Source organism: Gossypium arboreum, chromosome 2 (assembly GCF_025698485.1).
Source record: "Gossypium arboreum isolate Shixiya-1 chromosome 2, ASM2569848v2, whole genome shotgun sequence".
NCBI lineage: Eukaryota > Viridiplantae > Streptophyta > Magnoliopsida > Malvales > Malvaceae > Gossypium > Gossypium arboreum.
Genome location: NC_069071.1, coordinates 95,796,410 through 95,868,498, shown reverse-complemented (window position 1 = coordinate 95,868,498; position 72,089 = coordinate 95,796,410). Strand labels below are relative to the sequence as shown.

At 36.1% G+C, this 72,089-nt stretch overlaps 5 protein-coding genes and 1 long non-coding RNA gene across 7 annotated transcripts; 5 read left to right on the top strand and 1 right to left on the bottom strand.

The window, feature by feature from the left end:
* Positions 1–13,213: 13,213 nt before the first annotated feature.
* LOC108453063 (ABC transporter B family member 26, chloroplastic) lies at positions 13,214–21,471 on the bottom strand. The gene is made up of 18 exons (XM_017750958.2): positions 20,889–21,471; positions 20,631–20,758; positions 20,305–20,347; positions 20,062–20,106; positions 19,843–19,965; positions 19,658–19,761; positions 17,380–17,434; positions 17,213–17,283; positions 17,013–17,115; positions 16,694–16,904; positions 16,034–16,107; positions 15,104–15,160; positions 14,949–15,023; positions 14,667–14,741; positions 14,308–14,589; positions 14,112–14,176; positions 13,978–14,038; positions 13,214–13,837 (listed from the first exon to the last, which is right to left on the bottom strand). The coding sequence occupies exons 1-18, from the start codon at positions 21,336–21,338 to the stop codon at positions 13,757–13,759; spliced, it is 2,103 nt and encodes a 700-aa protein (XP_017606447.1). The 5' UTR covers positions 21,339–21,471; the 3' UTR covers positions 13,214–13,756.
* Positions 21,472–21,475: 4 nt separating this feature from the next.
* LOC108453064 (uncharacterized) lies at positions 21,476–23,890 on the top strand. The gene is made up of 4 exons (XM_017750960.2): positions 21,476–22,443; positions 22,566–22,718; positions 22,891–23,096; positions 23,485–23,890. The coding sequence occupies exons 1-4, from the start codon at positions 21,952–21,954 to the stop codon at positions 23,690–23,692; spliced, it is 1,059 nt and encodes a 352-aa protein (XP_017606449.1). The 5' UTR covers positions 21,476–21,951; the 3' UTR covers positions 23,693–23,890.
* A 2,863-nt stretch (positions 23,891–26,753) lies between these two features.
* On the top strand, positions 26,754–29,172 carry LOC128283829 (uncharacterized). Its single transcript, XR_008274238.1, has 3 exons — positions 26,754–26,873; positions 27,344–27,427; positions 28,817–29,172. It is a non-coding gene; the product is annotated as an uncharacterized LOC128283829 (long non-coding RNA).
* Positions 29,173–30,784: 1,612 nt separating this feature from the next.
* Positions 30,785–31,522, top strand: LOC108450124 (60S ribosomal protein L27a-3-like). The gene has a single exon (XM_017747610.2). It carries the CDS (start codon positions 30,869–30,871, stop codon positions 31,307–31,309), a length of 441 nt encoding a protein of 146 aa, XP_017603099.1. The 5' UTR covers positions 30,785–30,868; the 3' UTR covers positions 31,310–31,522.
* Positions 31,523–34,666: 3,144 nt separating this feature from the next.
* LOC108449979 (amine oxidase [copper-containing] zeta, peroxisomal-like) lies at positions 34,667–40,065 on the top strand. Of its 2 annotated transcripts, XM_017747383.2 has the most exons (13): positions 34,667–34,839; positions 34,963–35,146; positions 35,632–35,741; positions 35,860–36,165; positions 36,430–36,542; positions 36,643–36,973; positions 37,054–37,269; positions 37,378–37,614; positions 37,939–38,124; positions 38,347–38,487; positions 38,644–38,912; positions 38,994–39,075; positions 39,711–40,065. In XM_017747383.2, exons 2-13 carry the CDS (start codon positions 35,077–35,079, stop codon positions 39,831–39,833), a joined length of 2,184 nt encoding a protein of 727 aa, XP_017602872.1. In that variant the 5' UTR covers positions 34,667–34,839; positions 34,963–35,076; the 3' UTR covers positions 39,834–40,065. The 2 variants fall into 2 exon arrangements, with proteins under 2 accessions (XP_017602872.1, XP_017602871.1); XM_017747382.2 differs by having other exon boundaries at positions 34,671–35,146.
* An 857-nt stretch (positions 40,066–40,922) lies between these two features.
* Positions 40,923–44,019, top strand: LOC108450481 (ARM REPEAT PROTEIN INTERACTING WITH ABF2). The gene has a single exon (XM_017748129.2). The coding sequence runs from the start codon at positions 41,902–41,904 to the stop codon at positions 43,756–43,758; it is 1,857 nt and encodes a 618-aa protein (XP_017603618.1). The 5' UTR covers positions 40,923–41,901; the 3' UTR covers positions 43,759–44,019.
* Positions 44,020–72,089: the final 28,070 nt, after the last annotated feature.

The following is a 72,089-nucleotide window of genomic DNA, read 5'->3' as shown; positions in this document are numbered from 1 at the left end:
TGTGAACCCAAAATTTAACCTAAAATCAAGTCATTTCAAAGCTTTAGGCACACATTCAAGGAATTCAAATACCATCCAAACACTAAAAAACATACAATTTCAAACATCCTAAATCATCTAACCAATATGCCATTCAAAAGTGCCACAATTGCATCAAAACGTCATTTACCAAATCAAGTTAACATTGTCTCATTTCATGCATAAAGACCTAGTACAAATATATGTCAAACATGCCATAAATGACCATTTTCAAACCATCAAGAACATACCAAAAGAACCATATTCACAAGCACTTAAAAGTGACCAAAACGACACCATTTGGTAAGACATAACTAAGCAAAAGTTTAAAAGTTTAAACATACCAAAGCAACCATTTATACATCCATAAACTATCAATACAAAAGACCTATACATGTCATTATTAACCTTGGCTAAAATACTCAAAAACTACTGAAATAATTGCTGGATAGTGTGATAGGTCACCGACAAGCTTCCAACCGGTCGAGCTTCCGATAATCTATAAAACAAAGGAAAGAAACTACGTTAGCAACGAGTGTTTTGTAAGCTCATAGAACCTTAAACTTAACTTACCGTTTCATTTATACAATTCAAAGATTAAGCATAAATCATTACTAATGTCATAAGCTTAGTAAAAGCCTAAACAACATCATCAACTCACAAGTTAGTATACTTGTCCATGAAACAAATGAAATTAACCAAAAGATATGTAAATTTCCATATGTAATAACATCATTTAGTTCATAATTCTTTTTATAAGGTCAAGATTTCATCCATTTGCCTACTTACCATTTCCTTTCCTTTTCTTACCCGTTGAACCATCTAGAATTACATCGAATACTCGGGAAAGCTCACACATAGTGTGCCTTTACATATAACTGTAACATTTCCTTTACATCGATGCTCACACGAGCTATGAAATGGGCCTGCTCACATGAGCTGTGGGTCAGAATGTAGGCTACATATGCTGCTCACATGAATTGTGGAAAATCCAAAACAAATGCAGGACCTCAGCCATCAGTAGGACATTCAAGACCAATACCAGAAACATTAAATCCCTAATGACATGTCATTTGTATCCTAAGAATTCTTAAGGTTCAACCGGCTCGTTATCTGTCAATTCATCATAACATGGATTTGTTTATATATATATATATATATATATATATATATATATATATATTCATTTATATTAAAGCAACATAATAAACATTCGATTTACCTAACATTAAAATGATAATAGTTCATACGAACTTACCTCGATAACTAGGTTGTAGAAACAAAGTCAAGCTAATCCAAAGTTATAGCTTTTCCTCGATATAAGTCCGATTGTGGTTTATCTTGATCTAAATAAACAATTTAATTCAATTAAGCATTTTTAGAATACAATTTAATCCATAATTCCTATTTATGCAAAATAATAAATTTGCCCTTAACATTTTAACTTTTCACAATTTAGTCCTTAAGCTCATAACTTAGAATCTAACAATTTTAAACTAAATTCAACTTAATCAATGTTACCAGGGACCTTAAAGCAACTCATATTTACCAAAAATTCTCAAAAAAACCCATATATTTATACTTTTAACAATTTAATCTCTATTTCCAAAATTCAACAAAAATCACTTAACAAAACATGTTTATTTTCCAAAAAGAATTCATAATTTATCAACTAACATAAAAAATAATTCAAAAAAATTCATGGAAAATCCATTAACCCTTAAAAATTTTGCAAATTAACCCCCGGCTAGCTAGATTAAGCTAAAACAAACTCAAAAACATAAAAAAAAAAATCATTAAAAACAGGTTGAAAAACACATACCATGCATCAAAGAAAGCTTTGTTGAATGTTCTTAACCTAAAAATAGTGGTTTTCGGCAATAGCAAGTGAAAATGGAAGAAGATGATAACTTTTACTTAGTTTATTTTAAGTTTATTTACTAAATTACCATTTTACCTTTACTAATAATCAAAAAATTCATTAATACACTGCCCATACACATCCACAAACTCATTAAATGGTCTATTTACCATTCAATTCCTTTAGTTTAAGATTTCATAGTCATTGTATCCTTTTAACTAATAGAAATCAACTTTTACACTTTTTTACAATTTAATCCTTTTCACTTAATTAACTATTTAAACATCAAAATTTCTTAACGAAATTTTAATACAAACTTAATATAACCCTGTATAAATTAAATAAATATTAAAATAATAGTTCACTCATCAAAATTATGGTTCTGAAACCACTGTTTCTGACATCATGGAAAACGGACTGTTACACAAACTATCTATCCATAAGGATAAAGGCAAAGCCAAGCTTGTTTAGTTCTCAACTTTTTAATGAGTGGTTAAGAATTTCCATAAGTATCCTAACTAATATGGTTTTCAATATTGGTAACCAATCAGACCATTTATCCACAACTAATATTGCATCAGGTGGGCTCGTGGGTCTCTCCTACCCTTGAACATGTCTTTTGGGACCTTAAAATCTCACAGTAAACTTACTACTACTATCTTCAGGGTCAATTGATTGTTAGAACAAATAATCCAGTCCATATCTCTAGACTCGATATGCAATGCCCTCACGTCTCACTGGAATACATCTATCTCATTCTGCCATTCTCTTGCATGCAAGCGTAGACCTCCATCATGCATGGTCATGTTATCGTGAAAATCAGAATTATCAAATTGTACCTTTCTTTTAAGTTCCTTGTTCTACTTCATTAACTCCTACTAGAAAGTCTACTACTGCTCAAACCGTGTATTCTATGCAGCCATTTTTTCCCTCGTCAACTTCATCTACTCCTGAAGAGTAAGAAACTATTGCGGCGATACTTCCTAGTTAGAAGGAAGTGGTAGCCCTCGACCAGAAGGAAGGTTCAAGTCGAACGAGCTCAAAGCTCCTAGGTGAGCCACATTACCTAGGTTTTTGGGCTGATCTACAAACCATCTGGCAAACAAGTCCGTTACAACTGGTTGGCCACCAGAACTTGATGCTCCAGCTTGTCCAAATGAAATATCAAAGGGGAAATTCTAATTGGGTGAGCCATTGTAACTTTTGGTAATTTTTCTAAAACTTGAAATAAATCTGTTGGTCGGAAGTATGTCCACACTCATCGCACCAATTGTCGAGTATTTTTCTATTATGTCTCATTAGAGAGGGCAATCCAATATTTATACGCATGGTTACTGTTCATGGAATTGATGTTCTTGGTAGGCTCTATGCATGCTTGACACGTGTACTGTTTTGGTCTGCCTATTAGACCTTGTAGCCCCCCACATACAAAGTCCTTGGTATATGCGAACTAGGAACGCGAACTTCCCCTACTAGACCTTGTAGCCCCCCACATGAAAACTCCTTGGTTTACACAAATTGGGACCGTGAACTTCCGTTGTGAGACCTCATAATGAACCACCACTACAAGACCTGCATGCACCCAACTGGTAGGGCCCAACTGATTCGCGGGTAGACGACCCAGATTTTATCTAGGTTTCATGTTGGTGATCATAAATACATAACAATTCTCAATAATAAGCTACACAAAATACAAAATTAGAAAAAAGAAAGAACATGACTGATGGGCATCGAAACCACCAAAAATAAATTCCTACGACAAAATAACAATAATTAGCAGTATAGAACAGTAGGGTCGAATCCACAGGGACTAGCTATCTAATTTTTCCTTTTTCCGTGACCAGAATCGATGTCACGGTCACTGTCATACCCACGACCTATGTGTAGAAATGCTGAAAATAAAAATAAAAAATAAGGGGTTTAAATTGGTTAAGATAAATAAAAAATAAAATACAAAAAATAAAATAAAGCAGATTCAAAAATGCAAAAAATAAATAAATTTAAGAAAATAAAATAAATGGATAAATAAAATATTTTTTAAGCTTAGCCTTAGCCTCGGTGTACTCTAATCTTGAATCGATCCTTAAAATAGATTTTTCCTTCCAAGTAATAAGCTAGTTATAGTGACCAAGAACTTCCCAATCGCCAACTTTTCCTTATGTAGTCAATCCCAGTACGACCTGCAAACTAACTATTGGTAAATTTTTAACCACGATACACGTGTTCGCAATTTAAGATTTCGACAGCTTTGCGATTTGAAATGCCCAACTCGAATCAACGGCTTCAACGGCGTAGGTCGTTTAGATCCGATCTCTATCTCCCTTGACAGATTCCAACTGGCTTTTCCCACCTAAACATGCTAATTTGTTCGCAGGAATTCAAACACAACACGATTGATTCGTCTTCCCAACTATACGCCAAACAACTCCAACCCAACATGCACTTTTTGAATCGAAGCTGAATGAACTTTAAAGGACGAATTTGTACTATCCCATATATCAGAGAGATAGAAAATACTGAGTTGAGAGGTTTTTTGAGCAAGCTCGTATCTCACGATTGTTTTATTGGAGTAATTTTCGGGCTAAAGCTAAAAATGATTTAGTTAATCATGAAAGAAATCATGTTTTAAAAATATATTTGTGGAAGTGGGTGATGGAAAGGGGAAGGGACTTGGAAGGAATTAAACCAAAAGATTGAAAGTAAAAAATAAATAAATAAATTTAAGGAATAGCAGGATGAAGATGGTGCAGGAAAGGAGAGGAAAAAAATAGAGAATTTATTAAATGCGAAAGGCAAAGTGTGTGTCCAATTGGCTGTAGCCACTAAGTATTTATACACATTTTTGGTGCTAAAATTTAGCTAGATTTTTCCTAAATATTATTACTAAATAATCCTAAATATTATCACTAAATAATTCAAATTTTAAATATCAAATTTAAACTAGAATTCAAACTAATTACATAATTTTAACAATATAAAAAATCCTTTAATCTTTATCTAGCCACTTTTAAAAAAAAATCTTCAACCCTTCAATCTTTATCCAGTCATCTTTGAATCTTCAATCTTTCAATCAATCCCTCCTCTTTGCTTTTTGTTCCAATTTAACCTATTTTTATAAGAGTTTGAATTCAGCACACCAACTTCATTCCTGATAAGAAAAATCCAAATTTAATAGCATTTTATCTGATAATTAGCCAAAAATAAATACATTAAAAATATGAATTTATCTTGCTATCAAATTCCCCCTACTTAGTTGATGCTTGTCCTCAAGCATGATATCCACTAAAAATAATTCGTCAATCCTTTTCAAAATCAAAACCCTCCTTTCCTAGTTAAGCATACTTCAAACAATTAGGTGAATAAAAAAATAAACAATTGCTAAACTCAATCAATAAGTATTTTATAAAATCTCGAACGGTATGTCAAATTCAACTATTTCACCAAATTTAGGCTTAATCAAACATGCAAAACGATCATGCCCAATATATACTTTTATTTATATATTTTTTATTTTTTATTATTTATTTATTTATTTATTTTCAAACGTAGTTAAGTCTTTTGACGCGAATTGATATGACAACCCAAGCACCTTACCCCGATTACTCAACCCGACATGTTCTCTTTAATTAAATTTTTTTATTTTTAACGAATTCGAGACATAATCAAACCTTTTGACGTGATACGAGATGACAACCCAAGCACCTCATCCCGATTACTCAATTTCGCGTGTCTTTAATCGATTTATATCTCCTTTCTTAAGACAGCTCGGTTAGCGAAGTGTTACAAGCTTCAGCTCGTCATCAAACCTTTTGATGTGAAATGAGATGACAACCAAAGCACCTCATCCCGGTTACTCAACTTGGTCACATTTTCAAATCTTCATTCTTAACCAAGCTATTAGCAACCTTATTTATTTATTTAAACAAGTATTTTCATTAAGCAAGTTCAACAAAACCAACAATTTTCATGAAATATTGACTAAAGCACCACATTTTCAATTCTACAAAATATTCATTGATCAAACAAGCAATAGTTACTCATGATTCACCCACTTATTTAAGTAAACTAAACATAAGAATTAGAGGTTTATTTCCAAAATGAATTAAAAAATTTATTCTTAGTAAAACATATGTAAAAAAAAAGTATCGCATGATCCAAAATTCCCCCTACTTGGCCTACATTGCCCTCAATATGCAATTTTAAAACAATAATGAATAGAAGGGTCAAGTGTACTCCCCGTATATATTCGATGGGTCAGAGGACGGTGGGAGGGATCACTTTGTATGTAACACCCCAAACCCGGCCTGGACGTTACGGCCGAATCTGACATGTCACATCGAAACTACATTCAAAAAACCGATCTTGTCGATAAAAGTTTAGACACAGCAACGCGAGCTTCATAGTCCAATCCATTAACTGTCTCTTACCGAGGATTTTAGGGCCTACAAGCCCATTGGGCCCACATAACCCATTTCGACCCATCGAGGCCCATAACGGCCCAAGTCCACAAAAACGTACGTGATGGCCTCTTCAGCCTGTAGCCCACGTTTTGTGGGTTTGGATCGCCCCACGAGCATTCTCATGCTCATGAGGCCTCGAATACCAACATTTTGGCATTTCGGCTTTTCAGTTTTTACTGAATCACAGTTTAACAGGGGTGTGATTACACACCTCTTTTGGCTTTGACAGTAATTGAGTGGTGTACGATTACACACCTGTTCGCGAAAGCCTATGAATCACCCCTTGAACACCAATCTACATCATCCAAATTAGTTATTTAGTCTTACAACTGCTAATATTCTCAAGAACTAATACCACGATCTAACAGTCATCACCTAGCACGATTAGATGATCTGGACTAATCCCTCCAAAATCACCGGCCAAAACAACCCTTGCACCCTGGCGACTAACTGCACCATAATGGTTTCTTGTTAAAAGAATATTTTCCTATAACCTATTTGAGTATTCGGTCAATACCTAAAACAAGCTGTCGAGTTTACCTTAAATGAACAATGAGAGATAGAAAAGTTCTAAGGCTTCACAATTACCTTACTCCACTAAGATCCCTAGAACTATCGCATAATGCACCACAAAGAACAAATAAGAATTGAAATTAGCATAGATAAGAGGAAAACATAACATTCGAATTCCTCAAAAGCAAAGTTTCAATAAATAAATTGAATACATACAGAATTGACCGAATAGCAAAAGGGGATCTTATGAGTACTTACCGATTACCAAAATATTTATGAAACCGATACCACCACACTCCAGCGTACCGAAACAATCCCACAACACCGAGTGGCAAACAAGAAACTGAAAGAGAAGAAGAAGAAGAAAAAATGGTCGGCTTAGAGAAAAATAAAAGAAAGATTGAAATGACTTAGAGAGAAAAACAAAAGAGATTATATTTGGCTATCTTGAAAAGAAAAGAAACAGTAAAAACGGTAAAGAAGAAGTTAAGAATGGGGAATTCGGCAAGGTAACAAGAATGTAACCTAAAGACAATGTCGACAAAAGTAAAAAAGTCTAAATGGTCACTTGTGAAAATGACACTAAGGAGAAAAGAAGCCAGAAACGTCAAAAGAACAAAACCTAAAATGTCAGAGAGGAAAATCAGCTCCTACACACTCACAAATTACCGAAAAAGCACAAAGTGAGTTCCCTAGTTGAATTTGCAAATCCGTCTACAACTCTTCCCCTCTCTAACTCCACGATTTTCTCCCTTTATCTCTCCACTTTTTCCTCCTTCAAATCCCCAACAACCAACATCTTATCCCATGATACTCTCCCTCTTTTACCAAGTCTACAACTATTCCATAGAGTTCGAATCCACCACAAAGACTTGCCACCCAAGTAGCAAAATAAAATCCCCTTACTCACCATGGGATTCGAACTCCTGCTCTCACCATGCCCAGTCACACCACTTGCCACCAAGCTACAAGATATCTTATGTCACAAAACAAACACAACTTAATAAATGCCCTATAAGCTAACATCCAGGTTTCTAAAAGAGCAAAAATTAAAATTTTTCCAAAGACCATTCTTGAACCCAGGCTTCTTAAAAACCTCCCAAACACCCAGATTACTTGACCAACAAAGCAAACATGATATTTACATCAAAGCTTGTAAAAAAAAAGACCCTAAATTTTTAGAGCGTTACATTGTAGCTTGTTGAGGATGTTTGAGATGTTGGCTTCATTTGTTTTGAGACGAGCTTCAATGCGATGAAGTTGTTCATCTAAAGTAGAAGGTGGTTGGTCCTCTTGTTCTTTAGTAGTCGGATTGTATCTTCGTTGAAAGACTTTATTGCTTCGAACGGTTTGGGTAACTAAAATATAACACGAGAAAATTTATTAAACAATATTTTATTTAATTCTCAAATTAAACTAGAATTTAAAATTAAATTAAATAAATAAAGATAAATATGGGTTGCCTCTCATAAAGCGCTTTTGTTTAACATCGTTAGCTGATGACCTGGATATTATTCGTTTGGTTCCTCGAGAATTAATTTTTCGGTTACACATACTTGAAAGTTCTCATAGAAAGATCTCAACCTTTGCTCTTTAACCTTGAAGCATTTTCTGGATTCCTTCATCATCTGCGGATTGAAACGTATTCGAGCTTCTCCGTTTGGGTTTTCTTTTTCCTTTATCTGAATCTTTAAATGTTCCGGTAAAGGTTCGAGTTTCAATCCTGGGGCCTGCGAAATGGAAAGAAAAAGTTTAGTTTGAAAAAGAGACAATTCAAATTCTTTACCTTGACTTTTGGGAAACTGTGGTGCCTCCATAAAAATAACAGTTTCACAAACTAGCTCTTTGAATGTCATTAATTCCTCTAGTTTATCCATTGTATTGAGGTCTAAATTCTTACAAAGCACAGTTTGTAACTCATCCTCTTCATCATACACAAAATGAAATTTCATTAGTGGTTCAATAATATCAACACTAGAAATATTCGACATTTTACTAGGTTGGTCCATTGCCTCATAAACATTAAATTTTACCACCTCATTGTCGAATTCCATAGTGAGGGTTCCACTTCGAACATCAATCTTTGTACGTGCGATACTTAGGAATGGTCTCCTGAGTAAAATATCAGAAGCATTTTTTGAGTAGTCATCCTTCATATTGATGATGTAAAAGTCTGCAGGAAAATTTAGTTCATTTACCTTTACGAGGACATCCTTCAGCACCCCTTCTGGATATATGTATGACCTATTTGTCAATTGAATAATCACCCATGTTTCTTTTAAAGGACCCGTGTTTAGCAATTTAAAAAATAGATAAAGGCATTACATTAATAGATGCTCCCAAATCACACATGGCTTTCTTTATGCTAATATTACCTATTTTGCAAGATATGGAAAATATACATTGGTCCTTACACTTAGACAGGATTTTTTTTTGTAGCACTGCAGAAACATTTTCTCACACATTCACCCTTTCATTTCCTTAGAGCTTCTTTTTACTGGTATATAGTTCTTTCAAAAATTTTGCATAACATGGAACCTGTTTAATTGCACCAAGTAAAGGAATATTAATTTCTACCTTTCGGAATGCCTCAAGGATTTCTTTTTCCTCTCGATCCCTTTTAACTTGGGCGAGCCTTCCAAGGTATGGGGGATGTACAACAAATGGTTTATGAGGTACCGACTCAGTGAAAGTTGCTAGTTCGGCTTTTTATTCAACGTTATGGTCACGACTCGTGCCAAGCACTAGTTCTGACTCTGTTCCATCTTTTACAGTCACAGCACTTGTATTTTGACATGGGTTTGGCTTGGTTTAAGATGGAAATTTTCATTGGTTCTCCAAACGACTAACTGTAACTACTAGCTTACTTATTTGCTAATCTAATTCTTGGAAATGTGCTTCAATCTTTTGTCGAAACTTTTCGTTCTAACGACTAACCTCTCTAATATGGCTTCAAGAGATGACTTTGGAGGTTGATACTGTTGAGGCAGAGGTGGTCTTAGTTGATATGGTTGATTGTATTTAGGGTTCGACCCATAGCTCAGGTTTGGGTGATCCCTCCACCCTACATTGTACAGGCTTGAATACCCCTTTGAGGTGGCCTTAGGAAGTTTCCAACAGCGTTTACTTGTGTAGTTGTGTCCTCAAGTAAAATTAGGCACGAGTTGGTAGGATGATCAGGCTTGGCACAAATCCCGCACAACCGAGCTAGATTCGTCTGTCTTGCAAGCATATTTTTAACCGCAATAGTAAATTTATCAATCTTATTTACTATAGAAGGAGTACTTAGCTCATGAACCCTTCTCGTAGGTTCCATAGGTGGTCGATACTGTTGAGAATTTGTAGTCATAGTCGAAATTAATTCTCTAGCTCTTTAGGGAGTCATGTTCACAAGAGCCCCTCCACTAGCGGTATCAATCATCTTTATTTCTATTGGGAGTAACCTATCGTAGAAATACTGTAAAAGTGACTGTTCAGACAGGGCATATTGTGGGCAAATTGCACACAACTTCTTGTATCGCTCCCAATATTCATAGAGTGATTCTGCTTTTTTTTGTTGTATTCTGACTATATTCCTCCTTAATTCGGCTGCTCGAGCTGCTGGGAAAAATTTGTCAAGAAACAATCGAGACATATCAGTCCAAGTATTAACAGATCCCGGAGGTAAATAAAACAATCATTCTCTAGCAGAATTAGCTAATAAAAAGGAAAAGCTCGTAGTTTTATTTGATCCTTAGTTACTCCTTCTGGTTTCATGCTTAGAAAAACCATGTGGAACTCTTTCAGGTGAGTATGAGGGTTCTCATTTTTCAAACCGCGAAAAGTAGGCAATAAATGTATCAATCCTGACTTTAACTCTAACATTGTTTCACCCGCCGAATAAGTTATGCATAGTGGTTGTTATTCATCTGGTGCAGCTGCAAGTTGGCGTATAGTTTGATCTGCCATGTCGTCTGAATCTTTGGATGAGTAAATATATTCGGTGTAAGATCCTTCTTCAAAGTCAGCTTATGGACGTTAAATAGCTTCTCTTTCGAAGTGTTCAAGCTAACTTTTCTATTTTCGGTTCAAATGCTAGGGTCCTCAATTCCTACTTGATCATAAAGAAAACAAACCAAAATTAGAAATTTTCACCAATCCCCGGCAATGGCGCCAAAATTTGATGGGTGCCGAAACCACCAAATATAAATTTTTACGATAAAATAACAGTAATTAATAGTATAGTGCAATAAGGTCGAATCTGCAAGAACTAGCTACCTAATTTTGCCTTTTTCTATGACCATAATCGATGTCACGGTCACAGTCATACCCACGACCTATGTGTAGAAATGTTGAAAATAAAAATAAAAATGGGGGGTTAAAATTGGTTAAGATAAATAAAGAAGAAAATATGAAAAATAAAATAAAAAATATTCAAAAATGCAAAAAATAAATAAATTTAAGAAAATAAAATAAATGGATAAATAAAATATATTTTTAAGATCAGACTTAGTCTCTGTGTACTCCAATCTTGAATCGATCCTTAAAATAGATTTTCCCTTCCAACAATAAGCTGGTTATAGCGACCAAAAATGTCCCAGTACGACCTGCAAACTGACTGTTGTCAAATTTCTAACTGTGACACACGTGTTCGCAATTTAAGATTTTGATTGCCTTGCGATCTGAAAAGCTCAACTCGAATCAACGGCCTCAACCGTGTGGGTCGTTTAAATCCGATCTCTATCTCCCTTGACGGATTCCGACTGGCTTCTCCCACCTAGACACGCCAATTTGTTCGTGGGAATTCGAACACAACACGACCGATTCGTCTTCCCAACTGTACGCCAAACAACTCCAACCCAACGTGCACTTTTTGAATTGACGCTGAATGAACTTTAAAGGACGAATTTGTATTATGCCATATACTGGAGAAATAGAAAATACTGAGTTGAAAGGTTTTTTGAGTGGGCTCGTATCTCACGATAGCTTTATTAGAGCAATTTTCGAGTTAGCTAAAAAGGGTTTAGTTAATTATGGAAAAAATCATGCTCTGAAAATAGATTTATAGAAGTGGGTGATGGAAAGGGGAAGGGCCTTGGAAGGAATTAAACCAAAAGATTGAAAGTAAAAAAAAATAAAAAAATAAAAAAAGAACAGAATAGCAGGATGAAGATGGTGTAGGAAAGGGCAGAAAAAAAGAATAGAGAATTTATTAAATGCGAAAGGCAAAGTGTGTGTTCAATTGGCTGTAGCCATTAGGTATTTATTCATATTTTTAAACCTAAAATTTAGTTAGATTTTTCTTAAATATTATCACTAAATAATTCAAAATTTAAAAATTAGATTTAAACTAGAATTTAAACTAATTACATAATTATAACAATATAAAAAATCCTTCAATCTTTATCTAGCCACTTTTAAAAAAAATCTTTAACCCTTCAATCTTTATCCAGTCATCACTGAATCTTTAATCTTTCAATCAAGCCCTTATATTTACTTTTTTTTCCAATTTAACCCCTTTTGTAAGAGTTTAAATTCACCACACCAACTTATAATATATTAAATAAACATAAAAGAATTTTCAACCATTGTATAAAAAAACACATTTCTAAAACTTGTATTTTTATTTTTATTTTCTAACTTCATCGTGATGAAACAAAATATAAAATATTTTTAAAAGAAAACATCATATTATCCTTCAAATCATATTTAATGACACATCACATTTAGCTCAAAATTAATCATTTACAATGTTAAATTGAGCTGTCATGTGCAATTCATATCACATTTAGGCCGAACAATCCAAATTTTAAAGCATTTACTCATCTCGTTTCACTTCCATCTTTTTCTTCTCCAGCATCTCAATCTCATCACTTTTCTTTACTTTTATTTCTCACTTCCTTCTTCATCTTTCATCTCCCTTTATATTTTTTTTATTTGAACTTTGCTTCATGCCTCTTCATCAATCCATCACAATAGTTTTTTTTTTTTTTTTCAAAATCTTTCACAATTTCACTCTTTACTTATTATATTCTTTCTATGGTTCTGATTTTCTTTTCTTTTAATTTTTTTGTTGTTGGGTCATTGGGTTCGATAAAGCTGGGCACAAAATGAATAAATTATTAGGTCAAATATATGAAAAATAAAACAAAATTCCAAAAAACTATAAAACTGGGTTTAAATAGTTTTGGTTTCCTGTTTAATCCAAAAACAGTTCAACATCACTAATTGGACCACTGAGTTGATGAATTTCTCATGATAATGAATGATTTACTCATCTCAAACGTAAAATTAATTAAACACATTGATCCCGGTGCCTATTAAATGGATTTTCCTTCCTGTTAATCTCCCTTCAACCCTCATCCCTTTCCAATTTTCAAAATTTTGTAAGATCAAACTCATGGTTGTATTTCATTAAAAATTAAAATGGGAGGAGTATGTAACCTAAAAGACAAAAGTGCTTGAAACTACGTCTAAAGAATCTTCATAAATTCTGAATCGTGATCAGTGTTTATCATCAAAATTACATGGCTTATAACATTATAATTGTATAAGCATAGCGTTGGTGGATTGACTATGGTCCGTAAGTTTATCACTACATTCTACATCTAATCACCCTTCCCTTTCCCTTCCATTCTTCAATCTTTACTGCTGTAATGCTATCATGCCTGCATTGTACAGTTCTGCCTACTGAAAATTAAAAACTCATACCTTCAAAGCGCTGGCAGGTGCTGACTCCTGACGCTTCTCTTTTTTCCGGCAACCTCCTTCTCATATCAATAGGCACTGAATTCTTGTTGTGTGATTATACACTCATCGGTCAGCTGTAAAAAGTTGCTTTGATATCCTACGCTTTATCTGTCGAGATAAAATTCGAAGGATACTTGAATTGATATTAATTACAATATGCCAATTTACATGACAATCAAACTACAGCATCGGTCTGTCTTCTTGTCAATCGTGCATATAGACCATTTTTGTGGAGAAGTTCATTATGACTGCCCATCTGCAAGTTTGGAAGACAATTGTTTAAGAACAGCAATTCTCAATGCAAGCAGATGCTTTACTTAACACACCTACATATATACTAAAGTTCAGAAATTAAAGAACCACGAAAATTATGTTGTCTTCAAGAAAAAAACCAACCTCAGCAATTTGACCACCATCCATCACCACAATTCTGTCAGCAGCTTGAATTGTAGAAAGTCTGTAGATAAAGCATGATAAGACTTTTATACTCACTGTTGAGTCTTGGAAAAAGATGATACCTGAAAGCTTACCGGTGAGCAATTACTATGACGGTTCTTCTGGATGACAAATCACTTCTGACAGAACGAAGCACACCCTGGATAAGGTGACATGTGAAACATTAAGGGTAAGAAACAAGTGGCTCCACAAGTTCCATCCTCAACCTCCTAATTGGAAAAAAGAATATAAAGAATGGAATCGGATATTGGTATTTATAACAATGGTTACCTTAACATTGTGTTCACTCTCTGCATCCAATGCACTGGTTGCTTCATCAAGAATGAGAATTGTAGGGTCTCTAAGAATGGCTCGAGCAATGGCAATTCTCTGCTTTTGTCCCCCACTGAGCAGATCATCATCAACAAGTGTGTTATACCCATTGGGCAGTAATGTGATGAAGTCATGGGCATATGCCAGCTTGGCAGCCCATTCAACATCCTCTTGCTTTATGTTTCTGGTACATCCATATTTAATGTTGGAACTAATGTCCATGCGGAAAAGTTTTGGCTCCTGTAACGAAAGAACATATTAATGAGGTAAGATCCACCAAAATTTACTGAAATTCAATCCTGGAACTAATGGAGGACCTGTCCCACATATCCTATTTTTCCCCTCAACCACTTGATGTCCAGTTCGTTAAGAGGGACACCATCAATTAAAATCTGCAAAAAGAGGTGTAAATATAGCATAAGATTCAATTACAGATACTGGAAACAAAATTGCTGAGATGTAAGCAGAAAATACAAAATTGATGGCTACAAAACACTATGCTGTTAGACTCCCCAAAAGATGAAAGTTCCAAGCAGCATATGTCCAACACTGACTGCTCAGAGGTAAATTGAATAGGATGAAGATCAAAACACTTCTACCTGACCATTTGTTGGCTCATAGAGACGGAGCAAAAGATTCACCATCGTACTTTTCCCGCTACCACTGAGACCAACCTAATCAAGATCAAGTACATAGAAAATTATTCCTCATAATCGGTGAGGAAGTGATGAAAATTTGTAAGAGCAACACTTACTATTGCAACAACTTCACCAGGATGAATCGATAAATTTATATGCTGCAGGACTGGTACCTGTTAAAATTATCTATACTATTAATTGTTTCCACATAGCTGTAGTAACACATTTACAAAGATATAGACATTCATACACCAAAAATTTATGTACATGGCCTTGGGGTTAAAGGAGTCCAAATAAAAGGGTTTAAAGTTCTCAATTATTTTGAATCAGGCAATCCAAGGTATACCACAATGAAATTTACCACATAAGGGGGGAGGAGGAGGGAGAGGGAGAGTGCCACAGAGCTGTAAATGCTTTAATAGGAAAAGGTGTGCTTTACTATTTTCACATTTTTCCACTTTTATCTGGATTCTCAAGAAAAATGGAGATAAGGTTGTCTAAACCTTCCATGTAAATAGCATGGGAGACAAAAGCCAAAGAAAAATAGCATTCTTTGCTTGAGAAGCATATTAGGAAAGAGCTTCAATCATAGTAATCTCCTAAGGATGTAGGAAACACTCTTCTGGAATGATGCTTTCTATGAAAAAATGCAGCTGAAAGCCTGAAACAGTACATCATCTCCTTTGAATTGTTCTTAGACAAGACAATGACCATAGTGGTGGCAGTTATATTTTTGGTTTTCAGTTTGAGAGGATTCTATGGCATGGAAGTGGTATGCACTTATGTAAGAGAAAATAAACATATAATATAAATTAAGTCCTCTCTCTATATGTATATTTCTTGGAGTGAAAGGGGCAAAAGGGAGCATTTGAGGGAGGACAGTTTTTCTCTTGAAAATAAAAACTACAAGAAGAAAGTTGCATCCACCACTTGCAAGTGGCATATCTGGTTCCAGGACCATGTAATCCACTAAAATAATAGATAATATCAACACTATCAAAAGGAAGGTGTTACTTGGAGTACTTGTGATACTAAGGACAACATACCATTTCTCTTGAAAGATATTGAAAAGATACATTTACAAATTCTATATGCCCTTGCAGCTTTTGCAGTGCCATTCCTATAACAGAGCAAAATTCAATGTGATACAAGTTAAATGAAAGAAATATCTGCCATTGAAGAAAACTTCTTCTGAAAGGAGTATTTAATTAATAATTAAAGAGAATGTTCCTCACAAGATTAAGGTTCTCTTTAATTTTGATAAAGGGAAAGAATGATGTAGAACATTAACAACTGCTCTCTCTACAGACATATATGTCACCCACTGATAAGTAACATGCTTAAGAATGATATCACACCTTTCATCTAAAACCTTTGTGAATTAAAATCAAATTTGAAGTACCATATGCCAATATAAAGAACATATCTTAATGTGTACAACAACACATCCCTTAATCTCAGAGCCACGCAAGGTACATCAAAAGAAGTAATATATTCAACCAAGTAACTACATGCAGAAGCATTTACCTACTCTTTATATAAATAACAGGTTAACATAACATTAAAGTTCCAGCGATTACAGGTTTGCAGTTAAAAGTCTACAATCTTCACAATGATGGAGTGCTATATATCACAGGAAAGTGAATGAAGAAACATTTCAGAAAAATATGCTATGAATTGTCTATCAAAGTTAATAAAATTCTTGCCTTCTGATATGAATTGGTCACTGGGCAGAAGATCCATCAATTGGAAGACCTTTTCACTTGCTCCAACAGACTGCATCAGTGATGATACATTATCCCCAACCCACCATGTTGAATAGATTAGCCATTCACTGTATAGTATAAACTTCGTAAGTTTCTCTGCTGTTATATGACCAGCAAGAATATACATCCCTCCAACAAGCACAGCGATAATCTATAGAGAAAAAAGAGGAAAATTAAATAACCAAAGGAGTAAATTACTATTTTCTTTCATTTACAATATTATACTTGTTTAGAAAGGCCAGAGCCATGAGTTGCAAACCTGAGTTGCATGGTAAAGAGTGTTGAAGGTCAAATTCCAAACTCCATAAGCAGCACTTTGTCGCAAGCTTACCTCAGCCAGTTTATCCAGCCAATGGTTGTACCTATTAATCATAAACAGATCAAACCTTTTTCCATATGCCATCAAAGGAAAAGACCAAAAGCAATGACATTGACAAGAACTCTGGTAGAATAATTTACCTTTTCAGTTCTTGCTTCTCTGTTCCATAAACACGAACAGTTCTCATTAAGGAAAATGTCTCCTGAGCTACCTATGAAATAAATAGTAAGAATCTTTCACCCTAACGCGAAAAATTGGGGAAAAAAAATACAGGATGTAAACTAAAAAGAAAGTTTCTATTAAATACCTCATTGGCAGAAGCAGCATATTCTTGGATCAATTTTGCTGTCTTTTTCTGGTACCTACAGAAAAGGACAAAATATATTTTTCTCAGAAAATGACTACACTCAGACAATAGTCAAACCAACCATATATCTGCAAATCAAGAAATAAGAAAACTGTGTCACTGTATATTTTAGTAAGTCAAAATCCTCAGTTTGAATCAAAGGTTTGTTGTTTGTCTGTCTTTTTTTTCTTTTCTTTTAGAATCCAAACACATTTTGTTGTGGATGCTTAGTAGTTGCTAGGTGAGACTCTTAGGAGAAATTTGTTAGGTAGGAACCTTAGAATAAAGCTGTTTTAGGACTCTTAAAATAGATGTTGTGTTTGGTAGTGCTTTAATTACTGTAATCTCTACTTAAAAGGGGCGATTAAGGAAAAAAAAAGTCAAAATCTATCATAACTCTACAAAGAGATTTGGTTCTCTCTCTAACGAGAGCTAAAGGTTTCAGTCTCGCTTTGATGAGTTGAACTATCAATCCCAAATTCGTGGTTGTAACAATTTGGTGTTTAAAGCCAAGAATTCTTGGAAATGGCAGAGCAATGGTTGGTGTTATGAATCGAAATAGAAAACAGGAAATAGAAAGGGAAGAAGAAGAATAGAAAGGAAAGAGAGGAGAGGAGAGAAATCACAGAGATGAAGAAGAAGATAGAAATCGAGAGAAAAGAAGCAAACAAAACATATTCATTTCATAACCTCCCCTCTGTTATAGACTCGGTTAAAAAAGGGAAAAAGAGGTGAAGTTGCACCAGATTCAGTTAGCAGCCGTTACTACAGCTGTAAACAGGATGGATTGAAACGCATCATATCATCACGTTTCCACTCAATCCGGCCCACTAAAATATAAGTAAAAATGTTATTTTTTCCTAATCTTAATTTTGTCCCATAACAGTTGGAAAAGTGGGGAGCAGACATACGCAAGAAGCTCAAGAATATGCAAACAAAGACAGAACAGATAATTGATTGTACAATGCAGCATGTGACCAACATATTGCAGAAACTAAAACACACTGTATGACTAAATCTGTGGTAGATCAAAAGTAACTTTGTGGTAGATACAAAAGTAACCCTCTAACTGAACAAAATCAAACCATGGCAGCCTCTACTAATCTCTATTTCTCATGCCATGCATCAACCCCTCCTTAACCCATCTCGACAAAAACCATCACAGTCACAGCCAACTTCGTTCCTTGTCTTATTCATTAACCACCACTAAACGCATATCCAGCAATCCATCCTTTTCTCTAAATCCAAGAAACCTTCAACTCTATGTCGAAAAAGTTAATGGATCTAAACTTACTAGTGTATTTTTGAAAATTGCAAATGCTGGTAAGAAGCTTGTAAAAGGTATTGAAATAGTGAAAGAATGATGAGCTTATTCATATCTTGGTAAGTATTTATAGTGGTTACCATGCTCATTAAACCACAAAGCAGAGATAAAGAGATAAAGAAAAAGATAACAGCAAGAAATCAAAACAGAATAGTTGTTTTTGTTGCGGAATAAGTCAATGACTGTTATAGTTGTTGTTGTTGTGGACTAAGTGGCTGTTATTAGTTAGATTCAATGGTGCTGATAAATGAGAATAAATTTGTGAAGGTCCATGACCCCTTCAATTTTAAGGGTTAGTAATAGAAGGAATAATGGTGCTGTAGTGGTTGTTTTATAGAATAAGAAATGACCTTTGATCCTAATACAAAGATGATAGATGGATGTGCGAGCATTGCATAACTGCCAATCACTCTTAGGCTCTTTTCCAATAAGTATTGTTGTGGACACTTAGTAGTTTTTCGGTAGGACTCTTGAGAGAATCTGCTAGGTAGGAATCTTAAAATAGAAGTTGTGGAAGTAGGACTTTATTTATTTTCTTTAATTATTGTAATCTCTATTTAAAGGGATGATAAACAAAACAAAGGTACGTTGATTTTTATCAAATAAATAAGATTTGGGTTTCTCTCAAACAAGTCCTAAAGGTTTCAGTCTCCCTTTAATGGGATGAACTATCAATCCCAAATTCACGGTTGTGACACATTTTTAGTTAAACTGTCTCTTCCTCGAACCCTCTAAAACCTACCATGTGACTTTGCAACATCTAATTAACATTAATAGCATTCAGATATATCCTCTACTCAGCTCTTTTCTTTAATTTCCTTCATATGCATCCATTTAATCATAATTACTACCTTTTATGATATATTTTAAGTAAACTAGCTTCAATTTAAAGTGAGGATACTCTTAAAATCTTACATGCCATAGACCGTCATAATTGCTGCTAGACTAGAGCATATCACCAATGTACATAAACCAAGTGGCCATGACAAAATCAGCAAGTAGATCAAGGCACCTGTCCCCTAAAAGAAGAATGAAATGCTGATGAGATTCCCACCATTCCAGCAAAGTTGAACCGATTAATTATTTGATCAATGACAAACCTGAAGAACATTCCGCATAATAAGATTAAGATCATTCCCAATCACACGGGACACTTGTTGACAATCTGAACCAAGCCTACTTGTTAAATCACCAACTGTTTCACCATCAAAAAAGGATATTTCCTGCACAAAATATGATGCGAAAACTAAAGGTATATACCTGTATGCCTAACAGCAAGCAAACATTTGAAGCAAGTAGAGTTTTTATATATTCAGAACCTGAAGAAGAAGAGACGAATACAGTGTTTCTCTCATTCGCTTAACCTGTTGATATCACATGAACAAGTAAGGCTTAAGTCACTCCAAGGAAAGAAATGTTGATCATCACTAAATACACACTCAAAAATGGAAATTAAAAATTGAATAATGGTTCCCATGAAACAACCCCAAAAAACAGGGCCCTATGTGAAAACCAGACAAGGCATCGGAGATTAAATAGTAAAAGCATGATAAGAAACTCACCAGGATCATATTTGCAATGCCAAAGCAGCATCCTCGCAGACCACTGAAATTCAAGCAAACACAGCAAAGCCTAAGCAGCTGTTACCTTTTCCTTCATAAAAGCTCAAATTCCAATAAAAATATTTAAAACTTTTACAATCACTGGAAACTAAGCAATGGTGAATCCTTTTAAGCATCAATACAGGCAAACAATTAAGGGAAAAAATCATTGACTAATAGAAGCACGACTTCAGATTAGCTTCGTTGCGACCACAAGAAAAAGACAATCCCATGTTTAGTATGGCAACTTAATATAGAAGGGAGATTTGACCATACTAGATTTTGACCTGCATATTCCTGCGGTAACACAGATCATAATCAGATTGCGTACATTCCTGTGGAACACTGCTATTTCATGACTCTGTGCCGAAAATATTGTTGCGGTCAAGTAATGCGGGATAGATATTTCCGAAAGCTGAACCAATACATGCACCAAACAGTTGATCAGGAAAAAAAAAATCTCACTGGCAGCTAAAGTTATAATTTCAACAAACGAGATAATAACTAATAAATTATCAGAAATCATTAACCACAATGGATCTTACAGCAGCCACAATAAGGGTAGAAAAAGCAGCGAAAATGACCAAACGATCTTTAGCAATCAATTGCCACATTCGACTAAGCGCCCTCCAAACCGTCACTGGTTTGGCCATGAATTTAATCTCCACATCTTCGGAGAAGCTCCACCAGCTCCCTCCTGGTAACATCGATCGAAGAAAATCAATCCATTTCCGAATTCTGCCTCGCAACTCGACATTCTCTACGGAATGCTCTTCCTCAAAATGATCTAGATTCGTCTCTAGCGAGAATCCGTTAATCGAAGACGATTTTAAAGGAGCTAAGCGATGGCTAATCCTCTTAAAACAAATCGAGACCTCAGGACTCCTGGAAAATCGGAGAGTCCGGCGGTTAACGAAATGAAACAGTCGCTGGTAATGAGCCGAAGAACGATAGCCAGGATGTAACTTCGCGTTGCAGCAAAGAGGAAGGGCCATTGGACGGAGTAATAATGGAGGGAGTTTGTTTGGGGATAAAGCTAAATGTTTTTAAAATCTTTAGCTTCTGGCCCATGTGCACTTGCCAAGAAACGCCTCCGATTTTAAGGCAATTGAAATAAATGACAATTCAGGGATGATGTTTTAATTGACACAAATTCTCGCGCGTGCTTACATTTCTGGAAGTGCGCGCGTTGGAAGATTTTTTTCCTGTTTCGTTATGAACGTTTTCTGTGAAGTGGATGGTCTCGTCGTGTTGAATTCCACACCGTTAGATCTGCCCCAATAAAACGACAGCGTTGCCTGGAGGACATGGGAGAAATTATTTCCGATGACGTGTTTGAACGGATTAAGCTTTTTGGTCTCCACACACGACACTCGTCTTACATAGTAACGTAGCGCCACGTTAACATTCTTTTGACGGTATCACCCTCACGGATCTCATATATTATCCTCAAACATTCTAAACATTTAAGGCGAATGGAAGGATAATCTAGTCATTAAGATAGAAAGAAACAACCTTCTAAAAATATCTTCACGTTCACGGCGGCTTACTGGAACCCGGTACATATTATTACCCTTCTTTTCTCTCTCTCGGAATCGGACTCCAGCCATGGCTGTGGTTCTTGGAAATTTGGCTTTGTTACTTGACGTGACATCTGCGAGGACCGTTACAACGGACCGAAAATCTCGTCCCTTGGCGATCGACGTCGTGTTGAATCTGCAGAAGAGGGATCCGCATTTCTCCCACGTTTCTCTTCCCAACAAGAGCCAACTCGACTACTGGGACGGGGAGAATCGGGCACCCCGTGCGGTGGCTCGTGGCAAAGCGAATTCGAAAGTAAAGGCGGTGGATTTTGACGCGGCGTCCAGTGACGACGATGAGAACGGCAACGGATTTGAGGAGGAAGAGGAGGAGTACGATTGGGAGAACGAAATGAGGAAGAGAGTTAAAGAAATTGAGGAGATGAGGGAATTGGAGAAGAAAGCAGAGGAGCTGCAGAGTAAAGCGGAAGCAGAGGAAACTGAAGGTGAAGGTGAAGGTGCAGGTAGAGAAGAAACCGAGGAGGAAAAGAGGATGAGAGTGAGAAAAGAGCTCGAAAAGGTTTTGCCTTCGTCTCTCTTCCCTTGCTACATAAATAGAACTAATCCTCTACTTCTTTTTTCGGTTTTCCTTCCAATTTTGTATTAGAGATTCAAAGTTTATGGATGCCTGTGTGAGAACAGGTGGCTAAGGAGCAGGCAGAGAGGAGAGCTACGGCACAATTGATGTTCGAATTGGGCCAAAAGGCTTACGGAAAAGGCATGTACGGACGTGCCATTGAATTTCTTGAAGGTGCTCTCACGATCATTCCCAGGCCAACGTTATTTGGCGGTGAGGTTGGTTGATACTTGATATTACCCTATAAGATAAGGCGGAAATTTGAGGAACTTCGATGGCCCTGTATTGAAATCCATGTTTGAACCAAACCCCCCCCCCCAAAACAAAAAATAAAAATAAAAATTGCCAAAGACTAATAGACTTTTTTTTTCGCCCATTTGCGGGTATCAGATTCAAATATGGCTGGCTATGGCTTATGAGGCGAATAACCGCCATGCGGACTGCATTGCTCTGTACCAGCAATTAGAGAAGAAGCACCCTAGTGTGAGCATTCGACGGCAAGCTGCTGATCTCCGCTACATTTTGCAAGCACCCAAACTCAAGATATCCCAGGAAGAGATGGTTACAATACCGCTGATTGGTTCTAGTTACGACAGGTATATGCTTTTGCCCTTTTGGATATATATAAAATAATGGTGCAATAGACTTTAATAACACTTGCTTTTATGATGATTACCAGCAGTTCATTTCAGTTCTCTTTTTGCATCTAAACTGGAATATTTTAGTTGTTGCCCTGTTGTTTTGCGATTAAGGTACTGCACATATTTTATTCCTCAGCCAGTCTCATCTGTTCAACTGGCAATGGCGTCTGATACTATTGAGTTCTGAGAATATTATAGGGGTTCTAGTCCATGTCCGTACTTCATAGATTCTTGATACTTTATGAACATATAACGATTAAATGGAAGCAAGAATGTTCTTTTTGTAGGCAATCTTTTTTTACCACTAACTATATATAAATATGAATTATTTCAAAACGTTCAGCTATGCAGCGACATGGACTGACAAGTACAAGGACAAAGATCAGAAGACAAGCGGATCAACAACCAATCAGTTTCCCTCCTCCAGAGACTTTCTGGCTGATTTTCTGGTGTGGCGACCTCCTGTTGGACTGGAGAAGAACAGAGCATTTTGGGTTGCTTTGACTTTATGGTTTGGCTTGGTGGGAGCTGCCGTTTTACTACAAAGATGAATCATCCAGAACGGACTCCATAATTATTGTTGTTGTTGGATTATGATATATGTTCATTTAATTATTTATCGTGCCTTGTTAATTTGATGTATGTATAAAGCAAAAGGATGTGTTCCTTAATGATTTACAAGCACACTTGAGATCTGTCATCTATGGCTGGATATCGAATTGGGTATGGTTATTTCTTTGTACAAACAATTCCTTACTACGAAACCATAAACAAGTCCAAGCGAAACGATGTGTTCCGTAATGATTTACAAGCACCTTTTCCCCCTTTGTCAAATGATGGAACTCCATACTTTTTTTGACTAGATAATAGTTTGATAAAAAAATATTTCAATTGAAATCACCCTCTTAACACTGATTAATCACTTCAGGACTTCCTAATATAAATATTTTATTTGATTTGTTCTTTTATTCCAATTACTTTTAGGACATTCAAAATTGATGCTTGTGAACTTTTACTCCGGTCGGTTCAATATTTTATTCTGATTTTTATAAACTACGACACCGTAAATTAGTTATATATGTTAAAAATTGTTGTGCATAAAATATATTGAACCAATTAAAATGTAGAATTAAATCATACAATACACTGCAAATAAAAAAAACTGAAAACTGAAAAAACCAATCAAAATCTACCTTCACTCATGTTGGGGGCATGAATGTAAGAATATTTTACTTTGATTGGAATTTAAAATAAAAATTTTATGTATAATTTCTTGGTTGAGGAGTGTACTTTTCATTTGATAGATTCTAAAAAGGCATGAAATTATGGTGGTTTATTCCACACCGATTTCAGTCATTTTGATTGGTATGCATTGTTCTAGTGCTAAATGAAATATTAAATGATTCTTTTTGTATCAATAAAAATATTAATCTATATTAATCGCAATGACCCGTTTCGACCAATTTTAACCATATCGAATAGAACATGAGACACCGACTGATGCATTAACCAATTTTTAATTTTTTATAGTTTGTTTTGTTTGAAACTTTGAAAAATCAACACTTGCATTAACAATATCAACTACTTTGCATGAAACTATGTTGTGCAAAGCTTAAACACGTGGACTTTTTATGCACAGAACACTTGACAAATCTGTCCAGCAAGTTCCAATTTCACAAAGCAATTGATTTATATATGTCTCATAAAGAAACTGAGAGTAGACGTGGTCACAGGCACCAATTCGGGCATGCTACTTTTCTTATGGTGCTGAAGAGATTATAATAATCTCTCTTTAGGCATACTTTAACATTTGGTTCATGATTGTTTGAGTCTACACTCAAAATACAAGAATATCTAGGATCCGTCTCACTTAAAGCATAAATATTTTTAGGAAAATGTTTATTATTATAAATATTACAAATCGACTTAATTTTTAAAATTTTAATTTTTCGTTGTGATTGAAAATTATTTTTCTAAATTGAATTTTTCCAATAATATATATATGTTCATATAATGAATATTGTTAGGAAAGGAACTCACGAAAAACTCTTGCAGATAGTCACATCTAGAGGTATTCATGGGTCGGGCCAAGCCGGGTTCAGGCCGGGCTCAACTAAAAAGTCATGCCCATTCTGGCTCGAGCCCAAAAAATAGGCCTAAAATTTTGCCCAAACCCGATCCGGATAAAAATACTAAAACCCGGGCCCGGCTCGGCCCGCCTGTATTAATTTTTTATATTATTTTTAAATATATATAATACATTAAAAGTACTAAAAACATCAAAATAAATATTTTCCAACAAATTAAAAATAAATTTTAAAAATATATAGACTTAAATAACACTAAGATAGATGCAACTTAACAAGCAAATGCCTCTAAAATAATAAAAATTAACAAATGCCTTTAAAATAATAAAAAATTAACAATAAAATAAGTTTTATACAATATCCAAACAATAACAACAAAATAGTAGTAACATAATAATAAAATGGTAGCAAAATAGGGAGAAAACAACAAGAAAATAACATTCAAAAATAAAAAAAAATGCAGATTTTTTTCTCCTTTAGTGAATTCGGGCCGGCCCAGGCTAAAAATACCTTACCCGAGGCCCGACCCATTTTTTAGACGGGCATTTTTTTTGCCCAAGCCCATTTTTTGGGCTTATATTTTTGCCCAAACCCTCCCACATTTCAGGCGAACCTTTGGGCCGGGCCGGGTAGCCCAGCCCATGAACACCTCTAGTCACATCCATTATTTATTAATACATCATATCTATAAATTCTACGTTCTATACTTATGATTCTGCATTCATCACATTTGTAATTAAACACGACAGGACTTCATTCTTCATGTAATTTCATGTTGCGAAGGCCTATAGTAGCGTGGTTTACAAATGATTTTTTATTGTAAGCCCCTCCTTATGCATTTGGGAGTAAGACCATAATTACCACATTCCGTAAGCCTCCCCCACGCGTCTAGGAGTAGGGTCATCATTACCACCTTCCATAAACCTCTCCCCATGTGTCTAGGAGTAGGGCCTTTATTACCTTCCATATGTCTGCCTCCTCTTATGTGTTGGGAAGCAGGGTTACCTTATTACCTTTCATAAGTCTCCTTTTATGTGTCTAGGAGTAGGGTCATTTCATTACCTTCCGTAAGCGTCCCCCCATCGCCTAGATGGTCACTCAATGACTGACTACCCGCGTGCCTCATATCACTTTCCATAAGTGACCGTCTATTTTTAACCACCCAATCAGGGCCATTTGCTATTAACGAATGTAATAGCCCGATTTTGAGCCTAGTCGGAATAGTAGTTTCGGGACCACTATTCCGAGGCCAGAGAAAATTATTTTAGTATTATTTTATGTGTTATAATATGATTTTATAATTGCATGTTAATTTTGGTATATTAATTTTAACGATTTCTAGTCCAATTTCGAAAAAGGACTAAATCGCGTAAAAAGTAAAAGTTGTGTTTTAATACCTAAAGGTGTTAAATTGCCTTGTATCTTAAATTGGGGGTCTTTAAAGTGAAATTAGGCCATTGAAAGTGTGATGGCAGGCCATGGGAGACAAAATAGTTGAAAAGTCAAAATTAGACAAAATAGTTTTATTATTAACAAATAAAAAAAAAAAGAAAAAGCTATCATTTTTCTCTTCCCCTTCACCGAAATATGCAGCAAAGAAAGGGTTTTGAAGCTGGAAAATTTCAGCAACATATTTCCCTTTCTTGTAAGTGTTTTTAATGTCTTTGCTTGATGATTTTTGTATTTTTGGAACCCCTAAAGCATAAGCTTTCATAAGAGGGGATTATTTTGCAAAATGATGAAGAGTCTAGGGTTTTACCATGAGAGTAAATGTGTTGTTTGCTGTGTTTTTATGGAAGATTATGAGTCCTAGTTGTCTAATAAACAACTTTTGTGAAAGAAATTGCATGAAAATACCTTAAAAAGGGCTAAATTGCTAAGTTGTAAAATGAGTTGTAAATGTGTAAAATAGTTGAAATTATGAGTTGCTATAGTTATGAAAATGGTTCATCTAGACTCAAGGAGTAAATAAATGTGATAAAAATTAATTTACGAGCATTGGGGCAAAAGTGCAAATATGCAAAAGTTTAGGGTCAAAATGAAAATTTGTAAAATATGATTTTTAGACCCATATGAATATTGTGACTGATTGGTAGGCTAAATGTGATGTTATAGATGATGAAAATTGAGACTTGGACCTAGAACGGAAAGAAATCGATTTATGGACGAGTATGTCCTTTTCACCTTTGTGGTATCGAGGTAAGTTTGTATGTAAACAATACCATGCTATACATGTATTTAAATGTTATCATTACATGAATTGTACAGATATTAATGTGTATGTGATTAATAGAAATATGATAAGACAAAGCCTTAATAGACGAGGAAAAATCTCGTTTGAACCTTAGGAATAGAATAGGATACGAGTGACATGTCACTAGGAATTATGAGTCTAGATGACTAGCTCGAGAGTGAGCATTGAAATGTCATGAGATATGAGGTAGCTTTAGCTACAATTGAGGCACTTATGTGCAAAGGCTTTTCCGAGTATCTAATTAGTATTCCAAGTGTTCAACGGGCAATCCAAGGAAAGAGTTGATGATGGTCCCAATGAGGTAAGTCATTGGTGAGTATGCACTCGAGTTATGTTACGAGTTGTGCAAGTATGTATACTAATCCTATGAGAATGCCTTGATATGTGATGATCTATGATGCATAATATGTGTTCTTACCATGATGGATAAAATGGTGTTGTATTAATATTATGAACAATGACCATGAATGAGTAACTTAACCTTGACAGATTTGAGTTACTGCATTAGTGTAACTTTGAAAATACACTAAAAATAGTGGAAAATGAGTTAGAGGCAGAATAAAATATAGGATTAAAGCTTAATGAGTCTATTTTCATATGAAAGAAATAGAGGAGAAAAAGAATTCTATATTGTGTGATATTTAAATTCTTGTGAAACAGGGTCTGAATGAATTTGAGATCCCCTGTTCTGATTTTATAAATTCACCGTAAATTGTACAAAAATTATTAAGAGTCATACCTTACCTGCATAGATTCCTTATTGAGTCTATTTTTAAGGGAAACAAACGGCATGGTCATTGGAATTCTGTACATGGAGAAATTCGATTCGTAGTGCACAGGGGTCAGAGTAGTCATACCCTAAAACAGGGGAAACTTTAACTAATAAAATGTACTAAATGGCTTGACCAAAAATTCTAGAAAAAAATTAGTTAGTATACATATGAGTCTAGTTTCAAGAGAAATAGACGAGAATATTATTCGAATCCTGTACTATGAGATAATTGAATTTTAGTGCAAAAGGGTTGAAACTGTCAGACAGTGAATCAGGAGCAAACTTGAGGAATAAACTGTACTAATTGGCTAAGTAAAAAATTATGGAAATTTTATGAAAGAAAGATAAATGAGTCTAGTTTCAGGTAAAATTAACAGAACTTAATTTGGAGTTTCGTAGCTCCAGATATAAATAATTTAGTGACTGTTGCTCAGGAAGACAGCTTGTAGTGAACTTGAGAATATGTTGTAAACATTGATAAAACAAGTTAATGAGTTGCTTATTGTTTTCATATGAACTTACTAAGCGAAAGCTTACCCCCCTTCTTTCCCATGTTTTCTAGAGTTTTCAGGTTAGCTCGGGTTGGAGGCCGTCAGAGATATTATCACCCTATCGAGTTAACGTTATCGGAGTAAGTAAACTCAAGTGATTCGAGTCTATGGCATGTATAGGGTTTTAACGTGAGTATGTAATATTATGATTTAGCCAAAGGCATTGGCTTGTTATTAAGGTAGTATTAGTCATGTAAATTGGCCTATGTCGGCTAATGACGTTATGGGCCCATATGATTATTCTTATGCATGTATGTTATTATCTCTTGTGATGTGGCTTACAACATGTATGCCTAGAGATTGAATTGAGATTCATAGATGAGCTAGTAACTAATGCAAGATTAAGTGATTGGTAAATAGTTAATAATGCTTCATGAATGGTTTGTGATGTAATGATAGTTATGTCTAGTATGTGGTAATGATATGGGCAAATTCTATAATAATTATTGCATAAGAAAATAACTTGAGCATAACATGTTTGTAGATGTTTAAGAGCTCATTTATGCCACGTTGTATGTTATCGGATAAGTATGTATCTATGCATGTGGTGTGAGAGTGACAAAAGGCTTGATAATTAGCCTATTTTCGCCATACTACTGAAGCGAGATGAGCGTGTGAAGCCTTAACGCAAGAGATTTTTCTAAGTTTTTCATGAGTTCTCAATTGGGTCCCGAACCAACCCGAATGCATGTATTGGGCCTCGTAAGCTCGCATAAGGGATAGATTGCATGTGAAAAGAAAAGTTTTTAATTATTTGAGATTTCATGGCCCTGTTTAGTATGAAAGTGTTAGTAAAAGTCAGGTAGCACCTCGAACCCCGTCCAGGCGTCGAATGCGGGCGAGGGGTGTTACAACGAATATGCTCTCTTTGAGGAAGAGACCACCCGCGAATCACTGTACTTCCCATCGAACTATAAATTAAAGTTTTTAGGAATTTCAAAATGGAAGCACTTCCTTATACTTTCCTTTCATCAAGGATGGATCTTCTCCTTATAAATTGTTCAAACTGACCACCCGTTATTTTATTTGCAACAACTACTAGACGAGGAAACATTCTATGAATGGTCATTTTATAACCTACCTTTCAAATGAGGGATTATTGTTATATCCCTACCTCAATTTAGACCTGGTTGGGCTTGGGCCCTCGCCTCTGCTATAAATTTCCCAATATTCCACTTAGTAGGGGGGATCCTTTTCACTACACATTAAGTATTCATCCTTAGTCCCCCTGTTTGTCTAGTGAACTAGCCTTCTTTGACATTGCTCCCTCTCCTCCTTTTTCATCTCTGTTGATTATGTGTACAACAGTGATAAACAACTATAATTTGACAATTTTTGTGTATTATTTTAGTTTCTACTGATTTTTCACTTTAATCTTTTATATTTTTACCCCAATCAATGTTTTAAAAAATATTTTTTTGTGACCAAAATGAAATGTAAATATGATGTGATATGTACAGTTAACTATCGTTAGAGATTTAATGTTTGAGTGACTAAAATGGTAATACCCTAAAAGTTAGACGACCAAATTACAAAGATTTCATTTTGAGTGGTAAAAATGAAAACATCTTAAAATTTGAGTAACCAACCAAGTAGTTTACCCTATAAAAATTATAACTAATATAAACAAGGTTTGGTGGTGCTCAAGCTCAACACCATATGACACACTAAAATATATACAAAATATGACATAAATACCCAAAGATAAATATTTCATTTTTTCTGCTTATACACTCCCAAGCCTTGTCAATATTTAGGTGACTTAGTAGCTAGTCATGTAACACAAATTTTAATTTGCCAAAATTTTTAAAACTACAAAATAATTTAAGCACGATACATGCTAATCTACCTCCTTAAAGCCCATCAATCATCACATTCAGCCAAAAGCCCATTCATTAGGGCCGAACCACAGCCATAAATTATCCACAACCCTAGAGTAAGGGCAAATCAGGAAACGAAAAATTCCTCTCCAAAATATAATTCGCACAAAACCCTAGTTTCATTTACACCTCTCGCGGCCGCTCTTTACACTTCGTCCTCCCAACTTCCACACCCATACGAAAATGACAACCCGCTTCAAGAAGAACCGCAAGAAGCGCGGTCACGTCAGCGCTGGTCACGGACGTATTGGTAAGCACAGGAAGCATCCTGGAGGTCGTGGAAACGCCGGAGGCATGCACCACCACAGGATCCTCTTTGACAAATATCACCCTGGGTATTTCGGTAAAGTCGGTATGAGGTACTTCCACAAGCTCCGCAACAAGTTTTACTGCCCCATTGTCAACATCGACAAGCTCTGGTCTCTCGTCCCACAAGACGTGAAGGCAAAAGCCAACAAGGACGCCGCGCCGATGATCGACGTGACCCAGTTCGGGTACTTTAAGGTCCTTGGAAAGGGTGTTTTGCCCGAGGACCAACCGATCGTGGTTAAGGCTAAGTTGGTGTCCAAGACAGCTGAAAAGAAGATTAAGGAGGCTGGTGGTGCTGTTGTGCTCACCGCCTAGGTTAGCTTTTCTGTTTTTTTGGTTTTTGGATTTGAATGACATTTCTGTTATATTATTATCTTATGTTGTTTGGAGTTGATCTAGAAATGAGATTTTCAATTTATTTTGGTCAATTATATATGAAGTCTGCGACGATTTGGGTTTATTATGTTTGTTTTGTTGTGTTTTACGTTGTTGAATGTCGTTGGTTTAGTCTTAATGACTTGGTTTAAACAGACTTGTGTTTACCCTGCCCCTTATTGCACCTTTCGTTGTCTTTCTCGTATGATATCAAATCTAAATGTACTTGTCCAAGTTTGTTCGGTTTCGCTCTGCTCGTGATATGATTTGAAGTTTGTAGGCAAAATGTGCAGAGCAAGAGATGAAGCCTATAATTTTTTTTTAACCATTTTGTAATCGTATCTTTCAACTACAGAAACCTGCACCCAAGTTCAGTGATTAGTACTTGGCATTAGCGACAGTAGGTCTAATATAAATCATCCCAAAAATGACATTTTGCCCTATCGTCCTTGATTCTTTCCACACCAATTCCCTCCCAGTTCATCCAATTCCATTAAATTTCCTCTTAGGCAGAGAACTACCTTAACACCCATACCGCAATTGAAGTCCATTACGAGACACATTGGAACGCCAAAGACATGGTAACACCCGATGTTAACAGAAGCAACAAGAGCTTGCCATTCAGCTTCCTCCCCCGCCCCTGCCCCTGCCCCCAACATTTGCATGCTTTGTTACCCTGTATAATTTCTGGAATGTATGTTTGTCAACAAAATCCATTGAAAATAAGCTCCTTGGCAGCTTCTTTAGCTTGCGAAATGGTTGTAAATAAGTCTGGGTATTTGTCACGGAAGATAAGAAGAATAGCCACTATACCAAGAGCGATGAAAAATGAAGAGATCACTGCCACTAGCAATATGAGTTTTGCTTTTCTCGGATGTCCGTCCCCGATTCATTTCGGCATATTAAAGAGCTGTTGAGTGTTGACGTACCTGCAGCCACGTTCATCCCGAAAGCTACCATGGCAATTGGCATCCATCCCGGAATGGAACAGCTGCAAAATTGGAAGCTCTTATGAGAGATTGAGGCAGAAAGATGTGCTTTTAACGAAAATGGTAACCCGTTTTACTCTTCTTTTTAATCCATTGTTCAAGATCAAAACAAAAGTAAAATAATTGAGCACCATTAGATACCATTAGATACGAGGCAAGCAGTTTTAAAAGCCTTGCACAGTGCATGTAGATGGTTGCTAATATAAAGAGCGGTGGTGACGAGATTAGATATTGCATGCATATCGTACTATTCATCTAAACTTACAAACCTACACTGATGACTAAAAAAATTACATACGAATATTTTCTCCCACAGAATTGATGCGTACAGACCAAATCTCCGTGGTAGTCATACAATCAAATAAAAGCAATGTGGGTATTGTTTGCCATGGATGACATTAAGTTAGGTTGTCTTTTTTGAGTAAAATTATAAATGGTTTAACGTCATATTTGATATATGATGTAGTACTTGAACTTTGATGTGGATTATCAATGGGATACTTTGGATTAATGGTGTTAGTTTCTGATTTATCAGGACATGTGCCATTATTTAACAGAGATTTTTTTAATTCCAAAATAAGCCAAGGATTTCAATTTAAATTTGAACCAAATAAAATAAGAAAAACGCCTTAAAAATAAATTTAAATGCTTGCCCCAAAATTTATTTTGGTTGTTTTAGAGTTAGCAGGCGTTAGTCCTCCACCGCTGCCGCTCGTCCCACAAAATTTAAATAAATTTAATGTCTTTTTTCCTTTAAAATAAAAATGGTATAATTGACTGTATTATTCTTTTTTTGGCATCAGTTGAAACTTTATGACTGGGTCATAAGTCCACATTAATAAATAATATCAAGTTTAAATATTAAAATAGATTTTTAAAAGTTTATGTATGTATCAAATATGTCAAATATGTTTTATACTATCATACTTTTATTTTTAAGAATTTAATCTTTAAAATTTTAAAATTAAAAATTAGGCTCTTAATAAAAAATTTACTCTACCAAATTCTAATGAAAATTTATTTGAGATCGTTTTGATGAACACAAATAAATATCGTTTTTGTGATTACTTGTGAATCCAATTTGTTAGATTTTGATTGTAATTCTTTTAACAATTATAATTTAGATCGGAGAAATTATTTTGATTTTCCCTTTAGAGAAAATTAATTTACTTTATTGGAAAGTTTTAATGTTCGTCTTGTAGTCAGAGCATACTCTCTTAACGTTTGCGGGTTAGAGGGTTAGAGAATAATGAAAATCATTTTATTGAAGATTTGAGAATAATGAAGATCATGAGTTAGAACAATTTAAATATTAGATTTAAGGTTTGACAAATCTCCTTAATTTATTAAATTTGACTTTATGAAAATCACACCAAAAATATTCGGTTTTATGAAAAATTTTAAATCCTGAATTGCAATAAAATCATTTTTCATAAACAAATTTTCCAATAACTTTAGTGGACAAGTAACCATAGACATAAACTAAGATGCGAAGGGTAATTGGGAGAAAAGAAAGATGAGAAAAAGGGAAAAATGTATGTATAATGTTTCTATATAATAATTGTATAATATATTATATATTCATATAAATTTGAAAATTTATAAGTTATTTCAATTATGTTTTGGTATATTTGTGTTAAATTTATAGGTATATTTGCGTTAAATTTATATTAATTTTAGAGGTTAGTGCATATGAGTTTGATATTTTTTAATGCAGTATGTATGTTATTTTTAGTTCAATGTCATACCTATATTTGATAAAAGTAATATATATTAGTATTGGAAGATAAATATTTAGTGTTTAATTCAAGTTTTAGATTTAATTTGATGAAAATTTATAATTAATTAAAATATTATCAATTAAGTTTTATTATTCTAAAATATATAACTTTTGTCAAATACAGACATAAGATTAAATAAAAGTTAACATACATGCTACACTAGAAAGAAATGTCAAATTTAGATATCAAATGATATATTAAATATTTTTATATTACACTCTAACTAATAGTTATGTTATCTAGTAATGTATTGCCAAAATGTAATTAATACTATTAAAATAGCATCCCAATTTATGTCACATCTTATTATATTAATAATAATTTCATTAATTATTTAAAAATTAAAATTTTAAATTTTATAATAATAATTTAATGATTAAAGATATTAAGCGTAAACTAAGTCATTATTTAAGTTGTACCCATCATTATAATACACAATTTTTTTTAATATTTTAATTAATTTAATTAATAATAATTCGTGTTTCCCACACCACATCCTACCAACTTCCACCAAGGAGTGCAGTCGTGTATTTCAACTTTGTATTGAATTGTAATAAAAAGTGATGGGCATATTGCAGTGTGAAGCCAAATAGAAATACCATCTAAGCCCACTTCTCCCTTGTCTTTGTCTTAAAACCAATCAATTTCCTCCTTTTGTCTTAAACTTTCTATTCTTCCATTTGGCTTCCGAATTTTGAAGGTTAGAAACTGAGAATCCAGACCAGAGACATAGTACTTGCTGTATGTCACTAGAATATTTCAGTGACAATTTCTGCGGTGGATACTGTGAGGTTGCTAACCCTTTGCAATGGCCTCAACTCAGGAAAAAGCGACGCACAAGAACAACACCCCTTCTTCTTCTTCATCCTCTGCTCAGGTTTTGCAGAACTGGAGTCTTGCTGCTCCCTCCGAGGATCCCATCCCCAAGGCAGCTTCCATGGCAGCCCTGATCCGACCTGCTGAGACCATCGCCGATCCTCCTGCTACTAAGACTACTACCAGCAAAGGTTTTTTTAAATTCAATTAAAACACTTTTCTTGGATAATTCTCCTTTTAAGTTTTATTTATAATTCAACACAAATTTACATTATATTTTCTTTCTTATTTTCCCTTATCGCTCTTAGTTGTTTTGAGTAGTTAGTAAGAACTGGGAGGCTTTGTTTGAGAAAGCTGTGTAATTGAATTGAAGTCTAAGAAAGAAAGGTCTTAATCTTTCTGGTATCAAATGAGAATCCTGCTTGTCATAAGATTTTTCCCCTTCTTTCACTTCACAACATTTTATTTGCAATTAAACATTTGTCTTCTTTATGTAGATATGGTTTTTCTTATATATTTCCTTGAAGTCAGATTTGCATTGATAAGAAGACGCTTTTGACTTGCTTCATTTATTTATGTAATATCAAATAATCTAAATGATTCTCTGTCAATCCTATTGGCTGGCCATAATCTGATTATATATTTCATGTACAAACTGGTGATTTTGTTTGCATAGGAATTTCAATCATGCCAAGGGCTCAGACCAGCCATCCTCTGGATCCATTATCTGCTGCTGAAATCTCGGTGGCGGTGGCAACTGTAAGGGCAGCTGGAGCAACCCCAGAGGTAAAAACAAAGGGCTATTTTACTTGTTTTCCTGCTTCAATCTTGATGCTATCATTTTAGGGAGAAATTGTTTGATGTTGATTTTCTATGAAAGAAATGATTTTTTCCCTTTCTTTAGGTGAGAGATAGCATGCGCTTTATTGAGGTGGTTTTGGTGGAACCAGATAAGCATGTTGTTGCATTGGCAGATGCATATTTCTTTCCTCCTTTCCAGCCTTCATTACTCCCTAGGACAAAGGGTGGACCTGTGATTCCTAGTAAACTTCCTCCACGGAAAGCAAGACTTGTGGTTTACAACAAAAGGTCCAATGAGACTAGTATATGGATAGTTGAATTGTCAGAAGTTCATGCTGCAACTCGAGGAGGCCACCATAGGGGCAAAGTCATTTCGTCTAAAGTTGTTTCAAATGTCCAGCCTCCCATGGTAAATATGTGTCTTCCATCGGTTCAATCAGGTTTTATTTTGTGGTTCTCATCAATATTTATATCCCTGCTTCTAGAACACTGATATTATGTTCTTTCAATAAGTTACTTTATCAGTTAGTATATGGGTTGGATAGCATTTGTGTTTAATTTGCTGCTAACCTGTTTTGTGTTTCGTATCTATCATCTTTCTTGCTCTTAGCTTATCTGATAATCTGTAACTGACATGTTTGTTAATCAGTGTCTTTTACTTCTCAAATTATAGGATGCCATGGAATATGCTGAATGTGAGGCTGTTGTGAAGGATTTTCCTCCATTTCGAGAGGCAATGAAGAAGAGGGGCATCGAGGATTTGGATCTTGTGATGGTTGATCCCTGGTAAGTGATCATGTTAGATTCTTACACTTTTCTTTTCTATAAAATCATCCAATGCAGGTTTCTTATCATTGTACTTTCAATGTCTTCCACTTTTTGATAGGTGTGCAGGATATCATACCAATGCTGATGCCCCTAGCCGAAGACTTGCTAAACCACTTATCTTCTGCAGAACTGAGAGTGACTGCCCCATGGAAAATGGTTATGCTCGTCCGGTTGAGGGAATCCATGTCCTTGTTGACATGCAAAATATGGTGGTCATTGAATTTGAAGACCGCAAACTTGTTCCCCTTCCACCAGCTGATCCTTTAAGAAATTACACTGCTGGTGAAACACGAGGAGGTGTCGATCGGAGTGATGTGAAACCACTACAAATTATTCAAACTGAAGGTCCCAGTTTTCGTATCAATGGAAATTTTATTGCATGGCAGAAGGTGCTTGCTTGTGAAACTATTTATACCTTCTATCAATTCAAGATGTCATAATATATATTATTCTTAATTTCTGGTTTCAGTGGAATTTCCGGATTGGTTTCACTCCTAGGGAGGGTCTGGTAATCTATTCTGTTGCTTATATTGATGGTAGTCGTGGTCGGAGGCCTGTAGCTCATCGATTAAGTTTTGTTGAAATGGTAGTTCCTTATGGTGATCCAAATGATCCGCATTATAGGAAGAATGCATTTGATGCAGGAGAAGATGGGCTGGGTAAAAATGCACATTCTCTTAAGAAGGTTTGGCAGTTCTTTCATGGTTAATGTTTTCTTGTTGAGTTTCATTTCGATATGCCATTTGATTAATTGAAGTTGAAATTTTCTGTGCTTTGCCTTTATTTCCTTTAGGGTTGTGATTGTTTGGGATATATCAAGTACTTTGATGCTCATTTTACAAATTTCACTGGAGGTGTTGAAACAATTGAGAATTGTGTTTGTTTGCATGAGGAGGACCATGGTATCTTATGGAAGCATCAAGATTGGAGAACTGGTTTAGCAGAAGTCCGCCGGTCAAGAAGGCTAACAGTGTCGTTTATATGCACTGTGGCTAATTATGAGTATGGATTTTTCTGGCATTTCTACCAGGCAAGTTGGTGTCTACCACGATTTTGTTTGCTTACTTTGCACGAATTGGCTCTTATGCTCATCTTCGAACTAATGCCTATTCTTAAGTATTTGTGAGACCTGCCCCTAGCATGTTTCGTTGATGGCAAAAGCAGGAATATTCAGTCCTTTCTTTTCAAATTTCAACTTCAGGTTGTCTTTTGAATGAGGATGCTTATACATTAATCATATCTCTTAGTTCTATCTAATGGTCCCACTACCATTTTCTTGAGCTTTTAAGGGGGAATATTCCCTCATTTTGAAAGTAGCTTTACTTAAAATTTCAATGATTGATGCTTGTTATAGGATGGTAAAATTGAAGCTGAGGTTAAACTCACTGGAATTCTCAGTTTAGGAGCTTTGCAGCCTGGTGAAACTCGGAAATATGGCACAACCATTGCTCCTGGATTATATGCCCCTGTTCATCAACACTTTTTTGTGGCTCGCATGGACATGGCAGTAGATTGTAAACCTGGTGAAGCATTTAATCAAGTAATTTGTGTTATTATCCCATTATCATGGTTTTGTTTTCTGCCTTCATTATGCTGACATTTTCTGTTTGTAATGCATCTTATGATATCCATTATATATTTGTATTTTACATATGTAACATGTTCATGAGATTTGTCACTTCATTTTCCATTCTTTTTTGCTCCTTTAGAAATGTTAGGAGTTATTAAACGTAAGTTTATGCAAATACATGGGTTTGTACAGGTTGTTGAGGTGAATCTTAAAGTTGAAGAACCCGGGAAGAATAATGTTCATAATAACGCATTCTATGCTGAAGAGGAACTACTGAGATCTGAACTGCAAGCAATGCGTGATTGTAATCCGTTGACTGCACGCCACTGGATTGTAAGTAATTTTTCTCATACTCGGTTGTTTAAATCACAAGGATATACATTTTTACTGGTGTTTAATTCACAAAGGTTTTCTGAATATTGTGTGGATGGTGAGGTACTAATTCCAGTGACTTGATTGGTCAACTGTACTTTCTATTTTCGAAATTAGGTTAGAAACACAAGAAATGTCAACCGGACTGGGCAGCTAACAGGTTTCAAACTGGTACCTGGTTCAAATTGTTTGCCACTGGCTGGATCTGAGGCGAAATTTCTAAGGAGAGCTGCTTTCTTGAAACATAATCTTTGGGTCACACCCTATGCACATGATGAAATGTATCCAGGAGGGGAGTTTCCAAATCAAAATCCACGTGTTGGGGAGGGATTAGCTACTTGGGTTAAGCAGAATCGTTCTTTAGAAGAAGCTGATGTAGTTCTGTGGTTAGTAAAATCACATCAGATAACTTCATATGAAATCCTAGGCATTTTATTATCTAACATGTTAATTTTCCTCTGTATCAGGTATGTCTTTGGAGTGATACATATTCCTCGGCTGGAAGACTGGCCAGTCATGCCCGTTGATCGCATTGGCTTTATGCTTATGGTATACACTCATCCTAATAACATTCACTCTTTGCATCACTTGATTGCTTCATCATAATAGAATATATTAACATTCTTTTTCCTTTTCTGTTAATTCATCATTTTCATAACGATATCAAAGTTAAGGGTTACTCCATCTCATGCAAGTTTATTGCATAGGATCTTATTTTGGACTCGAAAAGTTGTCCATCGTCTTATGTAGTTTGAAGATGTTGTCTACACATTGTCCCTTTTAGACACAAATCGCTATCGTGGTAGGCTTGCATGTTAAACAAAATGCTTGACGTAGACAGCCTGCTCAAAATTCTAGTATTTGTGCTTTCGTATGCATCCCAACTCTTAGAAGAGGAGCGCAAGTCCGGATCATGCATTTCAAGCCTGTTCAGTTCACTTTTCTCTTTAGCAGCGTTAGTAAGTAGGAAGGGAATGACTCACCTCGTCAAGGAGACAACGTGTGAGTCATTAGGGTCCCGCTCTTGCGCTGCATTGTCAGAATGCTTATGGTGTGGATTTGCGCTTGCAATTGAAAATGCTATGCGGAAATTCTTCTTTTAAGTTGGACACAATATAGTAAGTTTACAGCTTGGTTGACAGAAGCATGATGTTAGAAGTTAACCATTGGTATCTGCAATGCAGCCACATGGTTTCTTTAACTGCTCCCCTGCGGTCGATGTTCCTCCTAGCACGACCGATCTGGAGCTCAAGGACAACGACATTGCAACAAAGCCTATCCAAAATGTGATAATTGCGAAGCTTTGATTTCATATCTGCAGTCTGCAAAATGTTTAGCAAACTACAAACAATTGAGCCATTGATTGGCCTCACGTTATTAGATAAGTATGAACATCTGGATTTGTTTGTCCTCATTTTTTAACCGCCCTTGAACATTTGTGATATAATTAACTCGGGTTGAATCCTAATGTAATATTTCACTCTGAATAATTGGTTCGATTGTAGTTAATTAACATTTAAAGTGTGTTAAAAAAAATAACTTCAATACAAAATATATATATATATATATATATATATATATATATATATATTGGTGCTATGGTATACCCGTTGTGCGGGTGAAAGAAATAAAATAACAAAGCAATTCATTTTCATTTTTTAGTCAAGTTGTTTTTAGTAACTAAATTTGGTCTTTTTTGCCACATTTTTATATTCATATTTTTTTCATGAATTTTCATCTCTATATCAATTTTTATTTTCATAAAATTTTTCCATTTAACTCATTTTTCAAATTTCTTAGAAATTTCACTAAACAATGTTAGATGTCTTATAAAAAATTTTTTGGGCTGTTAAAATGTCAATTAGCAAACCTACTCTTGTTCTGTGAAATTCTCACAAGTTAATAGCTTAATTAAAGGTAAAAGTTACAAGGAAATCATTGTAATGTAAGTAGATTGTAAATTTGTCAATTTATTAAAATGGTTAAATTAATCCCTTATGTTAGATTAAATATTAAATTGATCATTCTGTAAAAATTTTGTAAAATTCTATTGTTAAAAAGTGATCTTTATATATTAGAATAATGTATACGTGACATAATTATATGTAATCGTTATCCTTTACTCAAAAAATAAAAATTAGTCTTTATATGTTAGATTAAAGAGCAATGATCATTTTTTTAAAGTTTCATCTATTTTATTGTTAAAATTACCCCTATATGTTAAAATTAGTTATATAAATTTTAATAGTAGATAATTATAAAACTTTTAACAGAAAAAATAAAAAATAAAAAATAAACAAAATACAATCTAACTCTTACTATATTTTTAAAATTTTAACATTTTTGTAACATTACCTTATTTTTCTTATTTCAATTTTCCTATTTAAATTGCTAACAGTCTTAGGAAAAAAATCAAGGCATTGGAAGATGAAGCTCTTACAAAAATATGTGAGACTTGAGAAAATAACGTAGTGCCAACATCATCAACCTAGAAACGAATCAGAGGCGCTGTCGCGAAGCTAAAACAACCGTCCTACGACATCCCAAAATCGTGGATTTGACCACTCTAGCACCTCCTAAGAACCTCTCCAAACCACGAGCACTGAAATGATCAAAAGGACTCGAGCAACAAGATAGAAGCTTCCCTCATTCAAGAAAGAGTCGAACCACTTTCCAAGTCCAACCACGCCCTTAACTCCCCTGAAACAGACAATCAAAAGGTGTAAACCAAAGATCCCCCAAAAATAGGAAACAATTAAAAAATACTGTAAGAAGATTAAGCTAGATATGGGGAGAAAAAACCCTAGTTTAATCAGACAAGAGGCCAAACATTGCCCATGCAAAGAGCCAAAACAGCTTGGGAAACCCTAGAGTCGGCAAGTGTCGAGAGAGGGAGAATTTTTTTTTATGCTTAGGATGTTAAGATACTGTATAGGTACAGATTATATTCCGCATCCTTATAATGAAAAGTAAATCAAACCTCTTCATTAAACATAGATGCCAAATATGTTTTTCTAAAGAAGAAGAACCTTAATTGCCATTTTTGCCAGTTTCTTTTTTTTTTTCACATCAGAAAAAATAAAAAAAGGATCATTTTCCTATAATTTTGTACTCCATATGACATGAAAACATAAATCATTTTTCAAATAAAAAATAGCCAATTAATTCATCTCCTCTCTTAAAAAATTATAATGAAAATAAATTATTAAAAGAAGCCTGAGCTCAGCTCTGCTGCTGACTACACAAAACAAACATGCGAAGAATGAATGAGCAAACAGAACAGTAGACTAGATTGAGATTCTCAAAATCTGACTCTTCACTTCACTCATCCCCGAAAAAGGCACGAATTTTTATAGTAAAAGAGGCAACGTGTTGATGGGTTCGGTGGGGGAAAAGAGAATCGAGGACGACCTTTCCTATCCGATATTGCTTGCAGAACGAGTTCGCTCCGCCGCCGACGAGGCCGAGTCCTTTAAAGCCGACTGCTGGGAGGTTGGGAAGCAAGTGGATCGGCTTTCCCAAATGCTTCGAACCCTTGTCCGCTTCACCACCTCGGTTCAATCCCTCTATGAACGCCCGATTCGCCGGGTAATCGCCGAGGTTTCCAAAAACCTAGAGCGGGCCCTCACTTTAGTCCGGAAGTGTAAGCGCCATAGCATCTTGAGCCTTGTGGTGAGAATCACCAGCGCCGCTGATTTCCGCAAAGTGCTGAACCTTCTGGACGCTTCCGTCGGCGACATGAAGTGGCTCATGGGAGTCCTTGACGCCGAAAACAACGGCTCTGCTAGCGGAACCTTCCTTTCCCTCCCTCCAATCGCTAGCAACGACCCCATTATCTCCTGGGTTTGGTCTTGCATCGCAACCGTCCAAATGGGCCAATTAACCGACCGAATCGAAGCCGCCAACAACCTCGCTTCCCTCGCTCAAGACAACGACCGAAACAAAAAGATAGCCGTTGAAGAAGGCGGCGTCCCTCCTTTGCTGAAACTTCTTAAAGAAAGCTCCTCAATGGAAGCGCAAATCGCCGCGGCTAATGCCCTTCTTGTTTTGGCAAACGAACCGGAAAGAGTTCGCAGTATTGTTGAAGAAATGGGGGTCCCAATTGTGGTTCAAGTGTTGCGAGATTCTCCGATGAAGGTTCAAATCCCCGTAGCGAAATTGATAGCGAGAATGGCGGAGTATGATCCGGTGGCTCAAGAGGATTTCGCCAGAGAGAATGTGATTAGGCCGTTGGTCACTTTGTTGTCGTTTGAGACATTCGTGGACGATTCTGGTACTCGTTTGGGTAAGCAAAGCATCCATTCCATAGTTCAAATTAATAAAGAAATGGAGAAAAATTCTTGGACTTCATCGAATTCAAGGAATTATAGTTATGGACCCTATGCTAATTCATACTCAAATTTACACGTGGATGGTAGTACTAGGGGAGGAAACTATAGGAAAGAAAGGGAAAATGAGAACCCTGAAGTGAAAATTCAGTTGAAAATCAACTGTGCTGAAGCTTTATGGATGCTGGCTAAAGGGAGTGCTTCAAATAGTAGGAGGATAACAGAGACAAAAGGATTACTTTGCTTGGCTAAGTTGGTGGAGAAAGAACAAGGTGAGCTACAGTATAATTCTTTGATGACAATAATGGAGATTACAGCGGCTGCTGAATGGCATTCTGATCTTAGACGCGCGGCTTTCAAGATGAATTCATCTGCTGCTAAGGCTGTTATTGATCAGCTTTTGAGGGTGATCAAGGAACTGGATAGCCCTACATTGCAAATTCCGGCAATCAGATCAATTGGTTCTCTGGCGAGAACTTTTCCAGCTCGGGAGACTCGAGTGATTTGTCCTTTGGTGACACAGCTTGGTAACAACAATCAAGAAGTGGCAATGGAAGCTGCCATTGCATTGGGAAAATTTGCTTCTCCAGACAATTTTCTCAGTATGGACCATTGCAAGTCGATAATCGAGTTTAATGGTGTTCCACCTTTGATGAGATTGCTTACATGTGGCGAGAAGACACAACTGCATGCTGTGGTACTGCTTTGCTACCTTGCCATTCATGCCGGTGATCATAAAGCTTTGGAACAAGCTAGGGTCTTGACTGCCATTGAAGGGGCAGATCGAACAATGTTTGCACAACATCCTGATTTGAAAGACTTGGTGTCCAGGGCCATTTATCAACTCAACCTTTACCATACCCATACCGGAGTCCATCCTCAGAGGCAATTATATGCGCCTTAAATTATGCACCCAATATTTCCGTTTATGGTTATTTGTTTTGCTTTTCAGGTAAACCCTAAATTGGAAGGCAAAGCTAACAGGGCATACGCATAATAGATTTGGTAAGTTGGATGAAAAAAGTATAGGTTCAGCAATAGACAGGTTTCTGTTTAAGAACTATACGTTGTTCAAAATACCTTAGATGCTTTTATATGCCCTTTGATGGTTCAATTGTCTGAATATTTTCTTTCATGTTTATATGAGCAAATTGATTCCTTCAAACCTTTTCTAGTATTTTTATCTTCCTTGAACTTGTTACATTATTCCCTCATAGTTCTTTCTTACATTATTTTGTACGCTATGAATTTCCATGGACAAATTTTGAGGATAGGTCCCTAGTTGAGGTCGCCATCTGTTCCCCAGACCAAAAGTCTAGACAGCTCAACAACTTTAAATGCTTCCCCCAAAGACCATGGGCTGAGCTGATGTATGAATATAGGAAGGACCAAGGGAAAGCAAAGCAATCATCAAATTGATTCTTACCCATTGTTGCTAATAAATGTAAAAAGCCAATAGAAACAATATATCCTGTGTAGCCATCTCAAACATAAATGTTTTACCATCAATGGTGATTGATCAATTTGTCACAGTAATAACCATCGGTGCAATTGTCAATCCTAGTGTGAGAACCGTTCTACAACTATTTTTATAGGAAAAAAAGAAAAAAGAAAAAGAAAAAAGAGGGAGTTAAAACTTAAAACATGTTTTCTGGCTGTGCCACTCATACTAAAATATACCAACACTGATGGTTAACGAGCAAACAAGAAAATAAATGCCAATTGTTTCTAGTTTTCAACCCGAGCTTTATACGGGTTATTTTATTAAGAACAACTGAAAAAAAAATTATATCACATAAATTTAATAATTCCATAGTGTTATATATTTTTACGCAATGAATTTTTTAAATATAAAATACTTAGAAACAAATGAATGATAACATAAATGATTAATTAAAAAAAGGTTAAATATAAAATTGGTATATGAACTTCTCAACTTCTCTTAAATTGATACTTAATGGTTTTTCTTGTCTCTTATTGGTAATTGAATTTTTTTCGTCAATTAAATTGGTACTCGAGCCTGTTAAGTTCAAGACAAGTGGCGGAATAAGATTGTGACACCTAACATAAATGACATTATAATGATCTCATAATCTAAAAAAATAAAAAATAAAATTATTTTTTTCTTTTTGACTTTTTTCCCCCAATTTTTGTTGTGTAATTAGTTTCCTTTTTTGCTTTTTTTTTCCTGTTGTTTCTTTTTTTTCTTCTTTCTTCTTCCTCCCTTTTTTTTGTGTAATTATATTCATATTAATCACACACCATTATATAAAAAACTACAATTTTGGATATCATATATAAAATGTAAAGCTAAAATTTACTGCATTTTTGTTGCAATTATTCTTAATTTGACTCCATATCATAAAATGCCAAAAATATTTATTGGTGGGCAACTACTTATTATTAATGGGCTCTCCATTGCAAATTTGCAGCAAACATTATTAATTGCATAACAAAAATAAAAAGAGGACTAGTGAAAGCCTGTTTGGCTAGGAAGGAAAAAAAAAAAGGAGAAAAGAAAAAAAGAAGGAAGAAAACCCAAATTTTCTAAGAAGCCAAACAAGCTTCCTAGAAGGGCTTGTTCTTTTCCATCTCATTCATAATTTCTCTTGATTTTTCAGTTATTGAAGAGGGTTTTTTTTCTTTTTCAAAGAATTAAAAAGTACGATGATGCAAAACAAAAAGAAAAAGAGGACTGGTGAAAGCTTATTTGGCTAGCAAGGAAAAAAAGAACAAGAAAAGAAAAAAAGAGGGAAGAAAGAAAATCCAGATTTTCTAGGAAGCCAAACAAACTGCCTAAAAGAGCTTGTTCTTTTCCATCTCATTCATGGCTTCTTTTGAGTTTTCAGTTGATGAAGGAGGTTCTTTTCTTTTCTAGAGAACTAAAAAATAGATGATGCATAACAAAAAGAAAAAGAGGATTGGTGAAAGCCTGTTTGGCTAGCAAGGAAAAAAAAGAACGAGAAAAGAAAAAAACGAGGGAAGGAATAAAACCCAGATTTATTAGGAAGCCAAACAAGCTTCCTAAAAGAGCATGTTCTTTTCCATCTCATTCATGATTTCTCTTGAGTTTTTAGTTGATGAAAAAGGTTTCTTTTCTTTCCCAAAGAACTAAAAAATATGATGATGCATAACAAAAAGAAAAAGAGAACTAGTGAAAGCCTGTTTGGCTGGTGAGAAAAAAAATAAGATTAAAAAAAGAAAAAAAAAAGAGGGAAGGAAGAAAACTCAGATTTTCTAGGAAGCCAAACAAGCTTAAGAGAAAACTCTATTCGGTGGGAGTTGGTTGATGGTGGTTGGAAAATGGGGAGAAAAAAAGGAAAGGGTTTAAAAGATGTGATTTTTGTGATGATTGGATGGTGAAAAAGTGAGGGAAAATTTTGGGATTTTTTACAGAAGAAAGAAAGAATAAAGATGAAGAAGTGTAGAAGTAAGACAAAAAAAAGTAAAAGAAAATTAAGAAAAGAAAAGAAAAGAAAAAGTGAAGAAAAAAGGGAAAATAAAAAGAAAAAGAAAAAGAAAAAGAGGTACAAGAGAATGCTACGTGGCGGCGAGCAAATGGCTAGCGCTTCCATGTCAGCAAAGAATTAATGTTGTTAGACTCGGGTACCAATTTAGTTGATGAAAAAAAGTTCGGGCACTAATATGGGACAAAAAAAAACCCATAAGCACCAATTTGGGAGAAGTGGATAAGTTCGGGTACCAATTTTGTATTTAACCCTTAAAAAATAATTTATACAAAAAATTTAAGCCTAAGCATATATATATGCAAAAAAAAAATAATGTTCTGTGTCATAATTACCGTGTTGTGTTGCATAATAGCTTGAGTTCAATCTTGCTTAGGGGAGGTCAACTTTATCATGAGATTTTTTTAAATTGTTGTTATCACGAAGCTGACAGTTTTGTCTCCCGACTTTGCCAAGAGCTCAAGTGATTGAAGAGCCAACTAATTCACAACACAAGAGCACCTTTTCAGGTGCTTGATAACGTGAACCATGCACATTGTGCATGGTTGGATTCAAGCTAATGCCCTAAAGCTTATAAGGTATTGTTGGATGGGAATACTGCCACTTGAACCCATGCCTTCATCTCAGTTAAGGAATACAAATCTTTATACATTTGCTTTGACAAAAGTCACTTTATAACCTTATTACCAACTAGGCAACAATTTTGTACATATTTTGCCAAATGGACCTCACCCGTTGCACCTAAGGTCACATTGCTCACTGTAGTACCTCACTAACCATAAACCTCGCTGATACATATCATGCTCGACACATGGAGCCTCTTTATGTAACACCCCGAACCCGAGACCATCGCCGGTGTCGGACACGAGGGGTTAGCAAGCCAAGTTCACTTGTTTTGCCCATCCATTGGACATTTCCAGTCAGGCTGGAAAAACTGCGTCACTGTCGCCTTAAAAATCATATCTCGAGTTTCAAAACTCGGAAACTGGTTTCGTAAATTTTCCCTGAATTTAGACTCATATATCCATCCATGGATTTATTTCTAGAATTTTTGGTCGGGCCAATTGGTACAGTTTATTAGTTAAAGTCACCCATGTTACAGGGATCGACTGCTCTGACCTTCGCGCGGTATAACTTGAATATCTCTCTGTACAGGGCTTTAATGCTGGTGCCGTTTGTTTCAAATGAAACTAGACTCAAAATGGAATCTGTACATATAAGGTATGTCGCCTAATTCTTTCTGGATAATTTATAGTAAATTTTAAAGTTGCGACAGGGAACCCAGAAACCATTCTGGCCCTGTCTCACAATAGCTTTAATATCTCTTAACCTGTAACTCCTATGACCATTTCGTTTCTTCCATAAGAAAATAGACTCATCAAGGTTCATTTACATAGCTTATTCACTATTTAATTCCATTCCTATGAATTTTGGTGATTTTTCACATTCACGCCACTGCAGCTGGCAGCATCTGTTTTAAGGTAGGTCTTACCTATTTGGTAGTCTCCATGAACCAACTAGTCTTGCCATACATAGGTTCATATATGATCATTTTAACCATGCCAATGGCTGATCATATGACCAACATTCCCATTTCCAATCCATAGCCACATCATGACACCAAATATATACATACAAACCACAATTAGTCTAAGTTCATGCTTCCCTTTCGAGCCATTTTCGCATGGCCGTACATACTTACATTACAACATATTTAACAAACAAGAGGTAGTCCTATACATGCCATCTCAAGTTCAACCAAAATTTATACCAAAATGGAGGCTTGATAGTGTGGATGACTTGACTTCAACGATCCCGAATCCGATTGCTATCGGCGAAATCTAGAAAACCGAGAGCCAAAGCGGTGAGTAAGCATTTTTATGCTTAGTAAGTCTCAAGGAATATAATCAACTCTAATTACAGCAATACATTCACATAGTTAAATGCATCATTTCATTAATGCACATTCACATAATCATACTTACTTCACCATCCCAACTCTTATGTTCATACACAAATAACGGCTTCATTAAGGCCGATAACTCGTTCCATCATAGGAGCGGATATTCACACGCTCTTACTCCTAGCGCGCAAAGCACACACCGCACTTACCTTGTCATTGGGAAATTTCACAAGTGCATTAGCTGAAATTTTCCAGCAAGCTTATAATTTTCAAATCACATACCTTCGGAGTTTAACCGGATGTCGCTACTCGATCAATCGCCTTCGGGACATAGCCCGGTTATGGTAACCCGTACCAAGGCCTACGGACTTAACCCGGATATCACGATTTGCACAAATGCCTTCGGTCTTAGCCGGATAGAATGACTCATACGAATGCCTTGGTCTTAGCCGGATGTAGCCACTAGCACAATTGCCTTGGTCTTAACCCGGTTATAATTTCCAGCATAATTGTCTTCGGGCTTAGCCGGATATCATTCAATTTCTCATGCACACATACATCAATAATCATTGGACATACATATTTCATTTTCGTTACTAAGGCTCAAACACAATTATAATCATTAGCATATTCGCCGGGACTTAGCCGGGTGGAATTCAAATACTCATACACACATAATCAATAATCATACACATCCATATTTCATCTCACCTAATTCAAGTAAGGTCACTTCTTGAGGACTTACCTCGGATGTTGTCGAACGGCTTTTACGGCTATTCGATTACTTTTTCCTTCCCCTTGTCCAATTGTGGCCCTCTTAGCTCTTGAGCTAATTCAAACAAATTCAATTTATCAAAACCTCATTGTGCTAGCTTATGGCGAATATGACAAGGAATTTAAATGGTCATATGGCCACCCTTTAGCTTGAATACACAATGGTCATGCACATTTTATACTACATCAAGCAATTCAATACAATTTATTCGAGCATCAAGGAAAAGCTAAGGCCTTCAATAGGCTACCCAAGGCGAATATTCATGTACATGTTGAGGTCAATTTTGCACTTAATACCTCACAAAAACAGCATGCAATTTACTAATTAATGCTTTGCACATTGTGGCTCAAAACTTATAATATAGCATCAAGCACTTATATGTGTGCTAGGTCAATTGTGCTTGCAATTTCACAAGCATTCTTCCACATTTTCTTCTTTAAACCAATATATTCATCACTTAGTTCATAACCAAACATAATGTGCAATCATATATATGCGTATATGAGCATGGCGAATTTTCAAGGTGTCCATAGCCATCCAAAACACAAATTTTAACTAACATGCAAGAAGCATGAATCATGCTCAAGAATGCATCATGGCGAATATGACAATCATGCTCCTTTTCAATTTCAATCATGATAAAACAAAGAGAAAACTCAAAATCTTACTCAAGAGTAGACAATCCATCATTGCATGCATCATCATCAAGCTTCACACTTAGCATGCAATGGCTTTATCACCATAACAACTTTGGCCAAATACCATTTCCATGGCTTAACAAAGATTTGAGCCATGGCTAACATGCACATCAAGTTAGCAACCAAAGCATGCATGAAACTCCTAACACAACCTCATACATACCTTAATCTTGATGCAAACTTAGCCAAATCTCCTTCTAGATCTCTTCCAAACCAAGCATGAAGCAAAAATCCTCCTTCTTCCTTAGTTTTGGCTCAAAGAAAGGATGAACAAAATTTTTTCTTTCCTTCTCTACAACTCACGGCAATGGGGGATTACCACACTCACACACATTTTTTTTCATTTTTTATCACCCATACACCTTTGTTTATTATTTCACCCTAATGCACCAACAAAACATGTTTCATGACATGTTTAGCCCATCCTCCTTGTCATGGCCGCCACCACCTATAAAGGGGGAATTTGACATGCAAGTCCATTATTTTGCATGCATGCTTTAATTAGTCATCACACATTTCCTATCATACTTTCAAAGTTCATTACTAAGTCCTTTCTTGTGGAATTCACCCTTATAACACTAAATCAATCATCATAAAATGTCATACATGAGCACACATATTATAGGCATCAAAATAAATTTTAATTATTTTTATGCCTCGGTTTTGTGGTCCCGAGACCACCTTCCGACTAGGGTCAATTTTGGGCTGTCACAACTCTCCCCACTTAAGAAATTTTCGTCCCCGAAAATCTTACCGTAAATAGGTTTGGATATCGCTCTTTCATAGAGTTCTCGGTCTCCCAAGTAGCTTCTTCTATCCCGTGCTTGAGCCATAACACTTTTACTAGCGGAACCCACTTGTTTCACAACTCTTTCACTTCTCGTGATAGGATACGAATCGGTTCTTCCTCATAACTCATATTAGCTTGAATTTCAATTTCGATGGACTAATCACGTGCGATGGATCGGATCTATAGCGTCAAGCATCGAAACGTGAAAGACATCGTGAACCTTTTCGAGTTCGGGGCAAAATCAAACGATATGCCACCGGATCGACTCGCTTCGGATATCTCATATGGCCCAACGAACCTCGGGCTCAACTTGCCCTTACGGCCGAATCGAGTATCTTTTTCCAAGGCGATACCTTGAGAAACACTTTATCACCCACCGATACTCGATATCCTTACGCTCAGTCCGCGCACGACTTCGACGATCGGAGGCTATCTTGAGACTTTCACGGATTACTTTCACTTTCATTCAGCATCCCTAATCAAATCCACCGAAAATCTTGCTTTCACCGAGCTCACCCAAAACAATGGTGTACGACATTTACGACCGTACAAGGCCTCGTAGGGTGCCATCTTAATACTTGATTGAAAGTGTTGTTGTAAGCGAATTCAATCAATGGCAAATACCGTTCCCATAAACCACTAAACTCGAGGACGCAACATCTTAACATATCCTCAAGTATCCGAATTATCCGCCGGATTGACCATCGGTTTGGGGGTGAAAGGCGGTCTGAAATGCAACTTGGTACCCAAAGCCTCTTGTAATTTTTTTCCAAAATCGCGACGTAATCTTGGGTCTCTATCCGACACGATAGAAATAGGCACCCCATTCAATCGAATAATTTGGGAGACGATAATTACGCCAATTTATCGAGCGAAAAATCCGTCGCGGACAGGATAAAATGAGCAGACTTGGTCATCTATCAACAATGACCCAAATCGCATCTTTCTTACTTGCCGACACCGGTAATCCGGATATAAAATCCATTGTCACTCGATCCCATTTCTATTCGGTATCATGATTGGTCAAGTAATCCGATGGCACTTGATGTTCAAACTTTCACTTGTTGACATATCGACACCTTGAAACAAATTCGAAATATCTTATTTCATACCGGCCACCAAAATTGGCGTTTGTGTCATTGTACATTTTAGTACTACGGGTGGATTGACATTCGACTCTTGTGAGCCTCGCTCAAAATCATCGAAACAAGTTCAATCCTTTGAATACATAATCGACCCTTGAACGTCAAGCGGTCATTGTCGTCAATCTGAAATTCGATTCTTCATCCGAAACACATTCGCTCGCTTAGCGACCAATTCAGCGTCGACCTTTTGAGATTCAAGTATTTGATGAATCAATAATGGTTTGGCCTCTAATTCGACTACTAGCACCTCCTCGGGTGAAACGGATAAATGAGCATCCATCGCTCTCAAAGCGCAGCGGTGCCTTGCGACTTAAAGCATCGGCCACCACGTTGGCCTTTCCGGTGATAATCAATGCCGAGTTCATAGTCTTTCAACAACTCAAGCCAACGTCGTTGTCGCAGGTTTAAATCTTTCGAGTCATCAAATATTTTAGACTCTTGTGGTCCGAATAAATATGACACCTTTCTCCAAACAAGTAATGCCGCCATATCTTCAAGGCGAACACTATGGTCGCTAGTTCAAGGTCATGGGTCGGATAGTTTCTCTCATGCGGCTTTAGTTGTCTCGACGCGTAAGCCACAACTCGACCTTCTTGCATCAACACACAACCTAACCCAAGCAAGGATGCGTCATCAGATATGACAAACTCTTTACCGGACTCTACATTTGTACTAGCACTGGGGCCTCGGTTAAACAAGTTTTAGTCGATCGAAACTTTCTTGACAGCGTTCGACCACTCGAACTCAACATCTTTTGGAGTAGTTTCGTCATCGACGCAGCTATCATCGAAAAACCTTTCACAAATCGTCGATAGTATCCGCAAGCCCCAAAAGCTCCTAACTTCGGTAACATTCCTTGGAGGTTTCCAATTGACTATGGTCGAAATTTTGTTCGGGTCCACCCGACACCGATGCGGACACCACATGCCCCAAAAAACTAACCTCTTTCACCAAAATTCACATTTACCGAACTTTATGATAATCGCTTATCTCGTAAGATTTGCAACACTAGCCTCGGTGTTCGGTTTCATCTCTCGAATTGACCTAAATGTCATCGATAAATACAACTACGAACCGATCCAAGTATGGTCTGAAAATTCTTTTCATTAAATCCATAAACACCGTAGGGCATTAGTGAGCCCAAACGGCATCACTAGGAACTCATAGTGACCATATCTCGCTCAAGCGCGTCTTGGGTACGTCCGAATCTCGGATTCGCAATTGATAATAGCCCGATCTCAAATCTATTTTCGAGAACACCGAGGCCCCTTTAGTTGATCGAACAAGTCATCGATACGTGGCAACGGATATTTGTTCTTTATTGTCGCTTTATTAAGTCGACGATAATCGATGCACAATTATTGGTTCCATCCTTCTTTTCACGAACAACACCGGCGCACCCAAGGCGAAAAACTCGGGTGAGCAAAACCTCTATCCACCAATTCTTGCAACCGAGCTTCCAACTCCTTTAATTCGTTAATGCCATACGATACGGAGCTATCGAAATTGGAATGGTACCAGTACCAATTCGATGCCAAATTCTACTTCCCGAACAGTGGTAAGCCGGCAATTCTTCTGGAAAACATCCGGTATTCACAAACCACGAGCACGATTCGGGTTTCTTTTCGATTCCTTGTCATCGAGCACGACGCAAGGTACGCCCCTTTTCTTACATATTTCGGGCCAACATCGGCGATATTACGGTGGCAACTCCTTTAAGTCCGTAGACTCAACCCAGATTATCTTGTTATTCGAGCTCCTCAAATCGATAGTCTTGCTCTTTCAATTTACAACCGCATCGTGCATGGTCAACCAATCCGCACCAAGAATAACGTCGAACTCATCGAACGGCAAAAGCATCAAGTTCGCGGAAAACAAGAACCTCGGAACACTAGGGGACTTTTCTTGCACACTTTGTTGACAAGCACGTAATGACCCAAGGGTTTGACACCGAATTACAAACTCAAGAGACTCAATAGGAAAAGTCTTCTTGGATGCTAAGGTTTCACATATATAAGATTGAGTAGAACCGGGGTCAATCAAAGCAATCACATTAGTATTGAAAAGAGTGAAAGCACCGTAATGACATCCGGAGAGGCAAGATCCTCGCGTCTTGGCAGATGGCATAAGTCCTCGCAGAGCACGAGCCTCGAGATCGATGGTAGCATCTCTAGATCCTCTCGACCGCCAACGACATTGCCCATATTTCTAGGTGGCCTACCTCGAGCAAGCAGAGAGTACCCGAGTTTCCACTCGACTCACATTCTGCTCAAGCATCCTCGGGCAATCCTTCCTAAAGTGGTCGGCCGATCCACACTTATAGCAGGAGCGATCACGAAACCAACAACTCCCGAATGCCATTTGCCACAATGTTGACACTCCGCCCTCTCTCGGCGATCATTTCCACCATCGGCGATCGAAGTGACTCGTGTGGTCACAGGGGTCGATCGCGTCCTCGTCTAGAAAAGCCCAAAGCGCCTCTAGACCGGTTCACATCATCTCGAAATCTCTTGATTGCTGTTGAAGAGACTTTCCGAGGACCTCTTCGAATTCTCCGGTTCCCATATCGCTTTTGTTTCTCCTTTCTAAGCTCTTCGACTTTACAAGCTCGCTCAACAAGTACTACGATCTCTCGATTTCGAGAATGCCAACGAACATCCTTATATCATCATTCAGCCCATCCTCAAGCGTTTACACATAATAGCTTCGGACGAAATGCATTCTCGCGTGTATGGCTAAGCCTCACAAACTTTCGTTCGTGAGTCGATAGCGGACATAGAACCTTGCTTAAGATCAAGGAATTCCTCCGCTTTTGGTCGATGAATCTCGACTAATATACTTTTTTGAACTCGGTTAGAAAGAATTCCCAAGTCACTTGTTCTCTAGGCACCACAGAAGTCGAGTACTCCACCAATAGTAGGTGGAATCACGTAGCAAGGAGATGGTACACTTTAAGCACTCATCGGTGTACAAGATAGCTCATCGAGCACCGGATAGTGTTGTCCAACCAAAATTCAGCTCGTTCGCATCATCATCATCCGTAGCTTTAAATTCAGTGGCCCCATGTTTTGAATCCTATCGACTGGGGCTTACTTGACCTTATTTGGTCAGTTACGGAGGTATTGTATGTGGGGTTGCATTTGTCGGGAATGGAGGTTGTGGGACACCGTGTTAGTTCGAATGTATTGATTAAACCATTCGTTCATCACACTATAAAAGGCTTGCCTAGCCTCATCATTCGGATTGTTGGCCATAGGTTGAGAGTCCGCCGGCGCTGTCCCTTGTACGGAGCAGCGCCACACTCTCCACATCATCAGCTATTGCTCGGTTGGGATCGGGATCCATTGCTATAAACAAACTCAAAGTCAAATTGTCGAAATCACCACACTATCGATTCATCATTTAATGGCATGTATAGCTAGACCCCAAACACCTCACGGTAGTCCTAGAATCGACTAAACCGTGGCTCGATACCAATAAATTGTAACACCCGAACCCGAGACCATCGCCGTGTCGGACACGAGGGTTAGCAAGCCAAGTTCACTTGTTTTGCCCATCCATTGGACATTTCCAGTCAGGCTGGAAAAACTGCGTCACTGTCGCCTTTAAAATCATATCTCGAGTTTCAAAACTCGGAAACTGGTTTCGTAAATTTTCCTGAATTTAGACTCATATATCCATCCATGGATTTATTTCTAGAATTTTTGGTCGGGCCAATTGGTACAGTTTATTAGTTAAAGTCACCCATGTTACAGGGATCGACTGCTCTGACCTTCGCGCGGTATAACTTGAATATCTCTCTGTACAGGGCTTTAATGCTGGTGCCGTTTGTTTCAAATGAAACTAGACTCAAAATGGAATCTGTACATATAAGGTATGTCGCCTAATTCTTTCTGGATAATTTATAGTAAATTTTAAAGTTGCGACAGGGAACCCAGAAACCATTCTGGCCCTGTCTCACAATAGCTTTAATATCTCTTAACCTGTAACTCCTATGACCATTTCGTTTCTTCCATAAGAAAATAGACTCATCAAGGTTCATTTACATAGCTTATTCACTATTTAATTCCATTCCTATGAATTTTGGTGATTTTTCACATTCACGCCACTGCAGCTGGCAGCATCTGTTTTAAGGTAGGTCTTACCTATTTGGTAGTCTCCATGAACCAACTAGTCTTGCCATACATAGGTTCATATATGATCATTTTAACCATGCCAATGGCTGATCATATGACCAACATTCCCATTTCCAATCCATAGCCACATCATGACACCAAATATATACATACAAACCACAATTAGTCTAAGTTCATGCTTCCTTTTCGAGCCATTTTCGCATGGCCGTACATACTTACATTACAACATATTTAACAAACAAGAGGTAGTCCTATACATGCCATCTCAAGTTCAACCAAAATTTATACCAAAATGGAGGCTTGATAGTGTGGATGACTTCGACTTCAACGATCCCGAATCCGATTGCTATCGAGCGAAATCTAGAAAACCGAGAGCCAAAGCGTGAGTAAGCATTTTTATGCTTAGTAAGTCTCAAGGAATATAATCAACTCTAATTACAGCAATACATTCACATAGTTAAATGCATCATTTCATTAATGCACATTCACATAATCATACTTACTTCACCATCCCAACTCTTATGTTCATACACAAATAACGGCTTCATTAAGGCCGATAACTCGTTCCATCATAGGAGCGGATATTCACACGCTCTTACTCCTAGCGCAGCAAAGCACACACCGCACTTACCTTGTCATTGGGAAATTTCACAAGTGCATTAGCTGAAATTTTCCAGCAAGCTTATAATTTTCAAATCACATACCTTCGAGTTTAACCGGATGTCGCTACTCGATCAATCGCCTTGGGACATAGCCCGGTTATGGTAACCCGTACCAAGGCCTCACGGACTTAACCCGGATATCACGATTTTCACAAATGCCTTGGTCTTAGCCCGGATAGAATGACTTCATACGAATGCCTTCGGTCTTAGCCCGGATGTAGCCACTAGCACAATTGCCTTGGTCTTAACCCGGTTATAATTTCCAGCATAATTGTCTTGGGCTTAGCCCGGATATCATTCAATTTCTCATGCACACATACATCAATAATCATTGGACATACATATTTCATTTTCGTTACTAAGGCTCAAACACAATTATAATCATTAGCATATTCGCCGGGACTTAGCCCGGTGGAATTCAAATACTCATACACACATAATCAATAATCATACACATCCATATTTCATCTCACCTAATTCAAGTAAGGTCACTTCTTGAGGACTTACCTCGGATGTTGTCGAACGGCTTTTACGGCTATTCGATTACTTTTTCCTTCCCTTGTCCAATTGTGGCCCTCTTAGCTCTTGAGCTAATTCAAACAAATTCAATTTATCAAAACCTCATTGTGCTAGCTTATGGCGAATATGACAAGGAATTTAAATGGTCATATGGCCACCCTTTAGCTTGAATACACAATGGTCATGCACATTTTATACTACATCAAGCAATTCAATACAATTTATTCGAGCATCAAGGAAAAGCTAAGGCCTTCAATAGGCTACCCAAGGCGAATATTCATGTACATGTTGAGGTCAATTTTGCACTTAATACCTCACAAAAACAGCATGCAATTTACTAATTAATGCTTTGCACATTGTGGCTCAAAACTTATAATATAGCATCAAGCACTTATATGTGTGCTAGGCCGAATTGTGCTTGCAATTTCACAAGCATTCTTCCACATTTTCTTCTTTAAACCAATATATTCATCACTTAGTTCATAACCAAACATAATGTGCAATCATATATATGCGTATATGAGCATGGCCGAATTTTCAAGGTGTCCATAGCCATCCAAAACACAAATTTTAACTAACATGCAAGAAGCATGAATCATGCTCAAGAATGCATCATGGCGAATATGACAATCATGCTCCTTTTCAATTTCAATCATGATAAAACAAAGAGAAAACTCAAAATCTTACTCAAGAGTAGACAATCCATCATTGCATGCATCATCATCAAGCTTCACACTTAGCATGCAATGGCTTTATCACCATAACAACTTTGGCCAAATACCATTTCCATGGCTTAACAAAGATTTGAGCCATGGCTAACATGCACATCAAGTTAGCAACCAAAGCATGCATGAAACTCCTAACACAACCTCATACATACCTTAATCTTGATGCAAACTTAGCCAAATCTCCTTCTAGATCTCTTCCAAACCAAGCATGAAGCAAAAATCCTCCTTCTTCCTTAGTTTTGGCTCAAAGAAAGGATGAACAAAATTTTTTCTTTCCTTCTCTACAACTCACGGCAATGGGGGATTACCACACTCACACACATTTTTTTTTCATTTTTTATCACCCATACACCTTTGTTTATTATTTCACCCTAATGCACCAACAAAACATGTTTCATGACATGTTTAGCCCATCCTCCTTGTCATGGCCGGCCACCACCTATAAAGGGGAATTTGACATGCAAGTCCATTATTTTGCATGCATGCTTTAATTAGTCATCACACATTTCCCTATCATACTTTCAAAGTTCATTACTAAGTCCTTTCTTGTGGAATTCACCCTTATAACACTAAATCAATCATCATAAAATGTCATACATGAGCACACACATATTATAGGCATCAAAATAAATTTTTAATTATTTTTATGCCTCGGTTTTGTGGTCCCGAGACCACCTTCCGACTAGGGTCAATTTTGGGCTGTCACACTTTAATCAAGCTCATCTAAATAGATGTTGAGCCCTTTCAATGCATGCATAACATGTCACACCTGAAATGTTAAGTTCAGATTAGAATAGTGACCTTGGGTACTAAATTGCGAAATTTGCAAATTTAGCGGGCTCTAGTGGAAATAAGAGAAAATAAAAGATTGGATTTCAATGATAGTCTAGTTACATTGAAACTAGAAAGTTTTTTAGTGGGAGACATGATGATTATGGACATGTATACTTGGCTATTGAATTTGAGATCGGTGAAGGAAGTGCATCAGTAGTATATAAGGGGGAGACTGTAACACCCCTAACCCATCTTCGTCACTAGATTAAGGTTACAGAGTAGTATAGTACAATTCAGAACATTCAAAACATTTGATTTCAAACGGAACATTTATTCAATTTAAAATTATAACAATCATTTACACATTCCATTTATAGCATACAATACACTTACGGGCCTTAAACTGATCTTACGGGGCCCTAAAAATAGTTTGAGAACAATCTGGGATCAAATTGAAACAAATTAGAAAATTTTAGAAAAACTTGAAAATTTTTGAAACATGGGTTACATGGCTGTGTGACATAGCCTAGACTGTGTGAACATTTGAAGTCTGGACACACGATCGTGTCGCAAGCTGTGTGCAAAATCGTGTTACATATTTACTTGAGACACACGACTGTGTCACAGGCCATGTCTCAGACCGTATGAAACTTTCACCTAAAACAATAATGACATACAGCCATGTAGGATGACCGTGTGTGGCACACGACCGTGTGACAGTCTGTGTCCCAGGTCGTGTGCTTTTCAAAATGACCTTAAAACAAGACAAAGCATTGATATTTTCTTACATAACAAACCATACCATTCCAATTATTTTCACATGACAAAAATACTTTAAAACATACCAAAATCAGCCAACATAGGTGTCTAGCCAATCTGCCATCAATTGGCACCACAATTCAACACATCAACTTGACTTAGTTCAACATTTTGAGTCCATTCACAATTCAATGAACCAAAATCCATCTAAATCTCAAGGAATTTATAAGGGACCAAAACATATAGTTACATATTTACATTTATAAGCCAACATCAAGGCATATAGGCAAATAAACTTAAACCACATCACATTGATAAATAACATAAAAACTCCTAGTACATGCCATTTATAACCGATATCCAAAACAATCAAAACTACCAATATGTATGATCCTACATGATTCCAACTGATTGAGCTTCCGATGATTTGCAAAACAGAGAAAAATGACTATATAAGCAAATAATGCTTAGTAAGCTCGTCTAAAGAAAACTTAACTTAGCAAACATTTTAAGTTAAACAACCAAGCATAAATTCATTATGTCATAAGCCAACTTTCCATTCCTATACACACAACCTCATAAGGTTAGTTGTTATAATATTGTATATATAATTCCAATACAGATATAGTATAAAACATATCTAACATTTCACTTTCAAAATTCACCACTCATACATTGTAACATCCCTAACCCGTATCCATTGCCGAAATAGGGTTACGAAGTGTTACCGTAAAAACATATCATAAAAACATACATCTTCAATATGAATATAATCATAGCATACTCGATCACATACATGCATATCATCCCTTATTTCAGCCTTCGAGGCTCTAGAAATACTTTAGATACAATTCAGGACTAAATCAGAAACATTTGAAACATTGAGGAAAAAGTTAGAAAAATTTAAACTGTAGGGGTCACACGGCCATATGGCTAGGCCGTGTGACTCACACGACTGAGACACATGCTTGTGTCTCAGGCTGTGTAACAATTGAAATAGGGACAAATGGTCGTGTCTTAGCCCTTGTTCGTGCCCATGTAACTTTTTGACTTGGGTCACACGGCCAAGCCATAAGCCCGTGTGCCAGGCTGTGTAACACTCGAAATGGCCTTACACGCCCGTGTGCCAGGCTATGTGCTAGGCCGTGTAGCCGCTTGACTTGCAACCTTTAAAAACTACAGAGACACACGGCCGTATCGCTTGGCTATGTGTTACACACGGTTGAGACACACGCCCGTGTCTCAGGCCTTGTGGACAAGAAATTGGCCAAAATCAAGCTATTTGCTTCACCCATTTCGAACATACCTACAAGCCATTTGCACCCTTAACCAAAACATCTAAACATATCAATTTAAGCATAAAACAACCCATTCAATGAACCATAAATCCATCCAACCAATATGCCAACAAGGCACTTCAAATGCATTTAACCATATTTTACCTAAACATTGAAACATTACCATATTTCATACATACCTATCAAGATTAATACCATTTCAAAACTTACCTTATTTTCACTACAACAAAACTATTCCAACAGATACCCTATCTTCACCATATTGAAACCAATTCATCACATATCATTTTAGTCATTTAGACATGCATAAAAACTAAATCACATTAACACATACTAATAAGGCATCAAAAGTACCAAAACAAGTAACTTATACAAACTAAAATATCAAACAAACATTTAACTAAACATCATTATAAGTCCACCTATACATGCCACTATAACCATAACCATCAAATCAAAACTACCAAATTGACTACTGGATAGTATGATAGATTTCTGACGAGCTTCCAACCCAATCAAGCTTTCCGATGACCTACAGGAAAAGAAAACAACTAACGTAAGCAATAATGCTTAGTAAGTTCGTATAAAGGTAACCTAACAACTGAACATATTAGAATAATCAACTAGACATAAATTTTCATTATATCATAAGTTAACTTTCACTTTTCTATTCAATACACCTTTCATGAACACTTAGTGTAGCTTTGCATATACATAAATATATATTTTTAAGCATTTCATATAACCATTTCACTTAAACATTTCTCCTTACCATAATACTTAAATATTTAACATAAAATCATATTGTAACACCCCTCACTCGTATTTGACAGCAGAGTAGGGTTACGAGGCATTACCGGACTTACATCGCAAACAATCATAAAATTTCGAGTCATAAATTTCAACCAAATTTAAAACCATTTGCATTTAGTCATAAAGTCCTTAATACGAACCTATGAGGCTCAATTCATGCTTTGGAAGTGGTTTTGGATTAAACCGAGAACTTAGGAAAATTTTTACAAAACTTAGAAGATTTTTTTGACATGTACAGGGGTCACACGCTCGTATGGTTTAGGACACACCCGTGTCCCTAACCCGTATAACTCTCTGTTTTGCAAGGCATGAACAAATTGAAGTCACATGGCCAAGCCACACGCCTATGTGCTAGGCCGTGTGGTTAATTTAATTTTCATAAAATAGGTGTAGACTTCACATGGTTAGGACACACGCCCATATCCGGGGCCGTGTCCTTCACATGGATGAGACACACGCCTGTGTCTCTGCCCGTGTGCTCAATTCTGAGCATTTTATTTCTCAAAATTAAGGTGCAGAGGACACACGACCGAAATACATGCCTATGGGACAGACCGTGTGTCACATACGGCTTAGACACACGCCCTTGTGTCTACCCGTGTGGACAAAATAAAGGCTATTTACCAAGCCATTTGCCACCCTTATTTACACACACATACAAAAATTCAATGGCATAAATCATGGTATACTTAGGCGACCAAAACGTCTACCATCATGGCTAACACATATCAATGCAATACCACCATCTACCATGCTCATGACATTCCATTATGCCAAATCAAACGTACCAATTTCACTTTCAAAACACCACTAAGACTACTTTCAACTTGCATTAACTATTCAAGATATTCCAACATACCAATGAATCAACCTCATTCATTTCATAACAAAGCTATATAGCCATAAAGCATATAGCGAACCATTACAAAACACATGAACAAAAGACATTGACACATATACTTATATAAATCGGCTTACAACAATTTTAGCCAAAATAAGCCAATTACTGGCTAAATACCAAATCACCTTAAGTAAATATAAGCCAACACATTTGGCTAAATTCATAATGACACATGTATCAAAATGACCAAGTCCCTATACATTCTATATACTCAAAATGTTTAAAATCATCGATACCCAAAATGACAGTTTGATAGTGTGATGCAATCTCCGACGATCTCTAACCTGAGCTAGCTTGGTGACACTATAAAACATGGAAAGTAAAACAGAGTAAGCTATATAGCTTAGTAAGCTTGTATGAATGGAATAAGCAAATCTTACCATACATTTAACATTCAAGTAATATAATATAAGATAACATAATGTACCATAATCTCATGACCCTAATTCATTCCATTACAAACTTACCTTGAAATTATTATTTCACAAATTCAATAATCATAAGCTTTGTGTACATACCTATACCATCTCGTAGTAATTTCATACTTGTTCTCATCGTTAGCATACCCAATGAACCACTCGGAATAATAATATTGGATACTATGGAAACCTTGCACACAAGGTGTCACATATGTAGCCATTGCTACTTCTATCTCATATCACATGTATGCTTGCTCTCGAGCCATCAACGGGCCTGCTCACACAAGCTGTCAGTCAAGACGTAGCTACATGGTGCTGCTCACACAAGCTGTCAAGTAACTGCAACATATGTTGGTATACTCAACCACTGGTAGGATGTACAGGACCAACACCTGGATCATATAACATAATACCCTAGTGACATGTCACTTGTATCCTAATCTATACCCAAGCTTCGATTGGGATTTCTCGCTTGCAAAAACGTCGTCGAACGTGTTCGTAGAGTTGTTTATACAATTCATACAAAATTAAAACATTTAAAATACAATTATAATAAAGCTTATTTACATACGAACTTACATCGGTTACAAAAAAGGCGAAAAGGATCTATTCGTCAATTACCTTGTTTTTCCCCCGATCTACACTCGAACTTTGTTTATCTTGATCTATAATACCACATTTAACTTATTTAATCATCAGGCTATTCAATTCAGTCCAAAATCACATTATGGAAAAAATTATATTTTTGCCCCTAACATTTCAACATTTTACAATTTAGTCCCTAGGCTCGTAGAATGAATTTCTTTCAATTTCATCACAACCCAAGCCTAGCCAAATATTGCTTGTACTCATAACAGCCCACATTATTCATTTATTCACATTTTTCTACACATTTTATAACCTTTTTTTCAAATAAGTCCCTATTTGACGTTTTCATCGAAAATAACTTTACAAATGTTGTTTATCGAACAAAAAACATGCATTTGCTACCATCAAACATCAAAATACAAACATATTCAAAATGGGTAAAATTTTAGACTTTAACTTTCTTTCAAATTAGTCTTTAGAATAGCTAGATCAAGTTACAACATTCACAAAAACATAGAAATCATTAAAAATGGAGCAAGAACGGACTTACAATCGAGCTTGAAAGTTGGCCAGACCCTAGCTATGGTCTCCTTGAAATTTTTGGCTATGGGGGGTGAAATTGAAGAAAATGGACACTTTTATTTTAGTTAATTTTGTCTTTATTTTAGTTAAAATTTCACCTAACCATGTTCATTTTTGTCCAACAGTTTAAACAATAGTCTAATTACGGCATAAGGACTTCCAATTAAAACTTCATAGCAATTAGACACCTTTAACCTATAGAATTTAAGTTTTGCACCTATTGCAATTTAGTCCTTCTAGTCAAATTGAACACTCAATCGATAAAATTTCTTAACAAAATTTTCACACTATTATTCTATCATTCTATGAACCTTAAAAAAGTAATAAAATAAATATTTCTACTTTGGATTTTTGGTCCCAAAACCACTGTTCCAATTTGACCCAAAAATGGGCTATTACACATATTGTAATTCATCTTTCGTTTCAAAGTTTCATATAAACATATTAACCAGAATCACTTACTTTCACTAAACAATGTGAAAACTAAATAAGCAGATTAATCATACCTTTTATTCATTCATGAAGCATTTATAAAATTAGTACTGGAAATGATTCATCATATGCTTCATTTACTATAATAATTCAATCCAAACTCATTCATATATGTATATAATTATCTAAATTTAACCGTATAATCATCAATAAAATTATACTCATGTATGATCAAATAGATCATTGAAAATTTAATGTTTACTACCATCTTGTCTATACATTAGCCTATAAGCACATAAATAAATTTGTAAATGCCATTAACCTTTAGCCCGATGAACTAATAACTTGACTTGGATACTTGGGTAACTGTACCATATTAGGGGCATCAAAGATATATAACAGGGGCACCAAAGTGCAATTAGGGGCATAGATGTGCATTTAGGGGTACTGAACTACAAACAGGGGCACAAATGCGCATTTAGGGGTACTGAAATACAAACAAGGGCACAGATGTGCATTCAGGGGTACCAAACAGGGGCACTTCTTTATTTCTGTATACATACTTAAATTCAAATTATTCACATATATCATTAATACAATTCCAATAAAAACATTACTAATAATCTCTTCTCAATATCATATATACATAAGTATTTGGAACACTCATTATTGTAACATCCCGAATTAGGGTCTAGTCAGAATAGTGGTTTCAAGACCACAAATATGACGTAAGAAAATTTATTTTTATTATGTTTTTATGGTATAAAATTTCACAAAATGATTTTGTGAAAATCTCGTTCGAAAATTTTGATGTTTGGGCACTCAATTTAGTCAAAAGATCTAAATTGTAAAAAGTGCAAAAGTTGAGTACTACATGTTAGAGGTGTCCAATTGCTATGAAATTTTAAATTGGAGGTCCTTATATGGTAATTAGACCATTGGTTAAGTTGGCGGACAAAAATGGACATGTTTAGGCACGTTTCCAAAGTTTTTCATTAAGGGCATTTTGGTCATTTAGTTATTAAAATGAATTAAAAACAAAATTAAAAGCCAATTTTTGTCCATCTTCAACCCCTTGGCTGAAACTTGCATGGAAAAACCATGGCTAGGGTTTTTCAAGCTTCCAAGCTCGATTATAAGTTCATTCTAGCCCAGTTTTTAATGATTTTTACGTTTTTGAAATTCCCGTAACAAGATCTATCTATTTCTACCATTTATTTGAGCTAGGGTTGATGTTTAAAGATTTTACCATGTGTGAAATGCATTTTTTTTATTTTTATTGGTAGATTATGAAAGGTTGATGTGTAAGAAACAACTTTTACTAAGTGATTTTCGGTGAAAACGTTCAAAAGGACTAAATTATAAAAGTTATAAAATATGTAGTAAAAGTGAGTTTTAATGGAAATTGTGGGCTATTATAGTTATAAAAATGATTCATCTAGGCTTGTATGTTAAATAAATTGAATAAAAATCATTTTACGAGCCTAGGGGCAAAAGTGTAAATATGATAAAGTTTAGGGGAAAAATTGTAAATTTTCCATAGTATGATTTCTAGGTCATATTGAATAGTTTAACTAATAAGTGGGCTAAATATGATGTTATAGATCAAAGAAAACGAGGTTCGGACCTAGAACGGGGAAAAATGAGAAATTGACGGTTAGGTCCCTTTTTGCCATTTTGGTATCGTGGTAAGTTCGTATGTGAATAATGCATTATTATGTTTGTATTTTAAATATTTTAAATGCTTCGTTATTGTGTGGAATGAATTACTAATTCTATGGAGACAATCAACAAGTTCCGATAAGAAAGAGAAAATCCCGTATGAACCTTAGGAATAGTTTAGGATACAAGTGACATTTCACTAGGAACCAAGTGATTTATGAACTCATGAGATATGAGATATATGTTTATGTGGTTCCAGGTGCTGGTCTTGTACGTCCTACCAGTGGCTGGGTAGTCCGGCATGTGTTGCGGATACCTAACAGCTTGTGTGAGCAGCCCCTGTAGTTACGTCCTAACTGACAGCTTGTGTGAGCAGACCCGTGAGTAGCTCGAGAATGAGCATTAATGTGTTATGTGATATGAGGTAGCTTTAGCTACGAATGTGGCACTTATGTGGAAGCCTTTCGTGTATCCAACTGTAACGCCCCAATTTTCGGGAATCCTGTGAATGTTGGCATAGGTTTAATTATGTTAGTGGGCCTCTAGAAGGCCCAAGCTTAAGATAGAACCCGATAATTTTAGTTAATTTTTGTTCCATAAGAAAAAGGGAGTGAAATTATAAAACAGGACCTATGTGAAAATGTTTGAAAATGCTATAGGCTAAATTGAAGTGGCCAAATAAATAGGAGTGCAAAATAGGAGGATTTGCATGACAAACCTCCCATTTTACATGAAGTGGCCAGCCATCATGTTGTTGTAGACAAAATGTACACTTGATATCCATAATTTATGGTACAAATTGATACAAATTGATAATAGGTTAGGTAAATGTTCCATGATAATGGGTTAGGTAAATGTTTCATGATAATGGGTTAGGTAAATGTTTCATGATAAGAATTTCATGTCTTTTGTATTAAAGAATTAAATGGATGAAATATGAAGTTTTATTAAAAGAAAAAGGGGTGAAAAGAACAAAGTTTTGTCCATCTTTGTTCATCATAGCTGAAAGTTAGAGAAGAGAAAAGAGAGGAGAAAGCTCTTGAGTGTTCGGTCACTTGGGGAAGAAAATTGAAGGTAAGTTCATGGTAGTTGGCTTCTATCTTGATGTTCATGAGTTCTTCTTGATTCTACCTTAACTCTTGAAGCATATTTTGGTTTTTGGTTGTGTTGTGAGCATTTGGTTATGAATTAAAATGAAGGAAATGGTTGTTGTTTCATGTTCTTTTGATGAAAAATGGAAGATATGTGAAGTTGAGCCAAACAAATGAGCATGCATGTGCCTTAGATGCTGAAGGGAAAAATCGGCTAACATGTTGTGCTTTAAAATGATGAAATGGAGATTATGCTTAAGTAAAAATCATAGATATGTGATGATTGATTGGTGATATACATGTTTAAATAACATGCATGCAAGATAGGTGTATGAAAGAGTGATTTGGTAATAAATCTGCTTGGGACAGCAGCAGTAACGTGACTTTGGAAAATCACCATAAATTGTGGGAGATGAATTAGAAGCTGAATAAATTATGTAATTAAAGCTTATTGAGTCTAGTTTCTAATGAAATAAACAAGAACATATTTTGAATTCTGTACAATGAGAAATTTGATTCGTAATGAAGAGTTGTCAGATTAGTCAAACAGTGAAACATGGGAAACTTTGAGAAAAATCTGGTACTGATTGGCTAAACCAAAAATTCTGAAAATTTTATGAATAGAAGATATATGAGTCTATTTTCAGGGAAAATTAACGGAACTTGATTTGGAGTTTCTTAGCTCCAGTTATAAATAATTTAGTGACTGTTGCTCAGGAAGACAGCTTGCAGTGAAATTATGATTATGTGGTAAACATTGACAAAAATTTGTTAATGAGTTGCTTATTGATTTCTTATAAGCTTACTATGATCTGTAGGTGTGGTTGGCCGAATATTGTAAGGGGTTAATACGTAGTTTGTATTTGAATAGTTAGATTAACGTGTTAGTAATCCAATTGTAGGCGGTTCGTGTGTGGATCTCGTCAAGATATCGTCATAAACAGTGTGTAACTAACACCCTCTTTCTTAGTCTAGATTGGCAAAAGCCGAAAAGACGAAATGCCGAAAACCGGTATTTTGTAGATTTGTGAGTGTGCAAATGCTCGTGAGGTAAATCGATTAATGTTTTTGGTAAGCTGCAAAATTTGGACCGCAAAGTGCATGATTTACGTGCCTCGATATTTTTGGGCTTAATGGGCCAAAATTGGAATGATGGGCCAATCGGCCCAATTCGGTAAGAACCCTCGACGTGATTCGTTAGTACGTGAAAAGTAGGAATATGCATGAAAAACCCTAAAATAGATAAATTACAGAATTACCTTTAAAAGTGGAAAGTTTATAGTTTTACCCCTAGTAGATAAATTACCGAAATACCCCTAGGGTTAAATTGACCTAAATGCATGTTTGACTGTTGTTATTTACTGTATGCCATGTTGTTATTATCTGATGCATGGGATTGGGATATTGACGGAGGAAGTACTGAAAGTGGCTTGTCCACGTACTGGAGGCTTTGCCTCAACTTATCGTTAATCGAGCAAACAAAGGCCGCAGCTGTGGAGTGTTGGGTGGGTGGGTTGAGCTATTCCCCACATGGAGTGTTTGGCTGGTACGGTGGAGTGTAGTGGTTGGTGGGTTGAGTAGTCTCCCAAATGGGCTTGCATATGTTATTGATGTTGCATGTATTTTGAAATGGGCCTATGGGCCATACTTTTATCTGAATAAGGGCTAAGGCCCGCTTTATTGTAATCTGAAAAGGGCTCGCCCAAGACCACTCATTACCCAAATGGGCTTGCATATGTTTACTGATGTTGCATGTATTTTGAAATGGGCCTATGGGTTATACTGTTATCTAAATAAGGGGCTAAGGCCCAGTTTATTGTAATCTAAAAAGGGCTCTGGCCCAATACCACTGTTACCTGAATGGGCTTAGACCCAATGGGCTTGAGCTGACTTGGGCTTTGAATGGGTTTTCCTTACACACTGAGTTTCCCCAAACTCACCCCTTTTATTTTCATCCACGCCGGAAATCCCCAACCATAGTGGGCTTGGAGCTGTGAGGGAATAAGGAGTAGCCCGTTTTGAAAGTTTGATTTTCTTCTGGTGAACTGGACATCCTTTTATTTACGTTTGAAGTTTTGGGTTTTTAAATGTAATAAGGCCGCTTAATTATTTTTAATGGTTTTTGTGACACCCCTAATGTGACCCTAGTCGGAAAGTGGTTTCGGGACCACAAAACCGAGTCACAAAAATAATTAGATGTTATATTCTGTGCTTATTATATGTGGGATTTGTATGTGTGAATATTTCGTGCCTTGATTTTATCAATTAGGTGCTAATTTATAAGAAAGGACCCATGTGATAGGACTTAAAAATGTGATAGGTGAAATTTAAAGTGGCCAAATAATGCATGAGTTATTGACATGAGGGACTTGCATGTCAAATTAGCCAAAAATCTAAATGGTGGCCGACCATGCTATGGGGTAAGGCATATTATAGACATATTATGCTAAAATGTGTGGGAAGAATAATAAAAAGAAGGGAGTGGGAGGAGAAACCAAAGTTGTCCCCCTCCATTGCCGTGAAGGGAAGAAAGAAAGACTTCAACATTATTTTCTATCTTGCTTCCTTGTCTCTTGCAAGGAAGCTAGAGAGGAGAGGCCGCTGCATGTAGTGGAAAACCATGAAATTTGTTTGCTTCTAAGTTGAAATTTTCAAGTAAAAGGCTAAAAGGGGATTAAGGTATGTTAATGCTCTTTCATTGAAAATCTTTGTATATTTGGAGTGGTCATCAAGTATAGAAGCTAGCTCATGGCAAATGTTTTTGTAAATTTATGAAGATGACATTCGGTCATGGATGTTTGTATTTTTTTGATGTTGTTTTTGATGCTTTAGTGTATTGAAGGTTGATTATAGATAAGTTGAGCTTGGTAAAAATTGAATAGATGTGGCTTAATTGCTTAATGACAATCGGCTATGTTGAAGTGCTAAATGAGTGCTAAATTGAGCTTAAGATAGTAATTAGAATTTGGGAAATTCATATACTTTTAAGTGGTTATCTAGTATTTTAATTAGCCTATGGATTGAATTTTATACATTGTTGGGATAGCTCATTTGGCCATGGTTGTCTTGGCGTGAGGACTTGGTGGTTGATGAAATCGGAAATTCATTCATGAATCGGGAAATTTTCTTTATAATTATATGAAAATGTGGTTAAGGTGTTAGAAATTAGAGATGATTAGATTGTAATTGCCGATTATAAGTTGATTATAAGGTATTATTTTAGTTCGAAGTGAAAATGTTTTGTAAAGTGGTTATGGACATTCGGTTAAGGGAGAGTATTTGTGTTAGAAATCAAGATTGGATAGTGAGTTAGACATGTGATCTTTGTGTTCGATTATTGAATGGAAAACTAAAGGGATGAGGTTGCATGTTGAGCTTGTATTCGAATAATACAAATGAATTGCTAATGTGAGATGTTATGTGTTAATATGTGAATTAAGTGATAATTGATAATCAACTAAGTAGCTACATGGCATTTAGATATATATTATAGTAGCTGATTTTGGATTTGATTCTTATTGTGAATTAGTAGTTGATATGGAGATTAGACCGAATGAAATTTAAAATGTTAAAGAAATTATTTCGCTAAGTGCTAACCTTGTTTATATTAGCGAATGTGTATATGTATACCATGAAGTGGTTTAGCTTAAAGTAAATCAAGGTTCTTGGAAGGTGATTTGCGGGATGGTTTAAGAAATGAATCTAATTTTGTTATGTATGTGATGACATTGCGAATGTAAATTGAGTTGTTAAATTGGTTGATTTAGTTCACGAGCTCAAGGAATCAATCTTGTATAGCGGGAAGGCGAATGTAATTGAATAGCTGTTTTGAAATTGTTCAACAGTATCCGAGGTAAGTTCTCAAGTGTTTGAACTTTACTTTAGTATACTTAAAGATCGTATAAACTTAGTAGCGAGAAGGATGAATTTATATAGTTTAAGTGCCGAACTAGTCTTGACAGATTTGAGTTACTGCAGTATTGTAACTTTGAAATTACACCAAAAATTGTAGAAGGCGAGTTCGAAGTTGAATAAAATATGAAAATGAAGCTTATTGAGTCTAGTGTCTTATAAAAGAAACTATGTAAGCAAAGGAATTTCCTATAAAGGTATATTTAAAGTTTTGTGAGACAGTGTCGGATTGACTCCGAAATTCCCTGTTTTGTTTTTGGAAAATCATTATAATTTGTACAAAAATGGTTGTAGGATAAGATTTATATGCTGAGACTCCTTAATGAGTCTAGTTTCAAATGGAATCAAATAAAACACACTATGAATTCTGTACAATGAAAAATTTAATTCGTAGCGAAGAGTGGTCAGATTAGTCAAACAGTGAAATAGGGGAACTTTAAGAAAAATCTGGTATTGATTGGCCAAACCAAAAATTCTGAAAATTTCATGGATGGAATATATATGAGTCTATATTCTGAGAAAATTAACGGCAAGTGATTTGGAGTCTTGTAGCTCCGGGTATAAATAATTTAGTGACCATTGCTCAGGAAAACAGCTCGTAGCGAATATGTGATTTTGTTGTAAACATGGATAAAAACTTGTTTTAGTTGCTCATAAGCTATTGATTGATCCCATACTTGAATTCTAAATTGTGATATTGTAAAATGATACATGAGTGTTAGATGGATCTCTGATATCAAAATTTGTGAAATTGTAAGTTTATGAGTATTCGAATATGAAATGATAGTATGGCGTGAAATTGAATTATTCGTTGGAAAATGATTGATGAAGATTCGGCCAAGACCAAGTCTGTACATAATAATATATGTGATAAGGCCTAATGGCCGATGTGATGAATGTGAAAATGTATATATATGTGATAAGGCCTAATGGCCGACGTGATGAATGTGAAAGTGTATATATATATGTGGTAAAGCCGAATGGCTAATGTGAATGTTGTAACATGTGATTAAGTGTACATGAAACTTGGAAATATGTTCCGGGTGAGACCCGATGACTACGTGTGGAGATTATGTCCGGGTACGACCCGATGACTACGTGTGGAGATTATGTCCGGGTAAGACTTCGTATTAAGAATTGCTTATAAATGTACGCAATGCGAAAGGTTAAACAGGTATGTA

Excerpts from the sequence above, each read along its gene's own strand:
- LOC108453063 (XM_017750958.2), bottom strand. The coding sequence starts at position 21,338 with ATGGCCCTTCCTCTTTGCTGCAACGCGAAGTTACATCCTGGCTATCGT. Across the intron at positions 20,348-20,630 it reads GTTACCGCAGGAATATGCAG|TGGTCTGCGAGGATGCTGCT; the intron begins GTCAAAATCTAG and ends CTTGAATTTCAG. Across the intron at positions 14,039-14,111 it reads GTCATAGTAATTGCTCACCG|ACTTTCTACAATTCAAGCTG; the intron begins GTAAGCTTTCAG and ends CTTTATCTACAG.
- LOC108453064 (XM_017750960.2), top strand. The coding sequence starts at position 21,952 with ATGGCTGTGGTTCTTGGAAATTTGGCTTTGTTACTTGACGTGACATCT. Across the intron at positions 22,719-22,890 it reads CAACGTTATTTGGCGGTGAG|ATTCAAATATGGCTGGCTAT; the intron begins GTTGGTTGATAC and ends TGCGGGTATCAG. Across the intron at positions 23,097-23,484 it reads ATTGGTTCTAGTTACGACAG|CTATGCAGCGACATGGACTG; the intron begins GTATATGCTTTT and ends CAAAACGTTCAG.
- LOC108450124 (XM_017747610.2), top strand. The coding sequence starts at position 30,869 with ATGACAACCCGCTTCAAGAAGAACCGCAAGAAGCGCGGTCACGTCAGC.
- LOC108449979 (XM_017747382.2), top strand. The coding sequence starts at position 34,948 with ATGGCCTCAACTCAGGAAAAAGCGACGCACAAGAACAACACCCCTTCT. Across the intron at positions 38,488-38,643 it reads TGACTGCACGCCACTGGATT|GTTAGAAACACAAGAAATGT; the intron begins GTAAGTAATTTT and ends TTTCGAAATTAG. Across the intron at positions 39,076-39,710 it reads GCATTGGCTTTATGCTTATG|CCACATGGTTTCTTTAACTG; the intron begins GTATACACTCAT and ends TCTGCAATGCAG.
- LOC108450481 (XM_017748129.2), top strand. The coding sequence starts at position 41,902 with ATGGGTTCGGTGGGGGAAAAGAGAATCGAGGACGACCTTTCCTATCCG.